Source organism: Prunus persica, chromosome G1, assembly GCF_000346465.2.
Source record: "Prunus persica cultivar Lovell chromosome G1, Prunus_persica_NCBIv2, whole genome shotgun sequence".
NCBI classification, from domain to species: Eukaryota; Viridiplantae; Streptophyta; class Magnoliopsida; order Rosales; family Rosaceae; genus Prunus; species Prunus persica.
In genome coordinates, this window is record NC_034009.1 from 6,817,084 (window position 1) to 6,880,539 (window position 63,456).

At 37.6% G+C, this 63,456-nt stretch overlaps 5 protein-coding genes across 5 annotated transcripts in view; 1 reads left to right on the plus strand and 4 right to left on the minus strand.

Moving 5' to 3' along the window:
- Positions 1–240, minus strand: part of LOC18793140 (anthocyanidin 3-O-glucosyltransferase 7) — a gene marked incomplete at its 5' end in the record, with an annotated part of 1,137 nt that extends 897 nt beyond the window's left edge. The window contains one exon of the mRNA XM_007224219.2: positions 1–240. This exon is cut by the window's left edge and continues 897 nt beyond it. Within this exon, the coding sequence (XP_007224281.2) occupies positions 1–240 (240 nt within the window).
- Positions 33,621–35,826, minus strand: LOC18791494 (flavonoid 3-O-glucosyltransferase). Its single transcript, XM_007224067.2, has 2 exons — positions 35,305–35,826; positions 33,621–34,772 (listed from the first exon to the last, which is right to left on the minus strand). Exons 1-2 carry the CDS (start codon positions 35,804–35,806, stop codon positions 33,913–33,915), a joined length of 1,362 nt encoding a protein of 453 aa, XP_007224129.2. The 5' UTR covers positions 35,807–35,826; the 3' UTR covers positions 33,621–33,912.
- LOC18790538 (flavonoid 3-O-glucosyltransferase) lies at positions 43,386–52,425 on the minus strand. Its single transcript, XM_007223985.2, has 2 exons — positions 51,815–52,425; positions 43,386–44,474 (listed from the first exon to the last, which is right to left on the minus strand). Exons 1-2 carry the CDS (start codon positions 52,311–52,313, stop codon positions 43,615–43,617), a joined length of 1,359 nt encoding a protein of 452 aa, XP_007224047.2. The 5' UTR covers positions 52,314–52,425; the 3' UTR covers positions 43,386–43,614.
- On the plus strand, positions 54,581–55,468 carry LOC18789999 (pathogenesis-related protein PR-1). The gene has a single exon (XM_007227595.2). The coding sequence runs from the start codon at positions 54,693–54,695 to the stop codon at positions 55,200–55,202; it is 510 nt and encodes a 169-aa protein (XP_007227657.1). The 5' UTR covers positions 54,581–54,692; the 3' UTR covers positions 55,203–55,468.
- On the minus strand, positions 58,847–59,823 carry LOC18793987 (pathogenesis-related protein PR-1). Its single transcript, XM_007223388.2, has one exon. It carries the CDS (start codon positions 59,729–59,731, stop codon positions 59,150–59,152), a length of 582 nt encoding a protein of 193 aa, XP_007223450.2. The 5' UTR covers positions 59,732–59,823; the 3' UTR covers positions 58,847–59,149.

The window sequence follows — 63,456 nt, forward strand, 5'->3', positions numbered from 1 at the left end:
GGGTCCAACGTTGAGGAACTTCTGGAATCTTGACTTGAGCACATTCACAACTTCAGGGTCTACTTCTTCAAAAGAGTTTATTGCAACAGCGGTCGCTTTAGGCAGCTTTTGTCCCATTTTGTATAATAGGGTTGCTAAGGGTGACTCTAACTTTCCTACTATTCCTTCAGGTAGGTCGTCCATCTGAAATCTTGAAAATCCAGGAAGGAAGTCGAGGGTTTGTTTTCCACCTCCTGAAAATAAATGTTATGATGCTATCAATATTCAACTAATGTATATGATCAGTAGAAAAACTAAAATAAGCTGCAAATTAATTCAAAAAAACTAAACTTAATTTTGGACTAAATGAATACAAAAAAAGAAAGAAAATAAAACTGTCTCCTATGGATTTTTCACGTGCCACCTACCAAAGCAACCACAAGTTAACCGCCCTACTTATTTTAGTAAAAATACAAGGGAACGCTGACTTAACATTCGAGCTTAGGTTCACCGTGAAGTTCATTAGGTACTTGTTAGATAATTGTTAACCTGCTTATAAGTACTTGTTAAATTTATTTAATTCATTATTTAGACTAAACGTTGGAATAGTATGAAATTACTGTATTACCCTTAAGTATTAAGTTCATTATTTAGACTGTACAAATTATGTCCTCCATTTTTCATGTTGATAAAGAAACTGCATACATTATACATGGGATAACGCTAGGCTTACACAGAGGCGAACGTATTAAGGCACAAGGAGGTGCTGCACCTCCTCTCGCTAGAAAAACCATTGTAGGTGTTTCAAATTGCCCATTTGCTCAACAGGTATACAGATTACCTTATTTCCATTTTCAACATTTAAGTAAATGTCTTTGTCCTTTTACTTTTATTTATTTTTATATTACTCCATTTACTTAAGTTTACAATGTAAATAAGGAAGTACCTCCCATTTAGATTCAAATAAAAATACTAGAAAATCAAATTCCCACCAAATCAAAATATGAAAATTCGGTTTTAGTGCAAAATACGATTTAGGCTAAAAATGATGGCTCATTAAGTCAATATATACTTCATACTAAAATCTCATAAAATCAAGTTTTCTTATTTGATGTGTAAGGAATAAAAGTCGCCAAAAATTATCTTGAGAAAATGCTTATTCCGAAAAACCATTTTTCATACTTAGTCAATATTGCACTTCCGCTAAAAAATTTCAGGGTCCGCTAAAGCTTACACACATTGTGTATGTTTCATCTCTCTAATAGAAGTAGAGCCCACCAATAAAATGGAGCGTATCTCTATTAGAAAAATAATACATAATTTGATATATAAATGTAGTATGCTTAGCATAGCACAGGTTCCAACCAATTTAGATTCCGGTTTCACAACTTACCAAATCAAATCAGACCATATTGGTTATGTATAATTTTATTTTATTTTATAAAATTATTTAAATCTAATGCTACATTTTTAATCTCATAATTAATATTTCCCCAAACTCAACTTCAAAACACCTCTCTTTTCTAGCCCCAATATATATTTTTGTATGAAATTGGATCATTTGTTAATTTTCAAGCCCAAAAAGTATTTTAGTTGGAATTTGTTTAAAAAAATAATTTGAAAAAAAAAATATAATAATCCTGTCCAAAACCCAAAAAATAAGAAATCGGACTAGAACCAGTTTAAACAGAACCAACCAATTTCTTAATTTTTTTTACTAAAACCAAATCAAACCAAACCGGTTAAATATTACCAGTTCTGATTCTGATTTGAGGTGGAAATCGAACCACGCCCACTCCCAACTTTGAGGAACTTCTTGAGTCATGATGAGTTGTGCACACAAATTTCAAGGGCCAATAATGGTGCCTTTCTCATTGTTGTGAAATTATTGAAAGCGCATAATTTTTGCACAAGTAATATAGAGAGATAAGTGAATTGTCGTTCCCGCAAAGACTGTAATTTCTTTTTAATTACCAATTATGATTAATTTAAAAGTTTATTTGAACTAGCAATTTAATTAATGATGGAAAATCAAGTTGAGGAGACACTAGAGCATTTGATTTCACCATAACCAATTTCACTTAGTTCTTATTGCCAATTAACCCTAATTACTACCCATGTTGACAGTTGATTTCTCCTATGAGAACCTAAAAGAAAACTGTATGTGTCATTTTAGTCCCTCTCGGGCACACATTCAAGATATGATATTTGTTACGAGAAGCAAACACCAAAAAATCTTCTCTTGGTCTCCATTTAGATCATCTGTAACACCCCGACTTCAAATTTTACCCTTATTTAATTATTTAATTATTTAAGGGTATTTTAGTCATATTTTTAACCGGAGAGAGTTTGGGACCGCGGCTCGAATCGGAGTTGTAACGAGAGAGATATGGTCAAAAGAAGTCCAGTGGCACAATCGTAAATATTTCGAAATGGGATTTTTTATAAAAATAAGATTTTCTCTCTCTCTCTCTCTCCCCTGCGCGCGCAGAACAGCCCCCCCTGTTACTGTTCACAGCGGCGGTTTTTGGGCCGCCGCCGCCGCATCCGGCCACCACTCGGGGTGGCACCGGTCCCAAAAGAACCGTGCCATCCTCCTCTTTCCATCCCGACCGATCTCAGCCACTGGAACCACCTGTCCTCGCCGGAAAATGCAAAAATCCGACCGATTTTAACCCAAAATTCAAGGAGCTCGATCTCCCTCCTCCGGCCACCAAATCCGACGAGCAAGGTATGGTTTCTCACCTATTTTTCATGCTCTAGCTGCCTGTTGGGTAGGATTAGATCGATTCTTAGCGTAGACAACTCGATTTTCGAATTGAGAATCGACCGAACTTCGGCCGCCGTGATCGGCCATCTCCAGCCACTTTTTGGGGTAGGTCCAAGAACAAAAGTGGCTCCAAATAGGGTGTTATACCTAGGGTAGGAGTTTGGAGCCGTGGTTTTAAGATTTTCCGACGAAGCGTTATCGCTTTGGGCACCCACGTGCTGCCGGCGCGTGCGGCGGCGCGTGGATACTGTAGAAAAAGTAGCAATATGTTCCGATGAGATCCTTAGGTTGTCACGAGTGCGTAGGATTTTGCGGATCTCAATTCGGACGTTGTTTGACTATCGAACGGATATTCGCATATTACGCGTTATCCGGGTTCGATAGGTTGGGACCGTTGGATGGTCCCAAATTTAATATATGTTAATCTAGGTATTTTTAGGATCGTGTAGGAATTCACGGATCGTGAATCGGAGCCCCGGATGTTCCGAATAATAATTTAAAGTTTATATTTTATATTAACCGTCGGATCGTGAGATCGTGAGCAATCCGACCGTCCGATCTGAACCAAACTTGCAGGGCAAGTGTCCTGTACCTGGTAGAACCCATAGGGACTTTCGGATCGGAAATTGGAGGTCGTGGGTTCTGCAAGTCCGGTTGACCAGGGTTAGAGTAGTTTGACCCTTGGTTGACCGTGAGTCTTCCGGAGTAGTCTCACCTTTTTAAAGGGGGATTATCGGGTGCTAGACCATTGTAGAGGATTACACAATATTAGAATTAATTTATATAACTATAATTATATATGGTTGTACAAGGGTACAACAGTCTAGAATGTCAGTTTGGAGTGCTATACGCACTACTGTAGGTACCTTCCCGGATTTTGGATTCATTACAAGCACCACCAAGTGAAAATTAGGTCCCACGTGGCGTAGGTTATCCGGCGTTGGGACAGACCCCATACATAGCGTTGGTTGTACCGGCGTATGGGGATATATGAGATATGCTGTTCAGGTCTCACGTGGCGTAGGTTATCCGGCGTTGAGACAGGCCCCATACGTGGCGTTGGTTGTATCGGCGTATGGGGAGCTATTGTGATATTGTGTTGAGGTCGCACGTGGCGTAGGTTATCCGGCGTATCGACAGACCCCATACGTGGCGTTGGTTGTACCGGCGTATGGGGAGATTTGTGATATGATGTTGAGGTCCCGCGTGGCGTAGGTTATCCGGCGTTGGGACAGGCCCCATACGTGGCGTTGGTTGTACTGGCGTATGGGGAGTTATGTGATATGATGTGCAGGTCTCACGTGGCGTAGGTTATCCGGCGTTGAGACAGACCCCATACGTGGCGTTGGTTGTACCGGCGTATGGGGAGAGATAATGATAGTATGGCATGGTCGCACGTGGCGTAGGTTATCCGGCGTGTTGACAGGCCCCATACGTGGCGTTGGTTGTACCGGCGTATGAGGAGTTTATATGAAATCCAGAGAAATGAAATAAGGTATCGCCCAAGTGTGGAATTGGATTTTAGGGAAGAACTACGTGTGGCTTGATCCCTCAAGGAGGGTACGTAGGCAGCCTAAGGTTATTGGGTGCAGCCGCAGACTAAATATTAGTCATATTTGGTAGTTGTTTGAGAATTATTGGAAGGCCGAAGGCCATTTATGAGAATTTGCATGAAATTATATTGTGCATGCTGCCAGTTGGGAATATTAAATGTGTTTTTATGCAGGTTGAAATTTTGGGAAATGTCCAATTTATAGGGGAGACTCTGCCGAAATTTCGGCAGGAAGTCTCGGTTTTTAGTAAGTGGGCCTGGCATCGGGGTGATGTCAGGAATTCCAAAGGGTTCGTCTCGGGTTTTGAGAAAATTCGGGGCGGGTCCTTAAATCATCAATTAAATATTAGCTAGATATTTAAAGCATTAAGAACAGTAATTAATACTCAACAGAGAATAGTAATCAGAAATTAACATAACCAAAAAAATTAAGTATTCATGGTTAGGCTAGATCCTAGCTGAAAATTAGTTCATGACAAAAGAAAAGGTTATGCTAATTTTGAGTATCAACATTATCTACAGAAGACTCTATGAAAAGAAAAGGAATTAGATTAGATTTTATAATGTTAATCAATAAACAATACATAAAATAAAGCTAATTAGTTACAAATATTTTCACATACAATTAGTGACCAAAGAATTGGATCACGTAACCCATGTTTTAGTTAACAAATTGTGTGTTTCAGTGACCAAATCATAAGCCTTTTAGTAATATTAATACACTAATTGTATTCAATGACCAAGTTGCTAGCCACTAATACTTGTTTTTCCTTGTAGTACTGCTTTCGAAATTTTCCAAAAAAGTTCTGAAATTTTCTGAACATTTTAAAATTCTAAAATTTATTTGAAACGAAACTGGAGTAATTTTTTTTGAATTGGAATTGAAACCTCTGATTCTGATCCAATCCATACAAAAATTAGCCATAACTATATAGTTCATTTGTCGTGTGGACTTTGGTGCGCATTAAAATAATATATAGAATAATATTACAATTTATGGTATTCTTCTTGAATATTAAATTTGTTATTTGAATTGTTAATAAGAATGGACGGTATATATATTTAGACAAATCCCACCTAATTAACCAACCAAGTTAAGCCTTACCTTGTTCTTTACTTGAGTTTTAATATAATTTATAATATTGTTTTGAACACCAACGTAAATCTATCTTTTTTTTACACAAATTATTCTCTTATAAAATTATACAATAATTATTCACTAATTAAATTTAGTTATTTTCTATTTTTTTGGGTAATAAGGGAGACATGGAGGTGGACACAGAGTTTGGTCATACGAAGAAGCAGTCACCGGGGACAGAGGTGGCGGCCGCCAGCTCTGGTGGATGGCCTAAATTTGTCACCAGAAATGGGTTGAGTCACCGAAAAGTTGCCATTATTACTTTAAATGAATTTGTTAAAATAGTGTAAATTTATGTCGTTTTGAATACATTAATGTAATTTTGAAGTGTAACAAATAGCGGTTTATTTTATTTAAATTAGGTGAAATTAGATTATTATCTACTACAATAATAAATTCTCAATTTATTTTAAAGTTTAAACCTAAGCTCCCAAAAATATATAGGTGCATCATTGGGCGCAATAAATGGAAAGAATAATATTATTGTTGTAAATTATAAGGTGGAGCCCACATGTTGGAAGGCTCTGCCTACAAAAGGATTCACACCCTTCCTTTGTAATTACAGATAGTAATGAAAACAGATATACAGAAGGCAGAGAACAACAATTCTCTGCTCCTCAATTCTCTCCTCAATTCTTTGGTTTTATAACACGTTATCAGCACGAATTCGCTTTAACAATACCAGCTGAATTCTATGATGAAACCCAGCCAAACAAACACTTCTCTCTCTCTGTTTCTTCTTTGTTTTGTGACCCTCCTTGCATATCCGAACAAACTCCGGATACAATACCCAGAAACCAAATGGCCACCGCAGTTGAAATTGCTCCCCAGAGAGTATGGCTATGTAGTCCTTGTTTCTTCTTCTCTACACTCTTCTCAGCCATTTTAGCAAGCATCTGGTGTGCATGGCTGTGCATAAAAAAAAAAAAAAAAACCACACCAACACCGAAGTCCTCAAACCGAAGTCCTCTGCATAAAGAAACAGAGCCTTCTGTTCTTTCTCACCTTCCTCTGCTCTCTCATCCACACCATACTCCAACCCATAATTGAAGACCATGATTTCTCATTCAAAATCGCTCCGTCTCCATGTTGTGAAGCACCGGATCGACGGGCTTGACAAAGATAACTTTGTGTACAGCTACACTTTGGTTGAAGGAGATGCTCTTTCAGACAAGGTTGAGAAAATCAGTTATGAGATTAAGTTGGTGGCATCTGCTGATGGAGGTTCCATCATAAAGAGCGCGAGTACTTGGTAGAGAGCAGAGCAAGAACAAGCATGGGAGGGACGATCTTGACGGTCAAGGCCTTCTCGAGGAACTTCCACGTGATGGGCACGTTGATTGGCCCAGCAGATGTGAGAAACGAGGAGGTGCGCGAGCTCGACGGAGGGCAAGGCCACGCCGGCCGAGTTGAGGCTGTTGCTGAGCTGAACCGCCCAGAGGAGCGGGTCGCTGTTCTTGTCCTGAGCGGACTTGGTGAGCTGGAGCACCGTGTCCCATAGATGGCTCAGCGGTTACTTCACGGAGGAGAAGGCGAGGCAGCTCCGGATCAAGACCATGGAGACGGAGTCGTTTCACGACGCCATGTACCACTCATTGATATCACCGCGAGAGTAAATCATAAATACAGTAGCCAATTCATCTAATGACTTTGCTCTACACCAAATTGAGATGTTGGCCGCAACAGAGCAAGCTTTCTGGAACTGCTGTTGGAGTGGCGAAGTAGGCCCCATCACCGGATCCTTGCTAAGCTGCAAGCAGAGCCAGGGAAGTAAGCCTGTGATGTGCATCAAGAGTCTTGTGAGGCAGAAAACGGCTCGAGTCCAAGAGGCAGATCACCCAAGGCTAGTTCTAATTCTAGGGCGACTTCGAGGTTTGGAGTCCATGGTTCGGTGACCAAGGCTCAGGGCCAGAAGGCTGAGGAGGCTGACGAAATGGCGCCGAAAGAGAAAAAGGGTCAAGAAAAGATTCTTTATTCTCAGTGCTCAACAAAAGGAAGGACGGAGCTGTTATCACTTTCTTTATTCTCAGTGCTCAACAAAATTACTTTATTATTTCTCTACAGTATTTAATAAACCAATTGGTGCAGGTACAGTGGTAGCAGTGGAAAAAGGAGGGGCATGAATTCGCCTGGAGCATGCGTGATATTCCACTAATATATCAGTATAATAATATTATGTTATTTGATTGTGGTGTTGATAAGAACCCACAAATAATTGTCTTTACTTTTTTCACACATTTATTTTATTTACTGTATGGTGTAGGTTTATTACACATACAACAGTATTTATTTAAAGGGTGGTGCGGGTTTATCGTCCACGCCTTTACTTTTATTTAAATGTATGGAGCAGAATTAGTGCCTATACAAGCACAATTTACTTTACCGCACATTTAATTTTATTTAAAGTATGGTGCGGGATTAACGTCCATACAGCAAGCAATTTAATTTATGAATTTACTTTACCGCACATTTAATTTTATTTAAAGTATGGTGCGGGATTAACGTCCATACAGCAAGCAATTTAATTTATGAATTTACTTTACCGCACATTTAATTTTATGTATGGTGCGGGATTAACGTCCATACAGCAAGCAATTTAATTTATGAATTTATTTTACCGCACATTTACATTTATTTAAAGTATGGTGCGGGTTTATGGTCCATACCAGTAATTTATTTACCAGCAATTTATTTTATGGATTAATTGTGCTGTATGATGAGTTTTTACAGTAAGCAGATCAGGACCAGAAGTTCCTTGATCCTCATCATACAATTACATCAGGACTTGAAGATCCTTGATGATGATATTAATATGAGAGCTGGCAGTCTCTCCGGTACTATTTTTGTAAATATGTGATTGGACTTGAGGGTCCTTGATCCCTGACATGTAAATAAGGGCCTGGGGTTCCTTAATGATGTAACAGTACCGTATTGATTCATAATGCCGTACACATGGATGATAACTGTACTGGCAAATGTACTGTACACATGAATAGATACGTATTCATGACTTGATGAATAGTACCGGATATATGAATAGTGATGTATACATAAATATTAACCATTTTGGGTAAGCCATCACTATTCAAAAAGGAACCTGCGATTCCTTAAACTCATGAATGAGCAATTAAATGAGATGCCAGAAGTTCCTCAAGATATGGACAATTATGTAAGGGCTTGAAGTCCAGAAATATGTACAGAAAATTGTAAAAATGTCCATACCATGAGAACATGTGATTTTGGCTTGAGGTTCAAAATCTAACAGTGTTGAGAACCTGAAGTTCCAACAATTAAATGGACAACCCTTGAGGTATTATTGCAAATTGTGGTACGCCACATATTTCTTTGGCATAAGAGAATGATGAATTGAGGCTCCCCTCACATTTTGTTATATCTGGGCCGGAAGCTCATGAACCCAAATATATGAGATATTAGCATGGCTTTTACTCCATTCATATTTCATGTCCATTTGAAAAGGGCGAATAAATTCTGAGTTTGTGTTTAGCCCAGGCCAAAAGTTCCATACGTTGAAATATGAAATTTGAGAGAGTCGATGTGGTTATTTGAACCTATAAGGCACAAGGTTCCAAACCGTCATTTTGAAAAGACGTAAAAATCACAAGTGCAAGTTTAAGAATGTGCGCAATTATTATAACAGGAACATACAACAGATAGATTTTTTCCACCTGCAATGAAGGTGCAGGCCCTGTAAAATCTATAAAATTACATTATGTTCTGGAATCCTCTGAAGGAAGAGGACGACGCCTCTTAAGCTTAGCCATGAGCCTCTCGTGGTCTCCCAAAATTCTTTCATTGGAGACATGCAGCATGTCTAGCCTTCTCAGTGTATCAACAGAGTACGAACTCACCAGTTTCAACAAGGCATTATTCTCTCCTTTCAGTTTCTCAACCTCCTGTTGAGACTCATGAAGCATTCTTTGGAGAGACGAATTTTCAGTTGTTAACCTCTCAACCTCGTTTGCTCTGGCACGCAAACGATCAGCCATGTTAGAAACAGAAGCAGCACTCTGAATGCTAAAAGCCATTGAGTCATCAATAGCCTCTTCCTCAGATCTCCCTGTCAACAACATTTCATCCATTGGAATAATGAAATTCCTAGCTACTATGACAGCAGTAGCATCATCCATCATCACAGAATCATTAACTGTGAGATGACGATTTTGGGATACAAAGGATGGACGCCAAACTTTGGCGTCACTGTTTGTTGTGGGAGTATCATTTAAATTGAAATAATCTGGGCAGGAAGAAGAGGAAGCCATTTTTAAGAAGGTTTCGAAGAAAGTCTTAGAAAAACTAAAGTTTCAGAAAATGAAGGAAGTTGAGTTGAAACGCAGTTGCTCCAATCAAGTTTTGCAAAGGCAATATCTATAGGAGGAAATATGGCTACAGTTTTTCAGGATCCCAATATCTTTTCGGATCCCCATATTCTCTTTTTCTTTTCCAGATTCCAAAACTTCACGTGGCCCCCATTAATGTTTGTCGGCACTTTCGGCGTTTTCAAAATATTATTTTCGTCAGAAGCCGATCTTGCTTTGCGGATTTCACGGAGCTATTTTTTCAAAAGCACCCCGAGAATCTCGCAATTTTCTTATGGTTAATTTGAAATTCACCGGTTCTACCTATTCCTCTTATTTGTGTATAAATATGTTACTAACGAAATTTTCTTTGCAGAAGACATCCAGTTTTCTCCATACCTAGTGATGCGATATCTACTAGTTTTTCTTATCAGTGAGCACTTAACATGCCCGAGAAGCAAGACTATCTCTGATCATCCATTCAGGAAGCGAGACTATCCCTGATCACGTTTCCGCCACATCAGGGAACTATGAAGGCAACCTTATGCTCTAATCTCCGGAAGTTCTTCTAGACTAGGAGAAATGAGAGCTGGTTGTTTGCTCCCACCAGCTTCCTTCCTTGATTGCTGAGCTTGTTGTCTGCTCCCACCAGCTTCCTTCCCTGATTGCTTACCTTCTCTTGCAATCAATATCACAATTTTTTGCATTTTTTCTCTTTTTGTAACTCTCTGTTCATAAGAGATTTTATTTCTTTAGAATGAACATATGAAGAAAGAATCCATGAAGTGATCCTAACTCTGAGGGTTATTTGTTTTTGACAGAGAAAAGAGTTGTGATTTTACTCTTGCAGGATATAACTAGATCATCAAGCGCTACATTTACTGGGCCGATACAAGCTTGAATGATACTTGAGAAAAGTTTCTCCCACCTAAGGATGTAAGCAATACTTGTGTTATTTTATGCTTATATACTTATTTGATATGTTATCTTGAAAGGTAACCAAATGGGAAGATAAGTCCGTTCCAAAAGAATGGCTTGTATGTATCCATGAATTATTAATGCAAATTTTACAGATTGCAAGTTGGATACATTGATAATACACTGCACAGATTAAAGTCCCATAAGAACAGAATATGGGTATAGCAGTGATCAATATGATGCACGCCTGTTGCGTAGCAAATGATGTGGATTGAAGTCCCGAAAGGACAATCCTTTAACATGTCAATATTGATATTGTGCACGCCTAATGCGTAGCAAATTATATGGGTTAAAGTCCCAGAAATTAATTGACATGTATGTATTAATCTGTGGCATGCCTGCAGCATGACAGATATATGGGTTCTAAATGTTCCAACTCCCTAAATAGAGATTATCCACGCCCTACTGTAAAATAACGCTCCATTGGAGGTTATAATCCACATTCTCACATAATAAAAGCCCCATGAAGAGGCTTGGGTACCCAAAAGCAAAGAAATGCTTATAATTGATGCATGCACGTGCAAATGAGAATGATGGGATCATGAATTGATGAATGACAATTTTTGGTTTTAGAGTAGCTACTCAAATCATCAATGGGCTGTGTTGATTGGAACCACGTTCAATTATTAAATGTCGACAATATCATTGGCCAAAATGGAATGAGGTAATTCCATTATAGATGAGAATGAACGTGAAAGAACAAACCCACAGTACGAACCCCAAAAGATGTTAATACTGAAATTTATACTTGGGTGTTCAGAATAAAAGGGAATATACCTACTTTGTATGACACACTGTTTCTGGCAGAAACAAGGAATGTTGGGTTTTCTCCATATTTACAGATTCAATTGTGCCCCCCTTATTACACAATTACGGAGACCAACATATTATCTTTAAGGGTTATTAAATGCACGGAGCATATCATCAGAAACGATTTCCTAAAGATGTATAAATAGCTGGGTTAAAGCTATATAATGTGTCATAAAGTTTAATCCCTTTTAAACAAAATCCGTTGAGAGGATTGACATTGCATAAAGCAAGTCCCTAAAGGACATGTGCTTGAAGCACAAAATTTGTACTCAATATTAATATGCATAAATTACCTCAGTGAGTACATTGATTATAATGTGATTGCAACACATTAAAGCTTCTGCAGAATTCAAGAAATATTTGTCTCGACTTAAAAATCGAGCATTATGCCAACGAGATTCTTGCTTATACTAAGAAAGTATTGAAGCATTTTTATGAGGATTATCCGTTAGGCACTCTAAGGATTTTCCGGAAGTATATTGGACCGGACATCGTATTTTTCAGATAGAGCTCAACTCCATCACCATCATTTTGGGATGATGTGAGGCATATTTCATGCTATCTAAGCATAACACCATATACGGGCATATTTTTTGAGTGAACTTACAAATAGCCCAAGTGTTATTAGATATGCGGACTCTGGAAATCTCTATGGTCGCTTACTGGAAAAAGCTAGTCATGAAGTTTTCAAGGGGAGATATTCATCAGGGGGAGCGTGGTATTAATAAAGACCTTCACACACTGTACTCTTTTTCCTTCATCCAGGTTTTTATCCCACTGGGTTTTTTCTGGTAAGGTTTTAACGAGGCAGTGTCGCTCAAGATTGACTCACAGAAGCAGTGTGAACTACGATATTCAGAAAGGTGATCAACAGTATGACTTAAAGATATTTTGCCAAGCATCAGGGGAAGCGTGCTATCAATAAAGATCTTCAAACACTGTACTCTTTTTCCTTCGTCCAGGTTTTTATCCCACTGGGTTTTTCCTGGCAAGGTTTTAACGAGGCAGTGTCACACGCGCGTCAATATACATAGAATTTTATGTTACACATGTGGTCTCCAAGGGGGAGTGTTGTAAATTATAAGGTGGAGCCCACATGTTGGAAGGCTCTGCCTACAAAAGGATTCACACCCTTCCTTTGTAATTACAGATAGTAATGAAAACAGATATACAGAAGGCAGAGAACAACAATTCTCTGCTCCTAAATTCTCTCCTCAATTCTTTGGTTTTATAACAATTATGTATATGTACCAGTAGTAGTTCCAACCCTTTGCCGTATGAAGTCTGTTTCCACATGAACTAGACGTGAGCGTGGTCTGCTCCAAACCGCCACCCAAGGCACTTTGATCTCCTCCGCTATATCTCCGGCGAACCAGAAGAAGGCATCGGTCACCAAACACCTGACCTTCAACCCTGTTGACGCAACGCCTCAGCATCCTTCAAAGCGCTCATAAATTTACTTGGGGCCACCTTCAAAAAAAGCCCAACAGCTTCCTCAGGGTTGGCAGAGGGCATGAAGCCCTCTGGCAACCCATCAGCTACGTTGTGAGGCTTCAAATTGTGGAAGAGGGACGAGGTTTTGGAGAAGAGGGAGGTGTTGGCTTCAGAAGTGGTGATTTTGTTGGGGGTTTCCTGCCATAGTTGTTGGATGGTCTTGATTTTGTTCTAGAGTGTGCTCTATTTAAAGAAAGGCAGATAGATGGGTAGGTCGTTAAAGAAAGGTAGTGGAGATATTGGGTTATGAAACCAACAGTAAGTGAGAGAAAATGGTAAAGAAAGATATATTTTGGGGTGTAATAAGTGAAAAAGATAAGTTGGATAAAATTTCGAGTTCTTCTGATTGTCTTGAGGTAATGTCCCAGGACTTACCCCAATTTTTATTTTTTATTTTGGTCGGTGGACTTGCCCTTGGGGAGACCAGGAAATTACTCTTCCTCGCTACTTTCGTCATATCGTCTGGGCAATACATCCTTTATGTTGCCCCTAAATGATTACCAAATGAATGGAACAGTCCCATTTTCCAAATAAATTGGCCCCCAGATTCCAAGGGTTGAGAAAAAATTAGTTTAAAAATTAATTTGTATTAATTTTATTTTGCTTTAATGTAATTCAACGTAAACAAAAACTTGAAGGGAAAAAAAAGTCACTCAAACCAAACCACGTTCTTGCACCGTTGTCGACCAGAGCTACCAAAACCAAAACTAAATCAATAATTCAATTTGTATCGCATGTATCATGGGCATGGAAAGCGCCCTTGCCAAAGTTATTTGGGGGCGGCGGTGTTGGAGTGCTTGAGACCTCGGTCAAGGTCGGAGGATGAGTAGCAGTAAGGTGGTCATGTCCAGTGGTGATGTCAGCCATAGAAGTGGCGGCAACAGCCACATGAGCTTTGTTGTCCAGTTGTTCCTTTTTTAAACGCTTATGCTCCTTCTCCCAATCTGGTGCCCCATGCAATGCCCAGCAGGTGTCGATAGTATGTTTCTTTTCACCATAGTGATCACACTTCAGTTTGTCTTTTCCTGCAGAAGTCAGGCGATGAAGCGGTACAGCAAAAGAGTCAGACCCTTAGGCCGAGAAACCAGAGCAGTGTTTTTGGAAGCAAACACAACAACATGTTCCCCAATCTTGGTGCCGGATCCAAGCTTAGTAATCTGGCGTTGAGCCTCTCGACGGACCATAAAAAATACATTTTCGATACTTGGAACTTTATCACTCTGTAGAATATCACTGTGGACCCTAAACCCTTGAGACAGGTTGCCTGGCACTGTAGTTCATAGAGCTGAGATATGTTAGAGACATCATAAAACATTTGATTAACAGCATCCCAAATTTCCTTAGCAGTAGGTAAAGTATGAAACATATTCAACAAATTGGATTTCACAGTTCGCAACATCGAACTTTTCACAATAGCATCAACAATTTTCCACTTCCCAAATTGTGGGTCTTGGGAATCAGGGGCGTCAGTGTCGCCAGTCAGGTAACCCAATTTGCCTTGTGTAGTATCATGGAGTTCGATCATCAAAGCCCATATCTCATAGTTGGATCCATTCAATTTGAATCCCATAGGTAGATTGGTGGACAATTCGGTATGAACCGTCATAATAGGAGTAAAAGAAGAAGATTCAGTGACATCCGGCACGGTGATAGATGGCGGTGGCAACAGAAGATTCGGTGGCGATGACAACTGTAAGAGATATGAGACGGCGCAGGCTTAGGTGTATAAGAGGCACATGTTTAGGTGTATAGACTAGGTGCAGCGGAAATAGGTATTTTTTTACGATTAGGGTTTTGATGTTGTAAAGATGAATTGAAACCTGCTCTGACACCAACTCAAAAATAATTACGGTTTAAATTGATATATTTATTCTTCTCTCAAGGAAGAATATATATACTACATACAGAGTGGGTACAAATAGGAAATATGTACAAAATCTCTCTACTCAAATTAGATAATTACAATAAAATACAAATTCTATTCCTAATAGAAACAAATTCTATTCCTAATAGAAACAAATTCTATTCCTAATAGGAACGTTGACTTTGACTCACGCCAACATAGAATCATATCTTCATCCAGATTTAGAGAAGATTCTTGCATTAGTTTCTTGAAGAATGATTTCTTCAAGGGACTGAGCTTCACTTTATAGAATCTACATTTCGTCATCTCATTCTCTTCATTTTGTTGAGCTCCTGAAGTCGTGAGGTGAAGATGAAGTCGTGAGGTGAAGAATCTGAGGATTTAGCTGCCACTTTCATGAGGAACTTAAGCTGACATCCAGAACTGAAGAAGATGATTGCATAGAGAGGTATAACTGCTCCTTAATAGCTCAGGAATTATGAGCTAGTGCTTGTATTCTCTATATGGATCCTTATTCTCTTAGTAGATGGCCTGGTCAGATGAGGACCCTCGGTTTTTCCCAATGGTGGGTTCCTGGGTGAACATGTCTGTGTGTTGATTATATGACTGTAACTAATCATCTGTTGTTACTATTCATATGTTTATGATTTAATGGATGCTCACACACATACCACCATAGTTGTTGCTAGCACATGAGATGCCTAGATTGACGGGTCCTTCTGAGTGCTTAAGTTGTCACCTAGTTTTGTTCTAAGTCTGCAGGGGTTTTGATAATTGTTGTTGTATGTGGTTTGTGAATTGTAATCTTAGGTCTGTGACTAGGCTGACTAGTCATACATTGTTTAGGAACACTGATTCCACTCTATCTTTTGACACTCTGGTTATAATTTAAATTTACCACTTTCGCCTAAGTACCGATTTCAAATTACAATCCATCTCAACCGTTCATCATAGAGCTATTGGCGAAACCCAGCTGTTGCAACGGACCACTTAATGTGTTGACGTCAAGCGGGCCTGCTGCACCATTTTGCTAGCGACTAAAGAGAGATTTTCAACATTCTCTCCCCCTTTTCTCTTGTAGGTCATGCTTGCAAAATATGTGAAAAAAATGCAATTGTACATCGTCGGCGGAAAATGTAAATGTGCAGCCATATATATACCACCATTGCAGCACTTTCAGGCCGTGACGGGTTTAAATCTGTTATACACCCCCACTTTACATACGACCACTGTGGATGCTCTGAGGAAATCCTCAATTAATGCTTGAACATTGGTAACTCATGATGAGATAGTGGTAGTTGGTGTGCTGCAGATTGAGGGACCACTTAATTTGTCGCGAAAAAATGGACACTTACCCTTTGCAGAGGCAGAATGCAAAAAAAAACCTCTACCTTTGCCTCTGCTAGGAATTCAATACGTTCGTTGGGTAAGTATTTTTTCTCGTTAGTTTTAAAGTATTAATGTAAATTCATACTAACGCTATTAATTTCGTTCTCGTTAGGGATATTTGTAATTAGCAATTGGTGGAGAACGATTGAGAAGGTATTTTATCCGTTTTATATTTTTAAAATATTAAATTAATTCCATTATGTTAAACTTTGTTTGTTATGTTTGTATTTTTTTTGTGAAATTATATTTATATTATGTTGTTAAATTGTGCGTCACGTAGCACAATGTGTTGTGATGTACGAAGTTAATTGAAATTAACTTCGTACTTTTATTTTTATTTTTAATAACACTTAGTTTCCCGTTCGAGATTAGTTGGTTTTCGTGCACGGATGCTAAAGCATGATTACGGTCCAATTAATTCTTGAATTGTCCCATTATTTGGATAGTTTGGGAATGCATAGTCATGCCACGTAATGTACGGCTATAAGATTAGGTTTCGATTGTGGAGATTTCAGTGTTATCTCTGTACGTTCTTCGGGTGCTTCGTAGGTATTTATACCTATGGTACACCTTAAGAATTGTATCGAGATGCTGCCGAAATTCATCCACGTCGAAATCTAATCTCATGTAGCCGTAAATTACGTGACATGACTATGCATTCCCGAATGGGATAGGGCCCTTACCGGAGGTATAAGGTGACATTATGACTTCGTATGAAGTTGTTGTGATTGTTGTGTTGTGATTATGGTTCCAGAAATTATGAGCAGGAGGTGGATATAGAACCCGAATAGATGCGCAGATGAATACTTGGATGGAATCGAAGATTTTATTGAGTTTGCATGTACACACAACCCAAGTGCAACTAGAATCCGTTGTCCTTGTAGGAGGTGTAACAACACGTTGTGGGAGACAATTGAAAATGTTGGATTTCATTTAGTAAGGAATGGAATGATTGAGACATATAGCATTTGGAATCTTCAGGGGAACAATTAGACCATGCTTCGTCTTCAAATGCCACAAGAGTGGACAATGTTGAACCTATTGTGGATCCTAATGAACAAGTCATGGATATTATACACGAAGCTTTTCCATTTACATCGACCAACATCAATCAGGAAGAGGAAGATGACATGCCTACACAAATGGACAGTGCAGAGTTCGAACAATATGAAAAGCTACTTAAAAAAATGCCAACCAAGAGTTATACCCGGAGGACGAGAGCTTTTCTTTTCTCACGGCCATTGTGGAGCTAATGTATGGAAAAATAAAGTATCGTATGTCGAACCTGTGTTTCGATTACTTTTTGGGTTTTTAAGAGAATGCTTCCGACGGACAATTGTTTGCCGAAAGACCATAAACACGCGAAAAAGGTGTTGAATGGTCTTGGATTGGGTTATGAAAAAATTCACGTTTGCAAAAACAATTGCATGTTATTCTACAACTAGTATGAAACGTTGGATACATGCCCTATATGCAACGAGTCGAGGTTCAAAATGACATCTCAGAATAGAACGGCTAAGATCCCACAAAAAGTCATGCGTTATCTGCCCCTGAAACCTAGGTTGCAGCGATTGTATATGTCGACGCATACTGCCACAGACATGAGATGACATAAGGAAAAACGGGTAGACGACGATGTGATGCGGCATCCTACAGATGGGGAGGCATGGAAAGAGTTCGATCGAATGTTCCCCGAGTTTGCTGCTGATCCCCGAAATGTTAGATCGGGACTTGCCACTGACAGATTCAATTCGTATAGGGTTCTAAACCAACACCACAGCACTTGGCCGATTTTCGTATTCCCATATAATTTGCCGCATTGGAAATGCATGAAAAAAGAATATGTGATGATGACTGTTTTGATAATTGAGGATCCTGACAGGTCAATCGATGTTTACTTAAGGCCGCTGGTTGATGAGCTAAGGGATTTATGGACAAACGGTGTGCACACGTACGATAAATCAACTGGAAAGATGTTCACTTTGCGGACAGCAGTTATGTGGACTGTGAATGATTTTTTCGCATATGCAATGGTTTCTGGGTGGAGCACCAAGGGTTATATAGCATGTCCTGTATGTAAGGAAGATGTAACTTCTGGTTGGCACACTGAAAAATTTTGTTATCTTGGTCATCGGAGATGGTTGCCATGGGACCATGAGTGGCGGGAAAAGATAAAGAGTTCGACGGGAACACAGAGCGTCGCCTCAGACCTAGAGAATGGTCCGGTGATGTGATCTTGGAACAGCTTAACCGTTTGGATTTTGCTCCGTTCGGGAAAACAGTTAGTCGGACCAGACCTTCTACACATATGAACTGGATGCACAAGCCTATATTTTTTGAGCTCTCACATTGGTCGAAACTAAAATTGAGGCACAATCTAGACGTGATGCATGTTGAGAAAAATGTATTTGATACATTGGTGGGCACGATTCTAGATATCGAGGGCACGATCAAAGCTCATCTTGATTTGGAAAGAATAGGCATACGAAGGGGTTTATGGATGAATAGGGACAGTGATAAAACTAGAAGGGATCTTGCATTTTTTTCTATGAAACCGAATTACTAAAAGGAGTTTCTAAAGTTTGTATCATTTGTAAAGTTTTCCGAAGGTATGCTTCTAATATCGCACATTGCGTGAATATTGACGGGGGTAAATTTACTGGACTTAAGAGCCATGACTGCCATGTGTTTATGCAACGCCTACTTCCTGTGGGTATTCGACACCTATTGCCGGAAGATGTAGTGAAGCCAATCATGCTGTTGTCCATATTTTTTTCCTAACTGACGACAAAAACGTTGCGAAAGACAGACAGGTTTTAGTTGCGCTATGACATTGTCCAAGTCCTATGCAAGTTTGTGATGATATTCCTCCAACTTTCTTCACAAGTATGATCCACGTGACGGTTCACTTGCTAGAAGAGGCATTGCTTGCAGGTGCTGTCAACTATCGTTGGATGTATCCAATAAAAAGGTATATAATCCTGATCATTTGTGTATACATCATTATCACACGCTTGTTAATTTGTATCATATCATTTTATTTTGGCAGGCTTCTCGGAGAGCTGAAAAAAAGTGTATGCAACAGGGCAAAACCCGAATGATCAATTATAGAGGCTTGGGTTCAATATGAGTCGCTTACTTTCTGTGGAATGTATTTAAAAGATGTGGAGATGACTTTCAATCGTCCTCAGCGCAATAATGACGGAGGTATGAGAAATGAAAAACTTTCTGTTTTTTCCCAAAGCGCACGACCCTTTGGAGATCCTGGACGAGGAGAGTCGTTTTCTAGAAATGACATGAAGGTAGGGCATTGGTTTGTACTGAACAATTGTGATGAGATAATGGCATACTTAGATGAGCAGGAAGAGATGATGAAACGAGAACATCCATCACATTTGTATGCCAACAAACACCGTGAATTGTTTCCACAATGATTTTTAGATTTTGTAAGTTATAAGTGCTTTGTATTTGACAAATATATATTGTAGTATTTAATTTTGTCAAACTAACATGTGAATGGTTTTGTATAATATTAGATGAATAAGTTGAAATCATTGAATTCCCCCACTTATAGTGATGAATATAACTTGGCGTTCTGCCTGATTCATGCTGAATTGTTCTCTGGTTGCCATGTAACAGCGTCAAGTTTTTGGGGACTGCACGAGATGACAAGTTGTGTGCGCAAAACAGTTGTGTCCATGTCCCAGGTGGAGGAGAAAGTATGACATTGATTTCTATGGAAAACTCACAACTGTCGTGCAATTGCTTTACAAAGACCGATATCAAGTGATCATGTTTAAGTGTCGATGGTTTGATACCAACCCAAATAGGACGGGAAGTGTTAAAATCAATCATGGCTTACTATCTGTGAATATTAACATAACTTTGTTTAATGATGACCCTGACATTTTGGCAAACATGGCAACACAAATTGTGTATCTAAATGACCCTAAAGTCGGGAGCGGTTGGAAAGTTGTTCAGAAGATGGATCATAGGAACGTGTATGCTATACCAGAACTAGACCCAACTGACAACGACGTCCACAAAGTGGCTGACCAATATTTAGAATCTTCAATGGAAAATGATGTTGTAACACTTGGAGATACAAATGTTATACAAGAACTGTTTCAGATACAAGGAGCTTCTTCAATCGAAATACCGATTCAGTCAATTACAATTGACCTCGATGATCTTCCATGATACGATGTTGCAGTGGGCTTGAACAACGACAATGATGTAGTTTTAGAGGAGGAGGATTGGGAGACCGAAAGTGATGATAGCGACGATGACGAAAGTTATTATAGTTCATATGATGAATAATGAATTTTTTTGTAATTTTATTATGTTAGTGTACAGATTTTGGCAAATATGCTTGTTTGAATATATGTACTTGTTATATCCAAACCTTATATATGTGGAGAAATGAAACATTGTTAAATAAATTGAGCTATACAAGAAAATGAGAAATGAAAATAAATTTAGTTATAAAACATTGGTAAATAAATATATCCAAACCCTTTTGATAATAATTTTGACAAAACATTTTTAAAGAATGAAAAAGAGAAACAATCTGACCTAAGTAGGTATTTGGCACCAAATACTTGCGCGACAAACCTAGCCTCGTTGCACATAGTTGAATTTTGCGCGACGAAAAAATTCCTCTTCGCAATAGTTGCAATTTTGCGGTACAAAATCTATTTCTCGTCAAGTAAAGTTGTAATTTTGCGCGACAACTGCACCTTTCGCCGTGTAAAGTTCAATTTTGCACAACGATTTCATTACTCGTCGCGTCAATATGTGTATATTAATTGTAATATAATATATATATACACATTTATTATAATATATAATAATAATATATATTTATATATTATATTATAATATACATATATAAATAACCATTAAATTGTAACTTTTTCTTTATACCTGTCGAAAAGTTTTGTCCCATTACTTGATCTCTGACTGTTTTTTGTTTTTTTCGATTTTTGGCGTATATGATCTCGAAGTATAAACAAACAAGTTTGACAGTTGTATCGTTGAAACAAGTTTCGTAGAATGTGTATGCCATGTTATACAATATATTCAGTAACAATTAAGAGTTTATTTATACTTTCGTTAAATATAACATAAGATTTTGTGGTATCCACTAGTGTAAATATCTTAAATTGAAGATCAAATTCAGTCATTGTATTCATATAGGGTCAAGGAGTGTAGCTATAAAAAAATCTACAAAATCGGAGTTAAAATAACCATTAAATCGTGATTTTTCATTTATAACCGTCGAAAAGTTTTGTCCCGTTACTAGATCTCTAAATGTTTGTTTTTTGAGATTTTTGGGGTAAAATATCGATTAGATACATTTATACAGATACAGAAAAAAAGTTCCCGTAAATAAACACACTTTGCGCCACGAAACAAAGCTATTGGTCACATAAAACTTTGCGGGACGCAGACTTACGTCGCGCAAAATCACTTTGAGTGAAGCCAAGCCATCTAGCGTCGCGCAAAATACATTTGAGTGACAACTGGGTATCCTACGTCACGCATTGTTATAATTTTCGAGGGTTGAGGGTTGAGGGATGAGGGTTTAGGGTTTAGGGTTTAGGGATTGCGCGACAGTATGGTTCAGTCGTCACGCAAGGTGGCAGATACACAACCTTGCGCAATAGAAACATAAACTCTTCATCGCGCAAAGTCTATAAAACACAACCTTGCGTAACGCTGTTGTGTATTCATCGCGCATGATCGATCAGACCCTTCATGTTCTCTCTCTCCCCCCAAACCCCAAATTATAGCGGAATAACAACCTTGCGCGACGGAAAAATAACTTATTCGTCGCCCAAAGTCTATAAAACACAACCTTGTGCGACGCTATTGCGTATTCGTCGCGCAGGATTGATTAGACCCTTCACTTTCTCTCTCTCCCCCTAAACCCTAAACCCCAAATTTTGGCGGAATAACAACCTTGCACGACGGTTTGGTTTAATCGTCGCGCAAGGGGATGAAAATTTTGGCGGACTACTTACCTTGCGCGACGGTTTTCTTTGTTCGTCGCGCAATGTAATGAAAATTTGGGCAGAAAACATACCTTGCGCGACGTCATCATTTTTTTTTATGTCGCACAAGGTCGATTAAACATACCTTGCGCGATGCTTTGTGTTGTTTGTCGCGCAAGATTGATTAAATTTTCAAAAAAAAAAAATGCAGCAACCTAGACCCTTCTTCCTCACTTTCTCTCTTTTCCTTAAACCATCTCTCTCTCCGCCATCAACCGCCTCACCTCAGCCCACTACTCCGCCAAAACAAGGACGGCCGTCACAACCTTCGAAGCCCAGACCTTCCTCGTTGTCACCGTCGCGCCTGCGGCCGGAATTGGCTCGGTTTTCATAAATTCTTCGTCGGCCTCGTTCTCTCTCCTCCGGCCACCAAATCTGACACCTGAGGTATGGTTTCTAGACTATTTTTCGTGCTCTAGCTTATGCTTGGGTAGGATTTAATTTATGGTCGCAATAGGTATCTCGAATTTAAACCCTAAGTTTTGGCCGGTTTTTGAATTTAAATTCCGGCCACTTATGGCCATTTTTCGGGGTAGGTCCGAGAACAAAAGTGGCTCCAATTGATGTTTGGAACCTAGGGTAGGAATTTTCCCATGATTGTTATCTCTTTGGACACCCAAACGCTGTCGGCGCGTGGGTTTATTGTAGCAGTGGGGCATTGGGTCCCAGTGCTATCCCCTAGTTGTCACGAGCGCGTAGGTTTGCTCGGATTTGAATTTGGTTATCATTTCATCTCGAATGAATTTCGCCTATTGTGCAATTTCCTGGTTTGATATGTTCGGATGTTGGATCGAACTCAAACTCATGTATGTTGTACCTTGTATTTCTATGATCGTGTAGAATTCGACGGATCGTGGATCAGAGTTCTGGATACTGAAAAATCACAAACCCTAGGTCAAGCTGTGCTTTTAATTAATTAGTTAAGATTCTTAATGAAATTGTATGTGCTTAGAATTATATTTTCGTAAATTGGATTAATTTGTATGTGTATTAATGAAATTGTGCAGATGTCAAACCTTATTAGAAGTCGTAAGGCGGTGACGACTGCACAGAGTTCGCCTCACCTGGCTCATCCGTCATCTGCTGCCACTGCTCTAGCACTGATAGACCACTTGCCAGTTGGTCCCGGGGGGTCGCAACCGCCTGCGTCATCAGTGTCTTCAGTGGCACAACCTATTAGCGCCAGGCGTCATCACTGACCTGCCAGCACCACCGACACCACATCGACAGACGCTACTGGTGCGTCGAGGTCACAACTAGGTATAGATTTCCTTCAACTCCAGTTCTTTTTTTTTTGTATGTGTATTTTATAGTTGAATTTGTTATTTATTTAACGTTAATTTCATATTTCTTTGCAGCCAAGAAGAACACTCAGGGGCTGTGTCGACAGTTGAAAACAGCGAAGGTCACCTGGGTGACCGACAGTTGTATCAACATCGGATACGATGAGCTGCATCAGGCTGCATCGACGGCGGAGTTGCATAGCTCGTTGGCCCATGACATTGGTCACGTCTTTAGGACCCACTTATGTCGGTATGTATCCTACCTTATTGGTCACGTTAAGACGGAGGTGCGCGACTAGTTGTCAGTATGTATCCTACCTTTTAATTCTTTTTCTTTCAAACTTTATATATTTCTATTACTTAATGTATGTAATTAATTTATTGCAGACGAACTACAACTTAGAGGACCTCGATAACGAGTCGTTGGCGTACGTCAACAGACTCTTCGCTGAGAGGTACAAGTAGTGGAAGAGCGACTTGCACCACCATTTTTAGGCTTTTGATGATTCGCAAGTCGCTCTTCAGAAGGGTTGCCCGAAGGAGCTTGAGGGGCGGGAGGATAGTTGGGCGTGGCTCTGCGCTCATTTTCATGTGCCCGATTATGTGGTATTTTTTAATATTAATTTCAAAGTTATTACATGTTTCTTACTAATGTTTATTTAATTTTTTATATTTCATTTTAATTTCAACTAATATGTTTATTTTTTGTATAACTTAATAAAGCCAAAGTCAATAAAGGCAATAGGAACAAGAAGACTCTTGTCCACCATTCAGCTTCCAGGCCCCTTTCATATAGGATGGATGCACAGCGGCGGGTAATAATAAAATAATTTATATTCAATTTTTAATATGTCATTAATATTAATTTATTTTTTTCGTACTAACATTTTTCTTCTCTTGTTTAATTCAAGGGGGTCCAAATTCCCAGAGATCGACGTCTTTGGCAATGTTTATATTCGACCTGGGAATGAGTTGGCCGAGTCCCTTCATGTTACGCATTCAAGTATTCTTTAATTTTAATTATTATGTTACGCATTCAAGTTTCAGGGTTATTATATGAATGTTTTAATTTATATTTTATGTTATGTTAAACAGACGATGGTGGAGAGGAGCCAGTTGGTTCTTCAGGAATCCGCCGCCCAACTTCCTCACAATACTCCGATCGCGTCTGTGGATCTTCCACAGGATGCTGGGTTTTAGATCTTGACGGAGACGTTGGATCAAACTCTCGGGAGGAGGTCGGGGACATATTGTCGAGGGATGGGGAATGCCCGGTGGAGGGAACATAGACCCCGTTCATCGTCGCAATCAAACAGTCAGGTGACTGCTTTGATAGCAAAGGTGGCCGAGCTTTAGAGTCAGATGTCTGTGCATCTGGAGTCCCTCGCGTGGTTTGGCATTCCAGTCCCACATTTTGATCCCTCGTCGACCTCCGAGCCTGTCCACCCGGAGCATGGCCACAGACCTCTGCCCCTGCGGACAATGTCCAAACCTCCGAGCCGCATCTGCCTGATGACCAAGTAGATTTTGGAACATTGTTTGATTAGTTTTTTACTTTCATGATTATATTTTAAAACATTTCTCTTGTAGTATACATTATTTTATATAATTTTTTGTTCTCTTCATTACATTTTTTATTATTGCAATTTCATTTTATTACCCAAAAAAAAAAATCAAATTTATTTTTTTACAAAATTAAAAAAAACTTAAAATTAAAATTAAATAATATATATTTTAATTTTGCTAGACGAAACATTTTTCGTCGCGCAAATTCACATTTTCCAAAATAAAAAAACATAAAACTACATTTTAAATAATATATATTTTATTCTTGCGTGACGAAGACTTTCGTCTCGCCAAAAATAAATGCTCGACGATGACTATTTCGTCGCGCAACAATAATTGTCACGCAAATGTTGGACACACGAATCGCGCGACGAACACAAATAGTTGCGCAAATTGCTCCGACACAAGTTTTGTGACGGATATTATTCGTCGCGCAATGTACTCGCAATGAACATTCTTTCGTCGCGCAAAGGTTTGTGAGAAGAATAATTGTGTCGTCCCTAACCTTTTGTGCAACGAAGGTGTTACGTCGCTCAGTTCTGCGTGACCAATGCATAAACTTGGTGGCGCAAAGTCTTTCTTCACATTCTTTGCTCGACGGATTGTGTGCAACTAATTTTCTGTCACGCTGCAATTTGTGTGACTAAAAATAACTGTGCGCGATGAAATTCTCTTCGTCGCGCAAATCGTAAACTGTAGTAGTGAATGCAAGTGTGGCGTATTGTCTCGGTTTACTACAAAATGGTGAACAGTTCAAGGCTGTAAATTCCATTGATTCATTAAGTAGATCCGATACGTCTACACTAAAGAAAGTTCAAGTCCAAAAGACACTTATCCTGATGTGTATTTTTTCTAATTTCTTCTCTAGTTTTTGACTCTGCATGTATTATTTTAAAAACAAATTTGCATTTCAAATGTGGGGTATTGTTGGAAGTTTAAAAGCAAATGTCCCACATTGGAGAAAACAAAAGGTTCCACATGCTTTATAAGCATGAAACCTTAACACCAATTAAATAAGATTGGTGGGCTGATGGGCTTGGTAGTGAAGGCTATCGTGGTTGTCTTGCTTGATTAATAATAATATTTAAATAATCAAGACTTGGCGTGTATTAGGCAGGTATCAATCTGATCCAGGCATTGCACATTGGAAGGCTGCAAAGAAAGTGTTGAGATATATGCAAAGAACAAAAGGACATATGTTAGTTTAAAGGTATCCATTAAACACAGTCTAAAAAAGATATATCGATCATTGGATTCATTTCAATTGAGTGATTTAATCCGGTATAAATATTAGAAAGGGCGGAAACACCATCTTCGCAAACATGAATAGATATATATCCTTATTTTACAATTTTTCCCAAAAAGGATTTATCTTTATCCCCAGCCTCGGAGGAAGGATTTTTCCTTGATGAAAAGTTTTCTATTTTTAGAGTTAAAATATAGCTTGGAGTTGGTTGGTTACACAGATTTAGATTTTGCAGGATGCAAAGATACTTCCCAGTCGACTTCCAGTTTTGTGTTCATGATGGGAGGAGGTGCAGTTGCTTGGAAGAGTGTAAAACAACCATCTATAGCTACATCTACTATGTTTGTTGAGTACTTGGCATGTTATGAAGCTACTTCACATGCCATGTGGTTGAAGAATTTCATACATGACCTAAAAGTAGTTGATTCTATAGAGAAGCCTATTCAGCTGTTTTGTGACAATGAAGGAGCAGTGTTCTTTTGCAAGAACAATAAAAGGTCTGCTGGATTCAAGCATATGAAAGTGAAGTATTTGCCAGTAAGAGAAAAGGTTCGAGAGGGCTTAACCACTGTTGATTATATCAACACTACAGAAATGATAGCAGATCCCTTAAATAAAGCAATTCCAAACAATGCTTTTCATAAGCATGTGACCAATATGGGGTTACTGTCTAGTTTCGAAGATTCTTTGGTCTAGTGGGAGTTGATGACTTGTTCTCATTTCAGCTACTTTGTTTAAGTTTTGTTTGTTATTTGAGCTAGTGTTTTGTCCTATCATCTAGTTAAATTATTCTGGACATTTTGGATTCTTGAATGAATATTGATTCAATATTCATTGATTTTGCAATATGATTATAGTTTACAGTTCAAGTTGTAAAAACTATTTAAGCTACAGGTAAGATCATGTATATAAATATATTGATCATAAAGAGGACCATTCGTGTGGTGAATAAATAACTTCAAAGATTAGATCATTCATCACGTGATGTTGGACATAGCTTGTTGGTACTCTATGTGTATGTTACTGCTTGCTGTGATTATAGGTGGATGATACCATGTAATGGTTATCATGTCTGTAGTCCTTTAAGTTGGTAATATTTGACAATGAGTTTGATATAGATATTGTTATCAAGCTGTCTTTCCAAACTGTGCACATAAGGTTTTGATCCTTGATCTTTAAAGAAGAGTCTTAAATGGATGTTTCACTCAAGTGGGAGAATGTAAGAACTCTATTTGAGTTCACATCCATTTAGGAATCCAATTTGATCAGGGATACAAGGGAGAGATAAGCTGGGTATACACGGATAAGTTTGATAGAGTTGAAGCTCTATCTCTCTTGTGGAATATCTATTATATTAGGCTATGGATCGTTCTATTCTGGGGATTATGAGGGATGCTAATCAATACAAATTAAACTTATTAAACTGAAAACTAAGTTAAGGGAACAATGATTGGGGGGGATTTGGACGATTTAGACTAAAGTAATACTGACAGCAGCAAACAACTAAGTTGTGAATGAAATATGGATGAAGGGATAGCTAGAGGATTCTTCTCCTCACATGGAACATATGCACACAAATTGATCTCCAGTTACTCTTTCTATAAAGTATGAATGACAAAGCCCCAAATTAATTGTGAATGCACTAATTAACTCTCAGATCTTCCTAAGTTCATTGAATTGGACTCAGCGACACAATCAAATTATCCTTATCAAGTTCCCTATAAGAACAGCATGATAGAGATACAAATCAAAGATCATTAAGTTCTATGAAAATCATAAGCCTTGACAAGGCATTTGTAACTATGAAAAGCACGATACTTCTGCCAGGAATTTACTTAACGCAATCATGACTAGTGACTTTTACTACTTGTGAATATAAGTTCATAACGATTTGGCGAAATTCTCTTATATTCTAGCATCAAATCCCTGCATATAAACTAAGTATGCATCCTTAATAAACATACAAGAATAAGTCCTCAATAAAACATAAAAGTAAATCACATTCATACTTTATGAAACCATAACTGGAAGTAATCAATTCATATAAAACATATGTCCATGGCTTCGAATTCACCTCTAACTAAGAAGAGATTCAGTCGCACATGTTCATAATAATTGAAAAGCAATCTAGAATAAATATTTAAACTAATCAAGGGAAGAACTCTGAAAACCCCAATGGATGCAGCAGGTTTCGGCTCCAAGTTCTTCTTCTCTCTTTCTCCTTTCTTGCTACGGCACCAAAAGAACTCCTTTCTCCTGCGGCAACCCCTTCTTTATATATGTGGTAGATCTAGGGTAAAAAGGCCCAGCAGAAAACCTAGAAATTAGGGTTTTGTTTGGCCACCTTTTTAGGAAAGAGGTGCAGCCCCAATGCTTTCTTCTAGAACCATGTTTTTAGGTTTCCTAATCTGAAATTAATCTCCCATTTTTCTTGCTGGAATTTAGGTAGAATAGGATTAGGATAAGGTAAAATAAAATAAAATCAGTTAGGGTTGTTTCCTCCCAGAAGCTGATTCTTGAATTAATTTCCCCATCTTTTTAGCACATTCCTAGCCTCTTTGAACTTCAAAAACGTCCATCCACCTTGCCCCATGCATATGCTATCCATTCCAAGTCCAAAACTGCTCTAAAATGCTCCAAAATGCCCTTTCTTGCCAATCTTGCCATCTGGACCTACAATAGTACGAAAATTGTAACAACCCGGTCCTTAAATAATATTTAATCATGAATTAATTGGGGAGAAAGATAATTTTGCCCTAGAATAATTTAGTAAGGAAAAAAGTTGACTTTTGATCGGGAAGGAGTTTGGAAATTTCTCCTTGCACCCTTGTGTAGAGCGCGACGGAACTAGTCTGTAGACACGTAGTAGACTCGAATCGGGGTCATAACGCAAAAATTACGGTCAAAGTACGTAGAGGGGCAAAACAGTAATTTACAAAGTCAGGATTTTAAAACCCCATTCTCTCCCTCTTCTCCTTCAGTCTCTCTTCTCTCTCCCCGTAGCCTTTCTCCATGCGTCCTCCCTAGCCAAACCTCCATCACCACCCAGCCACCACCAACCGACAACCCAACCCACCGGGCTTGTTCTGCCGCCACCCCAGCACCTTCCCCGACCGAGCTCCGAAGCCAGTCGCAACGAAACAGCCGGAAAATTCAAACGGAGTCGCCAATTTTGACAAAACTTCCAAGTTTTTGATCTCCGTCTCCTGCCACCAAATCGGACGATCAAGGTATGGATTCTTACCTTTTTTTCACGACTTAGCTGATGGTTGGGTATGAGTGGAACGATTTCTAGTCTAGGTAGATCAAATCACGATCCAAAGTTTGGCCAGTTTGAGAATGAAATTCCGGCCACTTCCGGCTAGTTTTTGGGGTTAGTTCAAGAACAATAGTGGCTTCAAATCATGTTCTAAACCTAGGGTAGGAAGTTGGGCTTAGGATTTTGAAGTTTTCCGATCGCCAAAATTTATCAAGCCACCCATGCGCAGGGTAGATAACACATTCTGTTCTAGTGTGATCCTGGTGTTATCACAAGCGCGTAGGAATTCGCGGATCTTAATTTGGACAACGTTCGAACCCCGAACGGATATCGGATATTGTGTGATTTTCGAGTTTAATACAGTTGGCCGTTGGATCATAATCATCTTCAGATATGTTGTTTTAGACATTTTCAGCATCGTGTATGATTCGACGGATTGTGAATTGGAGTCTTGGATACTCCGAAATCGTGAACCTAGGGTTAGGTTTACAATAATTATCCAATGGTACGATCGTGGTCAATCTAATCGTCTGATCGAGGTCAAACTATCCGGACTTATGTCCTAGGTATTTTAAAACCCCTAGGCGCTTTCGGATCAAAATTGTAAGGTCGTGGGCCCACGAGGTCCCGGGTTGACTTTTTGGGACTTCAGCGCTTTTGAGTCCCGAGGTACTTCTCAACCATCCCAAATATAAGGAAAGCTTTTGTGGGTATAGGAAATGTTTGTAAATTAGTGCACGCACTTCTAGGAGCCAGGAGTCAGAGTTTTATTTAAATGCTTTTACCGAGCAGTTTTATTAATTAGATATTTATGATGTTTAATCAAGCACACGGGCACGGACCGACCAGCAGGAAGGACCTTTAAGAGGTTCAGCTAGCTCGGATCAGGGGTGAGTGGACCTTTGCTTTCAAAATGATTTTATGCAATTAGTGATCTACGGAAGTATGCTTTAGATTGAGGGTTTTCTAGCATGTATTGAGGTTGAGTATTTTATTTACTTGCTGCCGAGAGGAGAGTACCTGAGTATAGTAAAGGTAAGAACTTTAAAATCGGTTAGGAGGATGGCAGTGTTTTAAGGTGAGAGGAGATAGTGTTATTTATTTTTAAGTAGAGTCTTTAGTTAAGTCAGCATGCTTGGCTTTTACCCCACGAGACTTAGGGATATCCGAACTGTGGGAGCGAGAAATGCAACTCAGGTGGGCTTAGTGTCCTTTGAATCTTGCGAGGAGGGCGGATTAGGCTACCCTGAGTCCTGCAAGGGTGTGTCACCACGGTGACACGAGGTATAAATAGTAAGTTAGGGTTTTGGCGAGAATAAATAAGTATGCCTTAATGATAGGTTGAGTTTTACCTTAATATCTTCCAGCAAAAGTATTGTTTGGTGTTAATGTATAAATATGAATGCATGAGTTCAGTATGAGTATATTTGAGGATATTGATTCTGTTTTCAGAAATTTTTTTACAAGTGAGGTTAGCATGTTCTTATACTATTTTCTAAACCTTGTTTTTGGTCCACTCACGATTTTCAATGTTTTGCACCCCCAGGCAGTAGGCGTGCACAGTGACCCACCACAGGGCCGTTTTCCACTTTCCGGGTTTCCCTTAGTTTGATGTAGGCTCTATGTTTTTTAGCTGACTTCTTTTGTATTTTCTTAGTGTTGCTCTGATAACCTACCCTAGAACTTAGTTTTAAACTGTTGGACTGTATATATGTACTTACGCAGGCAGTTGGATTGTATATATATGCTTATTTTGACAGGTAAAAATTTGGGAATTGTTCAGATTACAGGGGAGGCTCCGCCAAATTTTTGGTAGAAGTCAAGCTTGTTTTTAAACTGAAATTTTGTTAAAAGGGTAATTAGGTCATTTGTGCTCAGCACCTGCCAGGTGTCGAACACGCACAGGGTTCGACTCGGATTCCAAAGTGGAATTTAGGTCGGGTCCTGTCAAAAATAAGCTAAATCACTCTAATAAATGGGAATTAACTAAGTAAATGCAAAGAAATAAGATTGCAAAGTAGCATAAATATGCTCCTATCACTTGCTCTAATGGTTTCTCAAGGTTAGTACTTATAGATTACATGTGAAATAGAACTTACAGGATGGTCTTCATTTTGTGCAATAGAGATACTTGATTCTCTATTTATATGAAAAATAGATCTGGAGGCAGACGAGTAGGTGCTGCTGAGTGTGCTCTATTTATATTTTTGGTTGTTGAAATAATAAGTGAATGAGGCAATGACAGGGCTGAGAGATACTGATGCAGGAGCATAGGGGTGGATCAAGATAGATATTTAGCATTTAATTAGTTATTTCATGATATATTGTTATTTTCTTATTTAGGTAGTTTTAGGATATCTTTTATTATTTATGTGTGATTTTATAATTAATTAGTTTACTTTTGGACCAAGTAGCCTTGGTGCCCAAGTCTTGTAAAGCCTATAAATAAGGCTAATATAATAGTTGTAGGGGAGAGATATGTTGATGATTAGTAAAATAGTTTATTTGTGGCATGGATTTGCTACGATATATGTGAGTTTGTACTAGCCCTAGATTTCGGTGCTCGTGTATGTGGTTGGTGACTTGTGTCCGGATCCCGATCCCCATCAATTGGTATCAGAGCTATAGCTCAAGATCTGCTTTATCGGAAAGGTTTTTGGATGGAGGGTCGTGTTAACAACTACAACGACAATGACATGGAGGAAATTAGGAGGATGCTACGGCAACTTACGGAACGCATTGCTCGCATTGAAGCTCGAACCCAGATGGGTAAGAGTTCTGACGGGGAAGGATGTGTGAACCCTTATCTAAACCGAGTAGCTCGCATCGATACTCTAAGCCGTGGGAGTCTCGACAGGGAGTACAAGGGAGATAGCCCTTTTCATTATTGCGCTCCGCTGTGTGAGTCAAGAAGAGGGGCACGGTTATTCTCATTGTGTCTTTGAAGGTTAAATGAATTTGGTAATTTTGATGCATCTTTTTCTTCATTAAAGTTATTAAATTTAGATTTACCTCCAATATTTGATCCTTGCAACTGCGAAAATTGCAATAAAAATTGTTTGGGTGTTCAAAGCAATTTGTTGATCAGGACAGTGAAGAGATGAGAATTGAGAAAACTTTTGAAGATATTATTGATTTTATGGGCATTAATATTTTCACTTGGAAGGTTGCCACAAATCTGGTTGATTTTGTCAATCGGTTGAAGATTCTAGAGAGAAACATTTGCATTGTTAGAAGGAGTAAGAAGATGCCAAGAATAACGAAATATTACAAATATCTTTTTATTTGGAAAGGAAGGTTTCAATTGGATGCTAAAAGATCTAGAATTAACATGAAGCAATTGAAGATTCTACTCGGACTTTCCTCAATCAAAGGCTTGAAGAGGACGAATTCTTTCCAATCAGGAGAGTCTGATGCAGGAGCATAGGGGTGGATCAAGATAGATATTTACCATTTAATTAGTTATTTCATGATATATTATTATTTTCTTATTTAGGTAGTTTTAGGATATCTTTTATTATTTATGTGTGATTTTATAATTAATTAGTTTACTTTTGGACCATTGGTGTCCAAGTCTTGTAAAGCCTATAAATAAGGCTAATGTAATAGTTGTAGGGGGATATATATATGTTGATGATTAATAAAATAGTTTATTTGTGGCATGGATTTGCTACGATATATGTGAGTTTGCACTTGTCCTAGATTTCGGTACTCGTGTATGTGGTTGGTGACCTGTGTCCGGATCCTGATCCCCATCAGATACTTGGTTCTCAAACGAACAATGAGTGAGAATTTATTGTTGACGAAATCTGTTTCGTGGTATTTGGGACGATATGAAAGCAGATAAGGAATGATGGTATCGCATGGTCCACGCCCCAGTACCAGCACAATTCCACTATCATTACAAAGGTGAAAAAGCTTGGCTCTTTAACATTGAGGAGGAGTTCTTCTTTACAACCAATGTGGTTTTGAGGAAAAGGTCCTCCTCAATTTTACAGAGTCAAAGTGTTTACACAAGTTCATTGAGACTACTGAGACTATTGACATGCAAATCAACGCCCTTTTTCACTGCCCATTCATGAGAACACCTCTAATTATTAATAGATACATGAACCTCACATTCGAGTTTAATGAAAATCATATTTTATTGAAAAAAGATGATCAAATTTATTCTAATTGATCTCCAAGCTTTCCACATATATACTTGATATATTACTTGGTGACAATGTCCACCAAGCTATTGAAAGCGTGGGTGGAGCTACCATTAGATTCAACCGCTTGTTGGGCAAGATTTTTAAGGGCCACGATTTTGTCTCTCATTTCCTTTCCTTCTTTATGCTTCAAAACAAGTTCCAAGGCCTTAACCATTCCAATTTTTGTAATGACCCCTCCCTCAAACTTAGTTCCAATTCCCCAAACAGCCACTGCGCTCCTCATGTTGAGCATGTTATCCGCAAAAAATGGCCTGCAAATCATAGGCACACCAGCAGCAATACTCTCCAAAACCGAATGCCACCCAGCATGTGTCAGAAAAACCCCAACTGAGGCATGTCTCAAGACTTGCATCTGGGGAGCATATGAAACTATTTTCCCATTTAGGTTTCCTTTGTTGTACCCTTTGGTCAAGAAATCCTCTATGTTGCCCCTAAATGACCAAATAAATGGAAACCCCGTTTCAGTCAGTGCTTGAGCTAAGGCTTCTAGCTCATGAGGTGGTGGGGTTAACGCGGTTCCAAAGGCAATATATATCACAGATGCAGGCTTGTTCTTGTCCAACCACTCCAAGCAACCACTGTCGTCTTTAGGCAATTGTGGTGATTGTGATATTAAACTCTTGGGGCCATAATTGAGTAACCTTTTGAATCTTGACTTGAGCACATTATCAATTTCAGGGGCTAAATCATCAAAAGAGTTGATGACAACAGCGGCTGCTTTAGGCAGCTTTTGTCCCATTTTGTGTAACATGGTTGCTACGGGTGAATCTAAGTCTCCAGTTACTACTCCTTCAGGTAGGTCAGGTATCTGATATCTTGAGAATCCAGGAAGGAAGTCAAGCGCCTGTTTTCCACCCCCTGAAAAAAAAAAATTAATGATACTATATATCAATAAGAATAATGAATATTGATGGACACGGACTATATGTACAAGACAGTTTGGGATATTAAAAAGGATTGGCTCGTGGGGTTGAATTTTGGAAGCTTGTATTCAATTCATGAGGTTGGCTTCGTTCATGGCCGAAATATGAAATACACATAGAGATGAACTTTTTTATCATATTGATGAACAATCGATTGGAAAGAGGCAAATAATTCGAATAAGTTGTCTACTACTATTTGTGTATACATATGAAGGTTTTAAAATGGCGACTTGTTGAGGCGAAGAGTAAGCCTTGAGGCGTCAGGTTTAAGCTTTTTTTGCCCGACTTTGTGGGGTTTCTTTGGCCATTTTTTGGCCGGAAAGGCAAATGCAAATTTTTTTGGATCCACCACTGACTATATATGTGCAAAACGCTAGTTAATCAAATATAAATTTCACAACATGCAATTACTAAAACGGGCATGCATCTATATACTCCTTAGTTATCCACTTATTGATATAGATTACCAGTACTGGATATGGTTCCAACCCTTTGCCGTATGAAGTCTGTTTCTACATGAACAAGAATTGAGTGTGGTCCGCCTATCCAAACCGGCACCCAAGGCACTTTGATCTCCTCTGCCATATCTCCAGCGAACCAAAAAAAGGCATCAGTCAGCAAACACCTGACCGTCAACCCCGTAGAAGCCTCAGCATCCTTCAAAGCCCTCATAAAATTACCGGGGGCTGCCTTAAGAAACGGCCCAATAGCTTCCTCAGGGTTGACGGAGGGCACGAAGCCCTCTGGCAACCCATCAGCTACATTGTGAGCCTTCACGTTGTGGAAGCTGGACGAGGGTTCGGAGAAGAGTGAGGTGTTGGCTTTAGAAGTGGTGAAGAAGGAGAAGAGCACGTGTGGAGCTGCTGGAGCTAGTTTAAGAACAAGGTCGAGAAGACTGCCTGGGTGGCTCGTAAAGGGGAAAGCCAAAACGGCAACATGGTGAGTTTGGTGTTTGGGGTTTCCTGCCATAGTTGTTAGATGGTCTTGATTTTGTGCCAGCTCTAGCTGTAGAGATTGTGCTCTGGTATGCTCTATTTATATAGGAGGAAAAGGGCAGCTGGCTAGGTCGTAAAAGAAAAGCAGATGGAGATACTTTGTTATCTAGCCAATTTCCAAATCTAACATTTGATTTTTTTTTTGGTTCCTCAATTAACTCAAAGTACACATGATTTTGATAGGGGGTTTACACAAATACTTATTGGGTGTATGTAAGTTTCAAACATTTACCCACATTGGTGGAACTAAAAAAGCTCAACCAACTTAAGGAGAGTGTATTCAATTGAGATTTTAATGGATTGTTTTTAAGCTTAAAAGTACAACGGTATTCAATTAGGATTTTTAAGTAATCAACAAAAGTCTAGTGGTATTCAATTAGGATTTTTAAATAATCAATACAAGTCCGGTGTTATTCAGTTAGGACTTTTAAAAGATAAAAAAAAAAGTATCGTGGTATTCAAAAACTTATTGATTTTAATGTATTTTATTGAATGGTGTATTGTGTGAGACTTTTGAGTGTGTGATATAAATATCAATAAACATAACAAATCCCACCCTCCTATGCCTGATTCTCATATATGCTCTCATACTTTTTTTGTTCCAACTATTTTTTCATGATTTCTACTGTATCAAATAAAACCTTTCATAAGAGAGACGATAAAGACACATTAACAAGAGAGAAGATATTGCCTCTTATGGAGGTAATGGGCATTTTTCAATGGCTCTTCTTTCCTTGTAGACAAGCTTCTTTGGAGCAAAATAATCTTTTCGGTACTTTTTTTAGAATCTCCTACTCTTTGGGGATGAAAATATCAAAAGCATAGATGTTAAGAAGTCATTAGATAACATTAATTTTTCAAAATCTGAACTCATGAACTATTTCAAAATCTAAACCGATGAAACAAATAGTTGTCAAAGTGATTGTTCAACAACAACTAGTGTAAATGCATAACTACTTGGGTGACACTCTAGCCCACTTCACATATTCATGATGATTTTCTATCTACATTCTTGATTCAGCTCTGACTTGCTCTCATGCCACAATCATGATATGTCCTTGTACATAGTGTAATGGTATATGCCTTCAAGTTATGTATTTATTTGAATGATGCTGGGTGATAGAGTTCAAGCTTGTATAGAAATAATATAAGTAAAATCCTGTAATTGTAATATATTAAAATCATAAGTAAAATCCTAAGTGAATTAAAATCATAAGTAAAATCATGTATTTGCAATCTATTAAAATCATATAATTACAAATCCGGCTGAAATCCATTACATTAAAATCATGTAATTAAAATATATTAAAATCTCAATTGAATACACTAAATATACATATGGCTACATTCGAGTTTATAGCTTATTAACTTCAGGCATATCCGAATCCCAACCAGCATGTGTCACACAAACCTTAATTGAGGTTTGTCCTATGACTTGCCCTTCGGGAGCAGAAAAACTTGTATGCAACGGGGATATTTATGTCACACCCCGGATCAGCTCCGCCGTAGCATGATATTGTCCGCTTTGGGCCCCCCATGTCTTCACAGTTTTGTTTCTGGGAACTTACGAGCACTTCCCAATAGGTCACCCATCTTGGGATTGCTCTAGCCCAAACTCGCTTAACTTCAAAGTTCTCATGACTCCGAAGCCAATGAGTTCCCAAATGGCCTCGTGCTAGATGGAGGTGGGCATGCATATATAAGGCACATCACCCTCTCTCCGTTGGTCGATGTGGGATGTTACAGTCCACCTCCCCTTATGTGCTCGACATCCTCGTCGGCACACTCGCACCATATGGCAGAGTGGCTCTAATACCATTATGTCACACTCCGGATCGGCTCCGCTGTAGCACGATATTGTTCACTTTGGGCCCCCCCATGCTCTCACGGTTTTGTTTTTGGGAACTCATGAGCACTTCCTTGTGGGTCACCCATTCTGGAATTGCTTTAGCCCAAACTCGCTTAACTTCGGAGTTCCCATGACTCCGAAGCCAGTGAGCTCCCAAAAGGCCTGTGCTAGATGGAGATGGGCATGCGTATATAAGGCACATCACCCTCTCTCCATTGGTCGATGTGAGATGTTAGAGATAGCATTGTTGTGCAATCCTCGACCAATTACAGACAGCCATATAAAAGTGTTATCACGTGTGGCATACTATGATTGGCCAGGAATAACAAAATAGTGTTATTTCAATTTTATATAAGTGTTTCTCCTCAAAGAGGCCAGAAAATTACTCTTCCATTAGGCTACTTTTGTCGTATCCTCTCGGCAATACATTCTCTATTGTTCCTCAATGATGACCAAATAAATGGGACACTCCCGTTCTTAATTTTGTTATAAAGATAATTCTAGTTTTTATACATTATAATTTTACTATAGTTTTAAAATGATGTTCTTTTTAGATGAGACATTAACAAAAATACTTTTTAGATGAATTCATTTATCGACATAAATTAAACACTTAGCTGTTACCTTTGTTCAGGCACGCGCGTATCACATCTATTGACGTTTTAGTGGCTTATTTGCTATCCCCATTATAGGTAAATTTTTTGCATGAGGAGGGAAAGGTCTAGGAAAACACATGAGGTGGTGATGTTTTAATTTTTTTTAATTTTAATTATTATTATTATTATTATTTGCTTTTGAGATAGTTGCTATTTCAACTTACTAAATAGGTTTAATTGGCATTTAAATTTGGTCTAGCCTAGTGCAAAATGACTTTAACTTGCACACCATTAATCTCAGGTTCAAACTCCATGATACTTTAGTTAAGTGTGTGTGAGGAACCCATTTCCCCTTTAATGACTATAATTTGTTTTTTGTTTTTTTAAAAGAAAAAAAAAACATAGCTATACAAGGTTAGTTTTGACATTTCGAATTTTTAAAAAATATTGATGTCCGTATAAAACTAACTCTCATCTACAAAAGGGTAATGTGTAAGGATTTTGAAACCTTTAAAAGGTGTTTGTGTAATTCTCACGAACATGAATGGGTTATTTGAAAACAGAAAAAACATTCTCAGAGGAATAGCCTACCGAACTTGTGTCTCCAAAATTAATGCTTGAATAACTTCCCAAGACAATGTGTCTCCAAAATTAATGCTTGAATAAATGCTAGTAACTCATGATCAGGCGGTTGTGTTTGCCGCACTTCCCAAGACAATGTGTGCCGCCCATTCAAGCTTATGCTTGTCCGCCATTCTAACCGACCAGTCATCTTTAAGGAATGATGGTGACGTGTTGTTGTTAAAACCAACTCTCATCTACAAAAAGGTAATGTGTAAGGATTTTGAAACCTTTAGAAGGTGTTTGTGTAATTCTCAGAACATGAATGGGTTATTTGAAAACAGAAAAAAAAACCACACATCACAGAAAGCAACAAACGAGTAATCAAGGATGCAGGCTTTGCCACCAAAATCAAAGATGACGTGCCCCTAAATAATCTCTAATTGTAACACGTCTACTAAATATATTTAAATTATTATTCTTTTTTATTGATATAAAATAAGATCTTGGATGGTCTTCATTTTGTGCTGTAGAGATACTTGATTCTCTATTTATATGAAAAATAGATCTGGAGGCAGACGAGTAGGTGCTGCTGAGTGTGCTCTATTTATATTTTTGGTGGTTGAAATAATAAGTGAAGCGGCAATGACAGGGCTGAGAGGTACTTGGTTGTCAAACGAACAACGAGTGAGAATTTATTGTTGATGAATCTGTTCTGCGGTATTTGGGACGATCTGAAAGCAGACAAGGAAATTAAGTATGATGGTATCGCATGGTCCACGCCCCAGTACCAGCACAATTCCATTATTACAAAGGTGAAAAAGCTTGGCTCCTTCAAGGAAGTTGAGGTTTCACTCAAAATTAATTGACAATGGGAGAAGTAGTCCAATTCCTTATAAACACAGAAGTTTCACCCCAAAATTAATTGACAATGGGGGAAGTAGTCAAATTCCTTATAAACTCAAACTTTTCTGCCAAATAGGATTACAAATTTTTTTTTAAAATATTTATTTATTTATTTATTTTGTATTTTATGATGTAGATCAATTATTATTATTTTTAAAATTATCTAGTTGTTCTTATTATACCCCTGAAGTATAAATCGTGGTAAAATTAATTTATTAGACAATAATTACGAGATATACAATAATTATGTGGATATATTAATTATTATTATTATTATATACTCTTGTAGATATATTTTTCTATGGTGTAGGTATATTGTTCGATTGCCTACTTGTTAGGTTATGTTTAGCTAAAGCTTTTAGCTTCCCCATGACAACTTTGTAATTGCACATGTAATTTATCAAGCTCTAGGTTAATTAGACTACGATAGTCTAGTTTCAGATGATTACTGTGGCTGAGATAAACAATGGCACGATGCAATCAAGATCTTCAAGATAAGCCGGGAGTATGAACAGTTATCTAATCGTACCTCGGTTTCAGCCGAGGTTCAGGACCAACGACAAGGTTAGAACCAAACTAAATAAGACAATATAAGTAAAATTTGGTCTGCGGCTACACCTACGTAAAACCCTAGGCTACCTACGTATCCCTTGTGAGGAATCAAACGACACGTAGTTCTTCCAACAAAAATTCCGGTTCCAATAACATACAATCCATTACAGCAATACAAAATAGTAAATTCTAGAATTATTCATTTCCCTTTTTCCTTAAATCACAACACACCAGACATTATTCTTTTAAGCATCAATCTTTCCTCGATATAGTAAAATAATCCTTTTTTCTTCTCCCTGTTCTTTTACCACACGCCGGAATTCTCCAATGCCACATGTGATAATTCGTAACAAATCACAAGGTCTCACACGCCGGAATATTCCACCGCTAAATGTGAGACCTCATAATCACATAATCTTCCCATACGCCGGAAATTCTAACGCCATGTGTGAGACTAAATAATTATACATTCTTCCCATACGCCGGAAATTCCAACGCCGCGTATGGGAAGTGTCTCATAAGCCGGAAATTCCAACGTCACGTGTGAGACCTAATAATCACATAATTTTCCCATACGCCAGAAATTCCAACACCACATATGGGAAGTGTCTCATACGCCGGAAATTCCAACGCTACGTGTGAGACTAAATAATTATACATTCTTCCCATACGCCGGAAATTCCAATGCACGTATAGGAAGTGTGTACTTTTACATAATGTAATCATATAACTTCCCACACTAAACCGTAATATTAAATTCCCGATTTTCCCCAAAAATCCATCCAAGACATAATCACAAATAACTTGACCTTTTATATAACTCACATAACGGTCAAGACTTGTCAATAAGGTCATTTTAATCCTCCTAGAAGGGTGAAACTACCTCGGAAGACTCACGGTCAACCAAGGGTCAAACTACCCAAACATGGTCAAACGGGCCCACGGGGCCCACACCCCTCAAATTCTAATCCGAAAGTTCCTATGGGTTCTACAAGGTTTAGGATACACATGCTGCAAATTTGGTCCAGATCGAACGGTTGGATCACCCCCGATCACACGATCGGACAGTTATTGCAAAACACAAACTTCAAGTTATTAAATCGGAACATCCGGGGCTTCGATCCACGATACGTGAATTCCTACACGATCATAGGAGTGCCTAGATCAACATATAGTAAATGGAGTCAATCCAAGGGTTTGGACATGTCGAACCTGAATAACGCCTAATATGTGATAACTGATTGACGATCAAACGATAACCAAATTGGAATCCGGAAGTACCTACGTGCTCGTGAGAACCAGGGGATCATTTTAGGACCTAATGCTGGTCCATTTCCAGGCCCACGCACCGGCAGCGCGTGGGTACCTTGAGAAATTCTGGCAGCCAGAAAAACTCCAAACCGCCAGCCAAGCTTCCTATCCTAGGTGTAAAATTCCATTTGGAGTCACTTTTGTTCTTGGACATACCCCGAAAAATGGCGGAAGTGGCCGGAATTTCAAATTGAAAACCGGCCAAACTTTGGATTGTGGTTTGATCTACCTAGGCTAGAAATCATTCCAATCCTACCCAACCATCAGCTAGAGCTCGAAGAGTAGATAAAAATTCATACCTTGTTTGCCAGAAATGGTGGCCAGAAACTGCCGGAGTGACGTGGCGAATTATAGAAAGAAAACCAGTCAGTTTTCTTCAATTTCTGGCAAAATACACGGCCGACGGGGTCCAGGATGCGGCGGGTTGAGGTGCTGGCGGTCCAATTGGTACCGGTCCCATGGCCGGTTGCTACCGGAGGCTGTGGTCACGATTTACAGTTGGGGGAGGGGGTGCTGCGCGAGGGAGAGAGGGAAATGAGGGTTTTCAGATTTTTTATTAAACCCTTTTCGTAAAAATTACGGTTATGTCACTGAAGGTATTTTGATCGTATCTTTTTCGTTACAACTCTGATTCGAGTCCACTACGTGTCTACAAACTCTTCTCGATATGCCCTACGCAACGGTCTCATTAGAATTCCCAAATTCCTTCCTAGTCAAAAAGTCAACTTTAACCCTAATAAAATCTTCACGGGGTATTTTTGTGTTTTCCTTGAATAAATTTATAATTAAAAATTAATTTAGGATCGGATTGTTACAATTGAGGGGGACTGTGGTGGGGTGGAAGAGGGTTTGCTCATTTTGATGGGTTTGAGCCTGGTGGTGCTGAGCTTGAGCTTGGTGATGCAGGGAAAAGTGCAGAGGTGGAAGCTGTTGAGTTAAGGTGGGTGGTTGTGGTGATAAATTTGGGTAAGTGGGGATGGGGATAAGGTGGCTGTTTTTTGGGTAGTGTCAATTGTTTTTTTTTCTTTAAATAGCTTATTTATCTAATAAATATTTAACAAGAATTTCCCAATTTGCCCTTAATTTTGACAGAAAATCTAACAGAATTGATGGAGTGACCAATGATGCAACACGATATCTAATTGAAGGATGATCATAACAATTTTTGAGGTTGAGGGACGAAAAGTAAAGTAGGGCCTTATTTGAGGGACCATTGCTACAATTTTGCCTACCTTTTAATTATTAATTCAAGCAAATTCTCCTTACTTTCATTCAAAGCATACTTCAAACCTTCAACCTCTGTCAATCAAAACACGTGGGATCCTCTGTAAAGTATTATTAAAAATTAAAAAATTTAAAAAAAATAACTCTCAATGTTCATCGTCTCTCCACTGAACTAAAATAATAACGGAGCCAGAATTAAAAAGAAGACAAAGAGCAAACTGAGCAAATGGAACAGAAAGCTTGTGCCCTTGGGTTCAGAAATTGAGGAGAAATTTGATGGAATTGGATTGGACCCAGTTGGGAATTTTGAAACTTTATTGGAATTTTGATTTGAATTTGGTCGGGATGAGGGAGAGAAGAGAGGGGTTGGGGTTTGACAGGGATGAAGGAGAATAGGTGTTTTTTATCATCTAAGTCCTTAAAAGTCATTTCACAAATGGATAAATTTGTTTTTAAATTTTGAAGATAAGATGGGTGAGGAAATAGGACAGGTGAGTGAAAATAGCATCACTCAAATATTATCAAGGAAGGAATTCAAAATTTGAATTCTAAAATTCAATTATAAGGAAATAATGCATTAAATTTATCTGTTCAATGTGTTTTTCTTATTGATCTCAAATGGTAAAATCGACACAACAACAAAAGTAATAAATGTCAAATGACCTACAACTAAAACTAAAAACACGTGGACTAAACTCAATTACAACTAATCGTTTTGGACCTAGATCTAAGAAGCCTTCAATTTTATTCTAATTGATCTCCAAGCTTTCTACTTGATTTATATTACTTGGTGACAATGTCCACCAAGCTATTGAAAGCTTGGCTGGAGCTACCATTAGATTCAACCGCTTGTAGAGCAAGATTTTTAAGGGCCCCGATTTTGTCTCTCATTTCCTTTCCTTCTTTATGCTTCAAAACAAGTTCCAAGGCCTTCACCATTCCAATTTTTGTAATGACCCCTCGCTCAAACTCAGTTCCAATTCCCCAAACAGCCACTATGGTCCTCATGTTGAGCGTGTGGTCGCCAAAAAATGGCCTGCAAATCATAGGCACCCCACCTGAAATACTCTCCATAACCGAATTCCACCCAGCATGTGTCACAAAAACCCCAACTGAGGCATGTCCTAAGACCTGCACTTGGGGAGCCCATGAAACTATTTTCCCGTTTAGGCTACTTTTGTTGCACCCTTTGGGCAAGAAATCCTCTATGTTGCCCCTAAATGACCAAATAAATGGAAACCCAGTTTCAATCAATGCTTGAGCTAGGGCTTCTAGCTCATGAGGTGGTGGGGTTGCCGCGCTTCCAAAGGCAATATATACCACAGATGCGGGCTTGCTCTTGTCCAGCCACTCTATGCAACCACTTTCGTCTTCAGGTGAATGTGGTGATCTTGATATTAGGCTCAGCGGTCCATAGTTGAGCAACTTCTGTAACCTTGACTTTAGCGCATTCTCAATTTCAGGGTCTACGTCATCGAAAGAGTTAACCGCAACAACAGTTGCTTTGAGCAGTTTTTGTCCCATTTTGTGCAGCAGGGTTGCTATGGGTGAATCTAAGTTCCCTGTTACTACTCCATCCGGTAAGTCACATATCTGAAATCTTGAAAATGCGGGAAGGAAGTCAAGCGCCTGTTTTCCACCTCCTGAAAAAAAAAGGGAAAAAAAAAAAAGAGAGAGGCAATGGTTAGAGGAATTAAAGTCCTTCATGAGCCAGAAGAAGCTGCAAGTTGAGAAAAATTTAAATGAATTATGGGGGCCCTTTTGGGTTGAAATGAATTATGGGGGTCTTTTTTTTTTTTTTTTTTTCTTCTTTCATTAGAACTAGCCTCTCCGCGCCTGTGATAGGCCATTTTTAAAAAAAATTTAAATTTATTTTAGAATTAGAAAAGATAATGAGTAGTTGTGTTCCATACAAATAGGATTCATTATCTGATTTTTTTTTTAATTTAATATGAAAAAGTGTGAATTTACTATATTATCTTCATTTAATTAATAATTTCAATTCTTAATGTTTGCATTAACCAAGGGCATTTTCTGATATTTTGAATGTTTTACCATTATTTGCCTTTTGCTTTATATATATAGATGAAGAGACCTTTTTGGGTTTTACCTACAGTTCCGGTCCAAATTTGGGGGCCTTATATTGGGCTGCAGCCTGCTCAGTAGGTGCGCACGTGAGAGAGAGAGAGAGAGAGAGAGAGAGAGAGAGAGAGAGAGAGAGAGACGGGCTCATTGTCGGTGAGTCTGGTGGCTTTTCAAATGAGCCGCCCATCATAGAGCAGGGCCCAACACCACAACAACGTCCATCATATGAAACGGGTTCAATGTCCAATTATGAAGCGGCCCATAGTAATTAATCACGGCGATCTAACGGCTACTTTTTTTTTTTGGTTAGAGGAGATGCTCTATAAATTAGAAGCACCCTAAAAGAGCACGACATATAAACCTAACAATGAGTTTCCATCGGACGTCCTACATTAAGTCTCAACAAATCTAAATATTGAAAACAAAAAGATACAACAATCGAAATTAAAATCAAACAGTGAAAGTGTCTAAACTAATCAGGTTCAAATCTTCGTAAAAATAAACTAATATAAAATAACAAAATTGAAGTTATAAACAAAATAACCAAAAAACAATTGAGTATAAAACATTTGTTAAACAATGAATAAATCACATAGTATTGTCCAACTCATGGAAATATATATAGAAAAATTAGGTATTAGACAAAACAATTCTTATTAATTAGGATTTGAGATATAGAGTATTTCTGTTTGCGTTTTAATACTTAGGAAGCAAATTTTGTTTTGGATTTGGCCAAAGAGGAGGCCCAGATTTGTTGGGCCTGTCTAAATTAAAAAGGTAAAAATACAATTTTACCCTTTTTGTTTAAAGCCTCACCAAAATCAGATCTCATCATTCCCTTCTCTCTCGACTGGAAAACAAGGCATCCACATTCCCAATTTCACAGTGACTTTCAGTCGTCGTAACGACCTTATCTCGTCGTCATTCCTTTACGAAAGGTGCTAGCCATCACTTCCTTTATCATCGTCCCTAAATACCTAACCCAAACAGCCAGTGTTAGTGGGCAATTTTGGCTGGAACAGTCTAGCAATCGGGGCCTGCCACAAGCCCAATTTGACAGCAAGTTTTCGTCTCCGTAACCACCTTATCTCACTATAGTTCCTTCATGAAAGTTGCTCGCCATCACATTCTCTATCATTCCCCAAAATACCCAACCCAAACCGCAGGAGTTTGTGTCAATTTCGTCTAGAGCAGTCCAGCAGTCACGGGACCATAGCACCACGATATCCAAGCCCCTGTCTAGTGAAATGTCACTTCCATCACTAATGTTGTTTGGCTCATCTAGATCAATCAATTCCTCGCTCTCATTTCTGCTTCTTTTTTTATTCTCTCAGTTCGGCACCCAATCAATTTTACCATGGAGTAAGAAACCAAACAAACAAGAATGTGGTTTGCAGTTTCTGTTTCTGCATTGCAGTTTCCATTCCTACATTGCAATTTTCGTTTCTGGATTACAGTTTCTGTTTCAGTTTCCATTTTAGTACTTTTATCATGGTTTTGCATTCCACACTTATTAATATGTTTATTTTTCCCCCATACTCTGCAGTGTAGTCTTTGGTTCTATAAAATTAGTTTTTGTTTTTGTTTTGTTTTTTCATTTTTGTTTACATCATTGATATTCACAATTTTGTTTTTGTTTTAAAATCTCACTTAAATATGAGAACTTTTGGTTTTTATAGAGAATGCAGTGTATTTTTCGATCTTCTTCTTCTATTGTAGTATTAATGTTTTGATGTGAAGCTCAGTTTTTCTGCTGTGGAGGTATGTGTATTCTTGATCAAATTGTTATTTAAATTTTCTTTTTCTTTTTTTCAGTTTTTATAAGTTGATTTTTGAACTCTTTGATGTTGTCTTTGTTTTTACTTTGGCTTTTAAAAAAAAAAATCATATTTGAGTTTGAGGTGCTGTTTGGTTAGAGATTTTTGTATAATTTTCTAGTACTTTCATCATGGTTTTGACTTTTAGTTCCTCATGTTTACTAGGTGCATTTTTACTCAGACTCTGCATTGCAGTTTCTGTTTCAGTTTTAATACTTTCATCATGGTTTTGCATTTTGGTTCCTCACTAATTTTAGTACTTGCATCATGGTTCTGCAGTGCAGTTTTTGTTTCTATAAAAATAGTTTTTGTTTTTATTTGGAGTTTGGAGTTCGGAGTTTGTAGTTTTTGTTTTTGTTTATATATATATATATATATATATATGTATTTTACATCATTGATATCTACATTGTATTGTGCTTGCAGTTTTTGTGTGAATCTGTGTTGAAATTAATTGTTTTAAACCTTTGATTATTTATATAAATATTGTGTAATTGAATAAATATCACAAAAACAAGTTTGGTGTAGTGGTTTGTGAGTGAGGCTTCTGTTAATGTATGCATTTTGGGTTTTTCTTTTGGCTTCCCTTGACAATTTTGTAATAGGATTTTTATTGTTTTTATCAAGCTCAAGTTTAGATTAAGAATAGCTTCTCTAGGTGTTCTTAACTAACAACTATCATATGGAGGTTCAAGCAAATTGACAAAGGTAAATTGTGTGTTGCATCACATTGCATTAAATTGATTTCATAAAATGATGACTAGTCATCTGTTTCTCGTATGACTAGTCATACTTGCTCTATAGGATTTCCAGCTAGATAACCAACTGTTTTGTCTTATTCTTCTTTCTCTCTTTGCTGCCATGTGGTGATTCTGACCTAAGGAAGTTTTGGGTGTAAAGGCCAAAGGATTCCTCATTTGGCAGTCGTCACTTTTGTAGGCAAGTTTTGGAAAGTTTCTCTGTAAACTTTCTCTTCTTCCTCAAGTGTAACCTTCATATTTTTCATATTTGAGTTTTCCAAAATGTTTCTTTTTGAAAACTGCATTTGAAATATGAAAACCTCATCTTGCTAAATCAAACACTCTCTCATATATATCTAGGTCAGATTCAAGATTGATTTCTTCAAGAGTATGGTTTCTTGAAGAAATTGGTCATTCTCCTTTGAATCCAAATTTTGGTTTCTGTCTGAGTTGGAGCTTGCAAGCCAGTGCCATGGGATGAATGAGCTGGAGAAGGAGCTGCCATTGCCATGAAGAACTGAGCTTTAAGCTTTGCTAAGTTGGAGAAGAAGATTGCACAAAGGAGGTATAGCTCATCTTCTTAAATATATCTAGGTTTTTCTTGAGCTTGCTTGTGTTCCTTTGTAAGAATCTTTTTCTACTTAGTGGATTGCCTGGTCATTTGATGACCCCCAGTTTTTCCCAATGGTGGGTTTCTAGGTGAACAATTTCTGATTGCATCTCTGTAATTTTTCTGGGTTTGTGTTCTTGGTGGTTGACTAGTCATCGTATGAATTGCGGTTGACTAGTCATCGTATGAATTCTGGGTTTGTGTTCTTAGTGGTTGACTAGTCATTGTATGAATTCTGGGTTTGTGTCCTTATAGTTGACTAGTCATCATTATCTGTTGTTTGGTGTTTACTTGATTATGATGATTTCACACACTTTCACCATAGTTGTTGCTAGCACAGGGGATGCCTAGATTGACGGGTCCTTCTGAGTGCCTAGGTTGTCACTAGTAATCTTCTATGGCTCGTTTGGTACACAGGACTGTCTTGACATGGACTATGCTTAGGGACTGGCTTGGCTTGGCTTGGATTGGTCTAAGTTGGATAACACTTATCCTGCGTTTGGTGTATGCTTGGACTAGGACTATAATTTTTTTATTTTTTCAAAAATATATATATGTATTTTATAATATATATATATAATATATATGTATATATATGTATATAAGTATATTATAATAATATTATATATTTTAAATAATATAAACCGTACATACATATATATATAAGTGTATATAGGTGTATATATGTATATTATAATATACATGGGTATAATACATATACATATATTTATATATATGTACGTATATTATAATATATAATATATATGGGTATGTTATAATAATAATAATAATAATATACATGTATATACGTGTATATATGTATATTATATATGTATGTATATATACATATATATTATATATCATAAAATACATATGTATATATATTATATATTATAATATACATATATATACATATATACATGTATATATACGTATATACATGTATATAATATATGTGTATATAGGTGTATTTATATATTATAATATATACATGGGTATAATACATATACATATACATATACATATACATATACATATGTATATTATAATAGATAATATATATGGGTATGTTATAATAATAATATACATGTATATACGTGTATATATGTATATTATAATATATATATACATATAGTATAAATATATAATGTATATGTCTATATACATGTGTATATGTATATTATAATACATACATGGGTATAATATATACACATATATGTATATATACTTATATATGTATTATAATAATATATATTACATATACATGTATGCTATTATTATAATATTAATATGCATATGTATATGGGTATATTATAATAATAATATACGTGTATATATCTATATGTATTTATATATTATATATGTATATATGTGTTTATATATATACATGTATATACGTGTATATATGTACCTTAATATATAATATAATATATGTTACATATATACATGTATACATGTATGCTATTATTATAATATTAATATGTATGTGTATATGAGTATATTATAATAATAATATATGTGTATATATCTATATGTATTTATATATATTATATATGTATATATGTGTATATATATACTTGTATATGTGTATATACATGTATATATATACATTATAGTATATGTGTATATATATACATTATAGTATATGTGTATGTAATAATAATAATAATAGTAATATATGTTATTAGTATTACAATATAATATATGCATCTCATACATTGGTAAACATAGGACTAGCTAATCCTCCCTTTCTACATGGGATTAGTAGTCCCCTCTTAAGGAGGTGTTTTTGGTGGGCCCGGTATTAGCAATCTCATCTAAGACTAGAATTAAATGAAACAAACATGGTACTAAATTTAGTCCAAGCCAGTCCAAGCCAAGCCTGTGTACCAAACAACCCCCTAGGGTTGTAGGTACATTGTGGCATGCTCTGTGCGTATTCTTGATTGTGGTTGTTCATGCCTAGCAATTGACTAGTCATAAGTGTACTTGGTGAAGGTCTAAAGTGTGTGAAGATTGTTGCGTTTTGTTTAAGTGTCGTAAAAGTTACCCCTCGTCACCTAAGTACCCATTTCAATCCTCCTTTGAGGGTCAAGGTTCAAGTTTTCAATGACACAAAATTTTTGGTCTTTGACTTTATGCTAATTAGGTGAAATTGTATTCCTATCTTCCAAAATAGTAAACTATGTAGTGTTTTAAAATAAAAGCTATATGAGAAAGTGTTTTTAGTGCGAAAATAGTTGTATTTGGAAAGAAAGATGGGAATTTTTCAATTGGAGATAGATCTTAGAAAACATTATTGTATGAATATGTGTCTGATTCACATTCGGAATAGACCCTCTCTGCCGACATGAGAATACTTTTTTATAAATAAATATGCAACTCAATAAGTACCGGACCACGGCAGACAATAGTTAGATTAATAAATTGGCCTTCTAGTGCCTACTTCCTCCATTCACGATGCATTAAATTATCTTAATTTTGATGTTAGATTGCTTTGTTATTGTAATGATTCTTTGTGGCTAATTACTTTTTTAGATCAATTATGAATGCAATTACAGAATTTCTATAAATAAAAAAAAGAAAACCACATCACAAGTTTGCTTTGAACCCTATACTTGTATATTCTAAAGATTATATAATATTGTTGCCAAAAATATCATTTCACTCTCTGTTTGATTATATCTTAGTCAAAAGAAGAAAAAATGCTCCAAAAGCCCAAATACTATTTATGCCACATTCTCACCCCAAAAAAAAACAAAAAAGCTACTGTGACTATATCTTTAACCAAAATATTGTAATTCATCTCTAAGTTTTATGTATTAACTTTGAATAAAGTATTAGTAGGAGGAAAAAAAAAAGATATTTAGTCGTATACCTATTCTTAGCACTAATAATATAGATAAACACTATACCATTTAATTTCTATAAACAAACCCAAAAAAAACTCAAAAAATGACGGCTGACCTTCTTGAATTTAATTTTGATTATTAAATTACTTTGATGCCCTATTGAGTGTTTTGGGTATTTTTATGAGGTTTTGGAGTTTGGCTTGTTTTAAGAAATTGATGACAATTTTGTAATTTATAAGAAGTTAAAGGTTTTTTTGTTATATTGTAAATAGGCTTTGGGTATGTTTCTAATAGTGAATCTCCCAAAAAAAAATGCACATGATGGAGGCCTAAGTGAATTGGTTGAAAGAAGAAAAATGAGAGTAAATGTAGGATAAAAGAGAAAAAGGAAATAACATAGAATTACAATTACTAGCTCTTCGCTATTCAAGTTATTTGAAATTGTTAATACGAATGGAGGGAAGGTAATATTGGATATTTTCCATTTTCAATCACACGTAGTGTTTTGGACTAGAGTACAAAGAATAAGGCAGATAAGGACTCAGTTAAATTTGCTAGAGAGGATATGCGCTCCTCATTATACAATTGAGTTAGAATTCCCCACCCTTAAAGTAGAATATCATTTGTATCCAAAAATATAAAAAGTAGAAAGGTTATGGAGAAAAGAGTGCTCAAATATCAATTGATTCTTCAGGCAAACCAGTAGACATATACTAGAATATATACATAACAATGGATCTAGTTTCCTATGGCCAAAATTGGTTTAACTATAAAATGTATGAACTTAATATCTAAATTTCAGTTGCCAAAAACAAAAATAAACATTTCAGAAACATAGAGATGCTCACAAAATGCAATTAAATGAAATTGATTGCTTACCAGTAACGGTTCCAACCCTTTCCCGCATGAAGTCGGTCTCTACATGAACAAGAAGTGACCGTGGTCCACTAGTCCAAACCGGCACCCAGGGCACTTTGATCTCCTCCGACATATCTCCCCCGAACCAAAAGAACGCATCGGTCACCAAACACCTGACCTTCAAACCCGTCGCCGCCTCGGCGTTCTTCAAACCCGTCATGAAGTTACCGGGCGCCGCCTTCAAAAACAACCCGATAGCTTCCTCAAAGTTGGCTGAGGGCACGAAACCCTCAGGCAACCCATCCGCCACGTCGTGAGGCTCAACGTTGTGGAAGCTCGAAGGCGAGACTTTGGAGAGAAGGGAGGTGTTCGCTCTAGAAGTGGTGAAGAAGGAGAAGAGGACGTGTGGGGAAGCTGGAGCTAGTTTGAGAACAACGTCGAGAAGAGCGCTTGAGTGGCTCCCAAAAGGGAAGGCCAAAACGGCAACATGGTGAGTTTGGGGTTTGGGGTTTCCTACCATAATTGCTAGAAGGTCTTGGCTTTGTGCTAGCTAGCTGTAGAGACTGTGACTTACTTATATATGAGGAACAAGTAGATGAGGGCAGAAGGGTGTCGGTGGCTATAGAAAGGTAGATGGAATACTTGGTTATCAAACGAACAAGTCCTCCAGTCTGATATATTGGGGTTGTAATACTTGACAAAGAAAACTGACCACAAATACAGTAAGCGAAAAAACAATCTAACGTGTTTTAAAAAATCTCCTTTTGTGTTATTGATGAATTACACTATATATATATACAGTTCCGATCTCTTGGACCACAGGAGTCCAAGAGATTTGTGGTCACTCACCGTTGAATGTAAATTCAACGGTTCACTCAATCTTGAACTCCTTTTAAGAAACTTTTTTGAACCATTAGATTAATATCCAACGGTGAGTGACCACAATTTCTTGGACTCCTGTGGTCCAAGAGATCAGGACTATATATATATATATATATATACATATATATATATATATCTCATAGGCACACCACAAATAAATGGAAACCCACTTTCGATGTTTGTCACAAATGCAGGCTTATGCTTGTCCAGCCATTCTCAGCAACCACTGCCATCTGTATGCAATGATGGTGATGATGATATTATAAAAAGGTTGCCATGTGGTGGGTTCGGGTAAATAAGTTTTTGTTGATATTTAAGGCTTTTAAAATTTTAAACGTTTGCTTTTAAATTTTCTTTTAAATTCATTTGGCTGTTTTCCTATTTATTATGAGGTTATACCATTTGAATTTTCAGTTGTTTTATTTATTTATTGCCTTAATTTTCTGGTTAAATTGTATGTGGATGTTATAATTGTTGGATGCCTATAAAAGGTCACTCCACATTTGAAAAACACCACAATCTGATTTCTCTCTTCTCCTCCTTTCATACTTTCTCTACTTTCAACATTATTATTTTTGGGCAACAGTTTTGTAACTTAGAGACTTTTATCCAACTGTGAATATTTTATAGCGGACCTTGAACTTGAGTATTAGGGGGTCGTAATCTTGGAGTCTTCTAAACCATCAATACATGCACGTAAGGAGGCTACAAGGGGCCAAAAAGAGCTCAAGCCATCTATAGAAATCATCATGCCAAAGAAGCTTCAAGAAGCTGATAATTACCTTAGATAACCAAAGAAGAGAAACTTGTTTAAGTACATAATATTGTCTCAATGAAAGCACCAATTCATGGGACACCAAACAATACAAGATGTTGAAACCAAAGAAAGAACAGCCTCCCTGGGGGTTGTTGGTCTCAAATCAATAGAGTGACTTGAGTTTTATTATCCCACACATGTCTCCCCAACTACCCGATTGTCTTAGGAGAAGAGGGTGTGTGTTATTGGAGAAAATGGTGTTATCATGCTTGCATATAAAATATTCACATCAATCCATGAAACAACGGTAAACTATATATATGGAATATTACTAGCTGGGTTTTGAAATTTTTCTTTGTATTATATATAAACATGTCACCTACTAGGCAATACAATTCTGGATGTATAAAACAACTATGAAAACTTAAGCAATTGGCTCAATCTCAAAGAGGAGCTCTTAATAAATTCATTTTTCTTCGCTTATTGTTTGTACTGAACTTACTTATTATTTATCTTTCTCAAATTGAAAAGTTTAAAATTTTATGAATTTGTGATTGTCATTGCATGCTAATTAATGATGAATTTAGCTAAAACAAGTTGTTTTATAACATTAAGTCATGCTAATATTTTAGGTTTTTTAGATTTAGTTTTTCCTTGTTATATGAGGACCTCAATTTAAGTTTCGCACAGGCCCTTAAAATCTCAAAGCCAGCATGTTGACATACACTTTTTTAAATAAAAAATCCATATTATACTGATAGCAACAAACTTCGAACATGTCTTCATACAAATAGGTTTCACTTTGGGTAGTAACTGTTAATCAAATAAAATTTTCTAGAAGAGAATAAATCTTTGTTCTTATTTTAATGCCTCCTCTCTCCAGGGTTCTAATCCTTTAACATAAGTATTAATTAATTGAAAATATTCAACATCAATTTCTTCCTTTAAATGCGATAGAAGAATCTATCATAAATTTAGAGTATAAATTAATTTGGCAACCCACCCTGAAATTATATGAAATTGGAGAAATAATTATTTAATAGGTTATTAATTGAAACCTTTGTGGCTTAATTTGTCCCCCACAAAAACAAATGTGGCAATCATTATCGAACATGGGTGCCACCCAAGAGTTGACACTTTATACCCCCAAAATCCAACTACTGCGGCCTCCAAATTATAAATAAACACAACGACCCACTATAACACAAACTTCCCCAAATTCTCTCAAATAAAAGAATATTTGGAATTTCACAAAACAAAATGCCTGCAGCATTGTACTACTACTTCACCACCACAATTCTTCTGGTCCTTATCTCAAGCACAAATGCTGCAACAAGGCACAGCCAGTACCTAAGCCAGGCTAACCAATTTTTGGTTCCTCAAAATGCTGCCCGGTCAGCCACCAAAATGAAGCCATTGGTTTGGGATGCGAAGTCGGCAAGGTATGCACAATGGTATGCAAACCAAAGGCGATACGACTGCGCTTTGAGGCACTCAAACGGCCCTTATGGAGAGAACATTTTCTGGGGTAGTGGCACTGGGTGGACGCCGGCTCAGGCAGTGGCGGCATGGGCTTCGGAGAGCAGGTGGTACAATTACTGGTCTAATTCTTGTGCTAGAGGGCAGGAATGTGGGCATTATACACAGATTGTGTGGAGGTCCACAAGAAGAGTTGGGTGTGCTAGAGTCACTTGTTTGGGTGGTAGGGGTGTGTTCATGGTTTGCAACTATGACCCTCCTGGGAATTATATTGGAGAAAGGCCTTATTGAATATTTCATAGAAATTGGATGCTGTTTATGTGCCTTTGGGGCTGGCAACAACGGAGAGTATTTATGTGGATTTTTCTAATCTCTATTTAATTATAACTAATAATATTACAGGATTATATTATATAATTAAGCGGCATGAACCTTGAGGATTGCGTCTATAGCTTTATGAGTTTTCTTTATGTATTGTAAGACCACAAAGCCAATTACATATCTTGGAGTGAAAAGATAAGAATGCTTGACAGAAATGTTGGTGCATTTGTTTGGTAGATTATTTTCTTCTCTTTTGAGGGGTGAGTACATTATCTATAATCGGGGCATCATTAACAATTTAACATACGTAAGTTCAAGTAATTACAGCATTCATTTCTCCTCCCGAGGTAGATCATCTGTTCGATTTCTCACTCTTTCAATATAATTAGATTGCATGATAATCATGTAAACATATCAACTTAATTTAATAAAAGGCTTATTTGTTGACATGCCTCCTGTGGTTTTCAAATAGTCTCAGTTTCCTCCCTGACGTTTCAAATGACTCAATTTCCTCCCTGAACTTCTATTACGTGGCCAAGGTTGCCCCATTCTATTAGTTTTTCAGATTAGATTGTTAAATCAGCTGACTTGGCATGGGTATTTTGATAAATTTAACTATTCAAAATTCAAAATAAATATAAAAATGCTTGAAATTATTTAAAATAGAGATAAGATAAAAATAGGGCTAACGACAAAAGACTCCCTGCTGGTTTGGGGTAGTTCTCAATATGGACTCCAGGGTATCAATTTTATCAATTTACACCCTTAGTTTGCAACATCGTCCAATTTCATCCTTCCGTTAAGTTGACTAAAGTAAACCGTTTAGTTAGACGTTAACTGATGACGTGTTCATTGTGGGACCCACCTATTAACCAATCCCTAAATTTTTTACATATAAAATAACATCAAATTTAAAAATAAAAATAAAAAGCTTAAAAAACCCAGCCCCTTCCCTCCCAATAACCCAGCTCCCTCCCCCGCCCGGTTCCCCTCCTCCTCACGAACTAACCCCAACTCTCTCTCTCTCTCTCTCTCTCTCTCTCTCTCTCTCTCTCTCTGTGCACTAGGTCCCTGTAGATGATTCCAAGCATGTAAAGGTATTCTAAGGCCCCCAGAACTTCCGCAACATAAAAGCTGGAAAGCTATACCACCAAAATTTTCAATTAAAAAATTAAAGAAAAACTAGATTGAAGACAACTTTGCAAAGAGATAAAACAGACAAGATTATAACATCTCATGATCTCATCTGAGTTGTAAGCACAAGAATACAAAAAACCAGAAAATAGAGGTCCTAGTTAAATTTGATTTTATTCTTTTTTTTTATAATAAAAAATCAAGTAAAAAGAGAATGATGCAATTCAATATTTGAGAAAAATGGAGGAATATTCAAAATTTTCGATCTTGGCTCTGTGGATCTCCTTCTTCAATGCCAGAGCCTTTTTGTCGACGAATTTCCTGGCGTAAAAGCATGAGGAAGACGAACACCCGCAATCTTGATGGGCAGGACTAGAACCGGTGCCTCTAAAGGTGCAGAGGTAGATGGTGCGAATGTAGCCAGCACTGATGTGGCGGAGGAGGGAAGGGGTTGGGGTTGGTGCGAGAGGAGGTGGGGAATAGGCAGGGGGTGGGGGGAGGGTTGGGTTGTTGGGTAGGGAATGAGCTGGGTTTTTTTAAAAAAATTTTCTCTCGATCCTAATAGGCGGGACTGGAACCAGTGCCTTTGAGGGTGCAGAGGTAGACAGTGTTGATGCCGTCTGAGTGATGCGGCAGAGGAAAGGGGCTGGGGTTGGATAGAGAAGGGGTGTGGTAAGGGTGGCTGGGATTTTTTAAGTTGATTTAAAAATTAAAAAAATTGTTAGAATGTTATTTTATTATTTTATATATTTTTTTTTGTTAGTAGGTGGGTCCCACAGTAGACACGTCAGCATTTAACGATTGACTACACAGTCAACTTAACGGAAGGATGAAATTGGACGATTTTGCAAACGTAAGGGTGTAAATTGATAAAATTGATACCCTGTAGTCCATATTGAGAACGACCTCGAACTAGCAGGGTGTCTTTTGTCGTTAGCCCATAAAAATATCTCCTTTTTTTCTCCCTCAATCGTCAAACCCTACCACTTTCTCCCTAATCTCAACCAACCCCAGCAATCACCTTCCCCATCCTCATTCCTCTGTCAAAATAAACGTACCCAAAAAACTTAGCAACCTTCCTCCTCTCTCTCTCCCTCTGCCAAAAAAATCCGCTCTCCACACTCTTCGACATCATCAAAACGTAACTAATAATTCACCCTATGTCTCTCTCCTCTCAATTCTCTCTCTTTCTTTGGCAGCTACCAAGGGAGATCTAGACTGCCACATATGCGAATCTGAAGTCAATTTAGTGATTTTATTTGTGAGTTTTGAGCCTTTTGACAATTGGGGGGAGGGGGTTAACGCGAGAGAGAGAGAGAGAGAGAGAGAGAGAGAGAGAGAAGGTGGGGTGGGTTTTTTCTGGGTGTGGGTTGGTTGGGCAGTGGGGCTGGTTGAGATTAGGGAGAAGGTGGTGGGAGTTGGCGATTAGGGATTAAAAAAAAAGGACATTTTTATCTTCTTTTTTTTATACATATTTTAAATAATTTCACGCATTTTTTATATTTAATTTGAATATTTTAATTTTTAATAGTTAAATTTACCAAAATGCCCATGCCACTTCAATTGATTTAACAATTTTTATATGAAAACTAACATAATGGGGCAACCTTGGTCACATAATAGAAGTTCAAGGGGGAGATTGAGTTATTTGAAATATTAGATGACAAACTGAGACTATTTGGAAACCATATGAGGCATTTTAACAAATAAACCTTAACAAAATAGCTCCTAAACCAGAAGCAGTGTTTTGAGGTAGAAGGAGTTTTTGGTCCTTCCATTACTTTTTCCCCTTCAAACTAGGGATGTGTGCGATCCGATTTGGCTCAATTCTTGCCTAAAATCATAACCAGAACTACCCTATGCATTCAATCCAATTCGATCTGTTTTTGGCTGAGATGACTAAAAGAAGTGAACTAATCGAAACCTATAAAATCCAGTTTGATTCTTCCAATTCCGGGTTTAAGCTGGCTATTTTTTATTTATTTATTTTTTTAATACCAGCTAGTTTGAAGTTCAAACTAGCTGGTATTCCAATTCCCGGTTTAAGCCGGCTATTTTTTATTTATTTATTTTTTTAATACCAGCTAAGCTGGTATTTCCTTTAAATGAAACTGGGTCGAAGATGTGGGCTGAAAGGATAACTAACAACCCATATTGGCCTGAATAATGAATATGACAGAGACTGTAAAGTTACATGCATGTCCTTCATACAATGTCTCACTCTCATGACCCCAATAAATAATAAATAAAAATATATAAAGTCATATATACATTGTTATCTTATATTTAAGAATTTTTTATTAGGAAAATTCATTGTAGTGCAATTTCTTTCTTTTATACATTTTTCTACTGCCATGAATTTTTTATATATAAATTTTATGTAGCTTTGATGAATTCATATATAAGGAATAAGGACAACGTGCAAGCAATAAGGTGTGACTTTCTGCACCAAGTAGTCAATCCAGGGTTGGAAGAATGCGGTCAAAATGCAAGACAGGCTTCTGGTTTAAAATATTTAGTAGCATACATATTTAATTCACACTGACAGCCATATATATACTCGTACAAGACTTTGGCTTTTGTAATTTTCAACCACATGAACTAACTGAGCCCACACCTAGGGCCTAGCTAGATGACCATATACATATATAATATTATATATTGTTTATACTTTAATTTAATCTAAACTACGATAGAGGATTCGAATTCAGGTACAGAGTGAAAAGCGCTCTTAACTAAACCTATACCTACACAAGATATGTGTATCTTAAAATTGAGCATTACTAATATGGCCTCTCACCAATATAATTACCAACCGGATCATAATTACAAGTCATAAACACATCTCCATCATCACACACCGCCCTAGCACACCCAACTCTTCTTGTACTCTTCCACACAATTTGAGTATAATGCCCACACATTTGCCCAGCCTCACACGTATTTGTCACATAAGTATAGTACTTCTCTTCAGCTGCCCATGTCTTCACTGCGTCACTCGGCGTCCAAGTCGAGCCACTGCCCCAATATATGTTCTCTCCGAGCTTGAACTCGCCTTCTGGGAACGAATGCTCCAACTTGCAGTCCGATTTTCTTATGCCTGCCCACCATTGAGCATATTTTTCAAGCTGAAAGTCCCACATCAAAGGCATCTCCCACTTGGCTGCCCTGACCAAATTGTGTTGGAACAAAAATTCTAGGGACTCTCCTATGCAACCCCAGCATAGTTGCTTTGAGACCCTCAGTATGGTCTCATTGTTGGGCTTTTGTTGGAAAAAATGTGTTTGAGAAGTGGCTGAAACGATAGAGTTGGAAGTGAGAATAATGTAGAGGACAAAGAGGAAGATGTGGAATTGGGGCTTCATTTTTTTTTTCAGCTTGTCCTAGGAGAAGAACCACACGCAGTAGGATGTGTGGAGCACAAGGCAGCTTATAATTGGAAGGTGTTGTGGATTCTGGTTTCCTTTGCATGGCTTATTATATATAAGTCTCTATGTATGATTGAAGGTGCTCTCGTGAATTTGGCTAATGTTGTGTCCGTGAACTCCGTTTTGTTTTATTAGGGGACATTGTGCCCACCATGGTGCACTCTAGAACATGATGCGTGGCATAAGAAAGCTTTAGGTACAATCAAGATATTGTGGCTAGTAAACTAGGTTCCAAAGATTTAATTTTTGTATTTTTGTATTTTTTTTTTAAGAAGACAGGATTTTTCACACATAAACTATTCAAGGTGTCGTGGGATTTGAACTTGAGACCAAGCTTTTTTCTATGAAAAATATGATGTTTTCTAGTAGTGGCCACTAGCCTAGACCCGATTGGCAATTTTTCTGTTTCAATGATTAGAAAATGATAATTTTTCATAGACAAATATATGCTAGAAAAGTAAACAAATAAGCACAAGAAATTTAAATATATACTTGTTGGAATATTACAATATTTATTATTGTTGGTGTTTGGTGGTTGTTGTATTGGAACCATTAGAATTTAATCTGTTGGTGATTTGCCCCATAAATTTATACTTAAATTTGAATCCCCATATATTTTTTTCTTAATTAAAGATATGAATATTTTTTTAGCCAACTTCCCCCAATTTTCATCCAATTTTATGTTAAACTAGCCTCTTTGCACGTGCTTCCGTGTTTGCGAGATGTTTTTTTTAAAAAAAATAAGTAAATTTATTTTAGAATTAAAAAAGATAATGGGTAGTTGTGTTCCATAAAAATAGGATCCATTATCTGCTTTTTCTTTTTCTTTTAATTTTTTTAAATATGAAAAAGTGTGAATTTACCATATTATCCTCATTTAATTAATAATTTGAATTCTTAATGTTTACATTAACCAAAGACATTTTCTAGTATTTTGAATGTTTCACAATTCTCTGCCTTTTGCTTTATATATATAGATTATTAAAAATAATTATATTTTTTTGGAAAAATATAAGAGAACGAGAAAAAAAAAATTAAAAACCTATCCCCACCCACAGACCCAGACCCATTCGCGCCACCACCCCCCCTTCTGTTTTGTCCCCTTCCTCCTCTCTCCGACGCTTCTCCCCAGGCCAACCAGCATACATTCAAAGCCATAAGAGAGAGCATGTGTTTGTGGAAAAGGCTTAGCCAAATTCAGAGAGAGATGGGAGATTTTATTGGATTTGGATAGGCTCTGTGTTTCATTTGGGACCGAGATATTTGGGTGGGATAGAGAAAGAAGAAGAGCAAAACAACCAGAAGTGAAGAACAAAGACGCGGCCTGTTGATCTCAAACTCTTCACCCCTGACGCGCCCTCCCCCGCCTCCCTCTCTATCTCGTCGCCCTCTTCACTTAGGCTTTAGGATTTTGATCTTTTTAATTTCTGCAAATTTAATTTGTGAAAACCCGAACAACAAAAAAATTGGAGCTTGCATAGGTTGTGGGAGGGTGGCGACAGGGTAGGGTGGACCATGAGCAGCGCCGCCAAGAGAGAGTGCCCAGAGAGGGATGACAATTTTCCCCAAGTAAGAGTACTCGGGGGGATTTGACCCTAATGGTCGGGTATGAAGGATAAAAAAAGGATATTGGGACGGATACGGAGAATTTTTTGAATGCGGTGTTCGAGGAGGGGTGAGGATGGTATTTTAATACCTGACCCGAACCCTCCCCACTTAGAATATATATTATAGTATATAGAAATATGCTATTAAAGTGATTGTGCCAACTAAGTTTTATATTATATTATATATTTATATAATTTATAGGAATCTTAATTTAGTTAACTTCTAGCCAATATGTAAACATTCTTATATTGTCTTATACATATATATTATATATATTCATTATCTTGCCCTAGTCCTATTTTTTTTTCTTTCAACAAAGTGGTTTTATATTGGGTTTTTTCTTCTGTAATTGGGTGGGTCGGGGAACTCATTCCCCACTTGGAGAATGGGGAATCCCCAATATGAATATTGAGGGTATGAAGGTGAGGATCAATGGGGATGGGGATGGGAATTGCATACTCACCCTCGATTCGACCCAATATCATCTCTGTGTCTGTGTCTGTGTGTGTGTGTGTGTGGGAGAGAGAGAGAGAGAGAGAGAGAGATAGAGAGAGAGAGAAGAGAAAAGAGAGGCAGGAACGAGTTTCTCCTTCTTCTTTTTTTCTTTTTGGTCTGAACCAAGAGGTGGTCCTGGATGGGCCCCAACTATGGGTGGCACCTTTAAGCCTTAACCACAAATCAAACTTTCTCCTTCTTTTTTTTTTCTTTTTGGTCTGAACCACGAGGTGGTCCTGGATGGGCCCCAACTATGGGTGGCACCTTTAAGCCTTAACCACAACCCAAACTAATCCCCGCTCACACTGAGTCGGCCTGTAAGGGGTAAAGTGCTGGCCAAAGTGATGACTTCATACGAGAGCACAGGTCGAATCTCTGACCTTCTCTTAAGGAATGAGAGTGCCGAACCACTCACACCAACCACCTTGGTTTCCTTCTTCTTTTTTGCTTTATTGTTATCATTATTATTTCAATTTTAAAAGTTTTTCTTTTATTTTTTTAGTATTTAATTATTTTTAAGGTTCAAAAGATTAATTTTCCCTCGTATTTAACGGCAAATTGAATGAAATATTGTGGATTTAAACGACAAGGGGAAAATTGGCGAAAAGAAAAATTCATATCCTTAATTTTTTTTACAAAAAAACATATAGGGGATCAATTGAAGAGAGCCAAAAGCATCTAAGGTGAAAGAAGTGTGACTCACATTATGTGTAAGTGAAGGAAATCTTCTCTTTTTTGTTTTGGATGAGTGTTACACTGTCTATTACTTCTCTTTTGTTTGAGTTGCTTCAAATTTGGTAGTGTATATGTATTTGTGGGGATGAGTGATTGGGTATATATGGGATTTGGGTTGTGAGAGTTGAACTCTGTAATTTTCCTGTTGTGCTGAGGGTGTTAACTCCTCTGTAATCTCCTTATGTTATTAGTGGATTTTCCTCGCCGTCTTCGAACTAGACGTAGGCTTTAACGCAGAACCAATATAAACCTCTATGTGTTGGTTGGTTTATATAGATCTTGTTGGCGTGAGCCATAATTCAGGGATCCCGTGATCCCTGCTTTCTTGGTGTAACTCACGTTATCTAATTAGAATAATTACCTAGTTAGGATTCCTTGTAATTAGCTAATTACTTTTTCTTGTAGGAAAAGTCAACTTGTACTTATATATATATCCTCCTGGAGAAATATACTATCAATCACAATTATTCAAACTTGTTCTCTCTCCTCCATGGCTTTCAAAGATACCCTAGACAACCCCACCGTAGCCACAAAATCCAATGCTTCCAATGCTTCAGAAACCCGAAAAAATCTTGACATCGCACAACCAATTGTTATAGTTCACAATGATACTTCCGCTGCCCCATTCACCATACGATTGAATGGAAAGAACTATAATAGTTGGTCGAAGATGATGTTGCTTCATGTGTCAGGCAAGGGAAAAAGAGGTTATCTGACAGAGAAGGTGGCACAAGGGACTCTAAAGTCTTTCTTTTCTATGGTTCATGCACAATTCAATACTAGCATTCAATCTATCCATGTAGACATTTTGGGGGGGGGGGGGG

Excerpts from the sequence above, each read along its gene's own strand:
- LOC18790538 (XM_007223985.2), bottom strand. The coding sequence starts at position 52,313 with ATGGTAGGAAACCCCAAACCCCAAACTCACCATGTTGCCGTTTTGGCC. Across the intron at positions 44,475-51,814 it reads AAGGGTTGGAACCGTTACTG|GAGGTGGAAAACAGGCGCTT; the intron begins GTAAGCAATCAA and ends TTTTTTTTTCAG.
- LOC18789999 (XM_007227595.2), top strand. The coding sequence starts at position 54,693 with ATGCCTGCAGCATTGTACTACTACTTCACCACCACAATTCTTCTGGTC.
- LOC18791494 (XM_007224067.2), bottom strand. The coding sequence starts at position 35,806 with ATGGCAGGAAACCCCAAACACCAAACTCACCATGTTGCCGTTTTGGCT. Across the intron at positions 34,773-35,304 it reads TGGAACCATATCCAGTACTG|GGGGTGGAAAACAGGCGCTT; the intron begins GTAATCTATATC and ends TTTTTTTTTCAG.
- LOC18793987 (XM_007223388.2), bottom strand. The coding sequence starts at position 59,731 with ATGAAGCCCCAATTCCACATCTTCCTCTTTGTCCTCTACATTATTCTC.